We start from the raw sequence: 60948 nt of genomic DNA on the forward strand, positions 1-60948 counted from the left end.
TGCTTGAAGAGTCAATTTAATAAAATAAAAAATGCAAGCCCCCTGTTTGCGAGTAACCTAATAGACAGCACTAGAAAGGTTTGGTATGTAGCCCAATTCCTTTTCTAAATGTAGTGTCTTCATATTTATTGACTAATAAATCTGCCGTATCAGTTTGAATTCACATACCCTAATGCCTCATCGTTCACTTTTGCAGAGGATTTCTGATGCCTAGATCATTGCTTGATCCATAGTCCTACGATTTGCAATTCAGCACTACAAACTTTGAGACCAGCTAGCTAGATAATGTAGTTGTATATTAGGAAACATCAATTTAGTAAATCTAGTAGAAACAAACCAAAAAGAGTCACTGTGTTATCAACCATCATTGTAGAAAGTCCATGTCCATACTTTGAATCCATGTTGATAGATGTCATGTAACAATCATTGACACAGTAATGTTATACATTTTTTATTTCACCTTTATTTAACCAGGTAGGCAAGTTGAGAACAAGTTCTCATTTACACCTGCGACCTGGCCAAGATAAAGCAAAGCAGTTCGACACATAGAGCAACACAGAGTTACACATGGAGTAAAACAAACATACAGTTAATAATACAGTAGAAAAATAAGTCTATATACAATGTGAGCAAATGAGGTGAGATAAGGGAGGTGAAGGCAAAAAAAAAGGCCATGGTGGCAAAGTAAATACAATATAGCAAGTAAAACACTGGAATGGTAGATTTGCAGTGGAAGAATGTGCAAAGTAGAGATAGAAATAATGGGGTGCAAAGGAGCAAAATAAATAAATACAGTAGGGAAAGAGGTAGTTGTTTGGGCTAAATTATAGATGGGCTATGTACAGGTGCAGTAATCTGTGAGCTGCTCTGACAGCTGGTGCTTAAAGCTAGTGAGGGAGATAAGTGTTTCCAGTTTCAGAGATTTTTGTAGTTCGTTCCAGTCATTGGCAGCAGAGAACTGGAAGGAGAGGCGGCCAAAGGAAGAATTGGTTTTGGGTGTGACCAGAGAGATATACCTGCTGGAGCGCGTGCTACAGGTGGGTGCTGCTATGGTCACCAGCGAGCTGAGATAAGGGGGGACTTTACCTAGCAGGGTCTTGTAGATGACCTGGAGCCAGTGGGTTTGGCGACGAGTATGAAGCGAGGGCTAGCCAACGAGAGCGTATAGGTCGCAGTGGTGGGTAGTATATGGGGCTTTGGTGACAAAACGGATGGCACTGTGATAGACTGCATCCAATTTATTGAGTAGGGTATTGGAGGCTATTTTGTAAATGACATCACCGAAGTCGAGGATTGGTAGGATGGTCAGTTTTACAAGGGTATGTTTGGCAGCATGAGTGAAGGATGCTTGTTGCGGAATAGGAAGCCAATTCTGGATTTAACTTTGGATTGGAGATGTTTGATGTGAGTCTGGAAGGAGAGTTTACAGTCTAACCAGACACCTAGGTATTTGTAGTTGTCCACATATTCTAAGTCAGAGCCGTCCAGAGTAGTGATGTTGGACAGGCGGGCAGGTGCAGGCAGCGATCGGTTGAAGAGCATGCATTTAGTTTTACTTGTATTTAAGAGCAATTGGAGGCCACGGAAGGAGAGTTGTATGGCATTGAAGCTCGCCTGGAAGGTTGTTAACACAGTGTCCAAAGAAGGGCCAGAAGTATACAGAATGGTGTCGTCTGCGTAGAGGTGGATCAGAGACTCACCAGCAGCAAGAACGACAATAATGCGCTGGTGAGGTCATAGTCTCTCTGCCCCCACAGAAATGGGCACGGCACTGGGGTGTGGTCTTACCAAAGTCCTGCTGTTGTGAGAGGCCACTGAGTGACTGGCATGCCATGTCTGATGGTCCTTTCCCTGTCTCCTTTCCAACTGTATGACCACTAATAGGTGAATATGGTGGCTTATTTCAACCATAAAACTCAAGGAGAACATGGATTATATTGAGTTGACATGAAAGAAAGGATACGAGGGACGGAAACTAATTTAGGCAACTTGGACACCTATGAAAAGAGGAGGTAGTATTAAGGGCCTGGGGACTTTTGGCACGTACCACCATGCAGGCTTGATTGAGTCTGCACTCCATCACCAGAACCTCCTACAAACTCTTGGCGCTTCCCTCCTGAAGCTGCTTGAAGGTTATCTTCAGCGATGTGGGAGACATCTTGGCTAGGGTCTGTGAAATTTACAAACACAAAAAACCTGGTTAGCTGTAGCCTAGTTTGTTATGACCATAAAGTATTGATCATTAACTTTATGGTCAATACACTGGAAATGATTTCATGTGATAGTGTGAATAGCCTATATCATTATAGTCACCCACAATTACTAGCTTTGCATTGATATGTGCAAATCACATTTTATTTGTTACATGCTTCGTAAACAACAGGTGTAGACTAACAGTGAAACCTTTACATACGGGCCCTTCCCAACAATGCAGAGAGAAAGAAAATACACACACCATATATATATATATATATATATATATATATATATATATATATATATATATATATATACATATATATACATATACATATACATATATATACATATATATACATATATATACACATATATATACATATATATACACATATATATACATATACATATATACATATACATATATATACATATATATATACATATATATATACATATATACATATATATATATATATATATACATATATATATATACATATATACATATATATATACATATACACATATATATATATACATATGTATATATACATACATACACACACACACACACACACACACACACACACACACACACACACACACACACACACACACACACACACACACACACACACACACACACACACACACACACACACACACAACTTGGAGTTGTGAGGGGCTGCACATTCACAGCCCTAACCCTCTATCTATAACTTCCCTTTCCCTAATTTCCCACACACCAAAATCTGAACTCATCACTTAGTGTATGTCGGCAACTGAATGTGTTACTCTCACATCATTTTATTATGTGAAAAATTATTATTATTATTTTTGTATTTTACCCCATTTTTCTCCCCAATTTCGTGATATCCAATTGCAATCTAATTACGATCTTGTCTTATCGCTGCATCTCCCCAACAGGCTCGGGAGAGGTGAAGGTCGAGTCATGCGTCCTCTGAAACATGACCCGCCAAACCACGCTTCTTAACACCCGCCCACTTAACCCAGAAGCCAGCCGCACCGATGTGTCGGAGGAAACACAGTTCAACTGACGACCAAGGTCAGCCTGCAGGCGCCCGGCCCGCCACAAGGAGTCACTAGAGCGTGATGAGCCAAGTAAAGCCCTCCCCCTGGCCAAACCCTCCCCTAACCCGGACGACGCTTTGCCAATTGTGCACCGCCCTATGGGACTCCCGGTCACAGCCGGTTGTGACACATCCTGGGATCAAACCAGGGTCTGTAGTGTTGCCTCAAGCACTGCGATGTTTCATTTAACATATACATTCTTGGCACGGGACCAATGTTATAATCCCCAGTGTGCAGGTGGGATTTCCATCCACTAAGAATATGTGTGTTAGTGAAACAACCAAGGACAAGTGTAAAAAATAGCCCACATTACACAACAGCTTTTCATAAAAAAACACATACGGTAGACAGGTCCATGTGTACTCGATGATAAGAGTGTATATAAATAGCGACTAGCGGTGATCTCTCTCTCTGCTCAAAAGTACCTTGTGCTGCAGGCCCTGACTATTAGCAGTGCACCAATGCTAAATATAACAGAACACTTGGTAGTGCAGTGTGCTTCAATGCTGGTTCTGGAAACACACATGGTGTGCTGGCTTTCGTTCCAGCCCAGTACTAAAACATCTGACAACTGTAATCATCAAGCCCTTGATTAGTTGAATCAGGTGTGATATTATTTAGAGCTGGGCTGGAACAACAGCCTGCACACCCTGTGGATACCTAGACTACTGCCTTCAGGCTACCAAGAGGCAACTAACAGAGAGAATCTAATAACAGTTGACCTACTATGACTCAGGCTTGTTTACTGCTTCAAGGACTGTGGTAACGCCACGGTTCAATGCCTTCTAGGCCAGAGAGGCTGCGACTCTGTCACGCATGGACACATATTATTGTAGTCACAGAGGAAAGTCATCAGTGCTGGAGAAATGTACTGTAACTGGTTGTATGGGAGGGAAGGAACTCAACTTGCCCTGCCAGTGTGTTATTACAGTAAATATGGCTATGCTCTCTAAGAGCCAGGGTTCAATTGGTGTGTGTGTATGCAAACACAAACAAGCGTGCAGGTGCATAAGCCAGCATTGAAACAAGTGTTGGCAGGAATCAATCAGTTTGGGTGTGCAAGAGACACCACACTGGTTTTTAACAGTCATGAAAAGTCAAAATCATGTTTTTCATGATGTATTAACCAAAGTATTTAAAATGACTGTTGCTTCTACATTGAAACAGTTTGATCATAAAGTTGTCAAACACCTGGATTCAGGAGGTTGGATTATTAAGGGGATAGAGTGACATCACCCTAACTCATTTTAATACACCAATGGTAACATGATATTATATTACCTAATTTAAATAAGTACTGCCTTGTAAACCAACATCGGAGAAAGCGTGTTTGCGGAGGGGCGTGGTTTATATATCTAGATACCTACTCCACAGGTGCCAAAATTATAATTAAAAGTGTACACTATTCATCTATGGCAAAGATACTTACACTACATGACCAAAAGTATGTGGGACACCTGCTCGTCGAAGATCTCATTCCAAAATCATGGGCATTAAATGGAGTTGGTCCCCCTTTGCTGCCACAACTGCCTCAACTCTTCTGGGAAGGCTTTCCACTAAATGTTGGAACATTGCTGCGGGGACTTGCTTCCATTCAGCCACAAGAACATTATTGAGGTCAGGCACTGATGTTGGGCGATTAGGCCTGGCTCACAGTCGGCGTTCCAATTCATCCCAAAGGTGTTTGATGGGGTTGAGGTCAGGGCTCTCTGCAAGCCAGTCAAATTCATGACAAACCATTTCTGTATGGACTTCGCTTTGTGCACGGGGGCATTGTCATGCTGAAACAGGAAAGGGCCTTCCCCAAACTGTTGCCACAAAGTTGGAAGCACAGAATCGTCTAGAATGTCATTGTATGCTGTAGCATTAAGATTTCCCTTCACTGGAACTAATGGGCCCGAACCATGAAAAACAGCCCCAGACCATTATTCCTCCTCCACCAAAGTTTACAGTTCGCACTACGCAGGTTGCGTTCTCCTGGCATCCGCCAAACCCAGATTCATCCGTCGGACTGCCAGATGGTGAAGCGTGATTCATCACTCCAGAGAATGCGTTTCCACAGCTCCAGAGTTCAATGGTGGCGAGCTTTACACCACTCCAGCCGACACTTGGCATTGCTCATGGTGATCTTAGGCTTGTGTGCAGCTGCTTGGCCATGGAAACCCATTTCATGAAGCTCCCGACAAACAGTTCTTGTGCTGACGTTGCTTCGAGAGGCAGTTTGGAATTTAGTAGTGAGCGTTGCAACCGAGGACAAATTATTTTAACATGCTATACACTTCAGCACTCAGCGGTCTCGTTCTGTGAGCTTGTGTGGCCTACCACGTCGTGGTGGAGCAATTGTTGCTCCTAGACGTTTCCACTTCACAATAACAGCACTTACAGTTGACTGGGGCAGCTCTAGAAGGGCAGAAATTTGACAAACTAACTTGTTGGAAAGGTGGCATCCTATGACGTGCCACGTTGAAAGTCACTGAGCTCTTCAGTGAGGCCATTCTACTGCCAATGTTTGTCTATGGAGATTGCATGGCTGTGTGCTTGATTTTATATACCCGTCAGCAATGGGTGTGGCTGAAATAGTCGAATCCACAAATTTGAAGGGGTGTCCACATACTTTTGTATATATCTGTGTCTGGTGTTAGCTAGTTACTGGCTAGCTAGGTCTTCTGCCAGCATGGAACAAAAGGGGGTGAAGGGTTGTTCAGAACTGACACAGTAGTCATGTCAACACATCTGTCAGTACTGCTGTGAACCACATGACAAGAGACATGCCAAACATGTTTGAGTTTCATTGTGTATCACCAAATTTGTTAGAGATGATTTTACTGCAACACTGCATCTAAGTTTCTTGACATAGGCATTTCGAAGAGCTGCCAGTCAAGGCTAGCTCATGATTATAAGCTCCCCGCCCACTCAGCCAGTCTTTTCAAACTTCCTGGTAGTTAGCCATGAGAGAAAAAATACTTTCAAAATGTTTTTGTATGTCTATCCCCAAAACATATTATGGGTGATACTTTAGTCAATCAAAAGGGACCTTTAATACTATCTGTTCCTGGAGTCTGCTCACAACGGTTTACAAAGGGACTGTGGTCTCCAATATATTATAGATAATAGCAGGGGGGGAAAAAGAAAACAAGCTCAAAATGCCTTTATGCTTTCCTAGCTGTATACACTTCTCTGACGCTCCCCCAACTAGTTTATAAATACATTCTGAACCAAACCTCCCTAACAGTGCCTAACACTATTGTGTGGCCTAAACCACCTGGGAAGAAAAGAACGGAGGCCGGGAGAGAATGGTATTCAGAGAGCATCCCTATCAATCACGTCTATGTGCTGCTCAAGGACAAACGGCTCCTCTGCATCCAGACTGGGAATCCACGGATACTAATTAAACACACATGCACACACACTTTTATTGTTTCCATGTTCTTCCTCTTGGGAGTGTATTACAATTAGTGCTGTCATGATACCAGCATTTTGACTTGGATACCGATACCAGGTTTAGTATCACGATTCTCAATACCAAAACGATACCATGACAAAAAAAAGAATGCATATTAACCAAAGTCACAGAATAGCACTTGATCCAGACAAATAAACTCTGCTACTGCTCTGTTCAATCGTTGGGTATCTTTTGAGTTCGATATCATTATAGACATCATCATTAGACAGCCATGTATGCGTTAATAAATCCATTATACAATACATTTCACTTAGTTTTTACCAATCTAACTACATAACATAATAGTAATAATTTAGTTGAATGGTAAATCTCTATTGATAAACTGTCACCTTAACTGTATTCATTCACTTAATCAGTCTTTCTCACATTTCTCCCAAAACTTGATTTACCCAATCAGTTTTGAAATCAGCATCTTCTGCATTATGGATTGCATATTACCACAAATAAAGTACTATGGTAGTGAATTTATGTTTGCTTCAGCTATACGCTCGCAAGAAAGGTTAGCCTACAAAGCTAGAAGCTACAGGTATCTTCTTCCATTTTAAAGTTTTCGAGCCTGTATGGACATTGTTTTGCGAACAGTAATTAACAGTTTAAACATGCCATGCTGCATTATTCAAGTGTGTTAACCTCTGTGAAGCATGAGTGGGGAGTTAACATGATGGAGCCCAGACTCCAAGCACAGGCTAAGTGGAGCAGGCACAGTGCTTTTGTGCTATAAGGGGGACATTGGCTGCGCTAAAACAGACCTGACCTGGGGAAACATTTGACAGAAGTACCGAAAGTAACAATAATTCTAGTACAGGACCGTTTCTCATGATCTACACTGAACAAAAATATAAATGCAACATGCAACTATTTCAACGATTTTACTGAATTACAGTTCATATAAGGAAATCAGTCAATTGAAATGAATTCATTAGGCCCTAATCTATGGATTTCAGATGACTGGGCAGGGGTGCAGTCATGGGTGGGCCAGGGAGGGCATAGGCCCAAACACTTTGGAGCCAGGCCCTCCCACTGTGGGCTTTGTTACAGACAGAAATAGTCTTCAACAATCAACAATCCAGCAGATGAAGAAGCCGGGTGTTGAGGTCCTGAGCTTGCATGGTTACACGTGGTCTGCGGTTGTGAGGCCTGTTGGACGTACTGCCAAATTCTCTAAAACAAAACTGGAGGTGGCTTATGGTAGAGAAATGAACATAAAATAATCTGGTAACAGCTCTGGTGGACATTCCTGCAGTCAGCATGCCAATTGCACGCTCCCTCAAAACTTGAGACATCTGTGGCTTTGTCTTGTGAGACTAAACTGCACATTTTAGATTGCCCTTTTATTGTCCACAGCACAAGGTGCACCTGTGTAATGATCATGCGGTTTAATCAGCTTTTTGATATGCCACACCTGTCAGGTGGATGGATTATCTTGGCAAAGGATAAATGCTCACCAACAGGGATGTAAACAAATTTGTGCACAAAATTTGAGAGAAATAAGCTTTTTGTGCGTATGGAACATTTCTGGGATCTTTACATGTTGCGTTTATATTTTTGTTCAGTATGGTATCTAAAAAGTACAGAAGTTTCGGTATACTGTGCAACACTAATTACAATGTTTAGGACTGGCAATGCAGACAGTGTTGGCACTTCCAATTATTTCCATTTCCACTATGGAAAATCTCAGGCCGATTGACATAATATTATGCACCATATTGTTGTGTTCACCTCCATCTCTACTGGTTTACTGTAGGTCCCAAAGTCATTTATATTTTATATTACCCCTGTATAAACCCACATACTGTAGGAGGCTATAAAAAGCCTATCCCTGAACACACCAACCCAAGGCACAAGATTTCTGGACAGCTGTTTGATGAAAGGCCTGTTTGAGTCTCTTGGGTTGCGTCCCAAATGGGCTGCGGCCCTATGGTCCCTGGTCAAAAGAAATGCACTATAAAGGGTTTAGGATGCCATTTGGGATGCAGCCTTGGTCATCTTCATTTGAGGCCCCTACAGTCAACTTTATAGAGGGGCCATAAATCCGCTAGGAGAAATGATCTGACGCACCAATGCTCAATAAAACAAGGCGGAGTAGGGTACTTCCAGCCTTGGGTCAAGCAGACGTTACTGATGAGGAACCACACACGGACATCCAATCACACAGTACATCATACAGTACCAGTCCAAAGTTTGGACACACCTACTCACTCCAGTTTTTATTTTTATTTTTACATTGTCCAATAATAGTGAAGACGTCAAAACTATGAAATAACACATGGAATCATGTAGTAAACAAAAAAAAGTGTTAAACAAATCAAAATATATTTTCAATTCTTCAAAATAGCCACCTTTTGCCTTGATCAAATCAAATCAAATGTATTTATATAGCCCTTCTTACATCAGCTGATATCTCAAAGTGCTGTACAGAAACCCAGCCTAAAACCCCAAACAGCAAGCAATGCAGGTGTAGAAGCACGGTGGCTAGGAAAAACTCCCTAGAAAGGCAAAAACCTAGGAAGAAACCTAGAGAGGAACCAGGCTATGAGAGGTGGCCAGTCCTCTTCTGGCTGTGCTGGGTGGAGATTATAAGAGAACATGGCCGAGATGTTCAAATGTTCATAAATGACCAGCATGGTCAAATAATAATAATCACAGTAGTTGTCGAGGGTGCAACAAGTCAGCACCTCAGGAGTAAATGTCAGTTGGCTTTTCATAGCCGATCATTAAGAGTATCTCTATCGCTCCTGCTGTGTCTAGAGAGTTGAAAACAGCAGGTCTGGGACAGGTAGCACGTCCGGTGAACAGGTCAGGGTTCCATAGCCGCAGGCAGAACAGTTGATGACAGCTTTGCACACTCTTGGCATTATCTCAACCAGCTTCACCTGGAATGCTTTTCCAATAGTCTTGAAGGAGTTCCCACATATGCTGAGCACTTTTTGGCTGCTTTTCCTTCACTCTGCGGTCCAACTCATCCCAAACCATCCCGATTGGGTTGAGGTCGGGTGATTGTGGAGGCCAGGTCATCTGATGCAGCACTCCATCACTCTCCTTCTTGGTCAAATAGCCCTTACACTGCAGATCCAGCCCTCAGAAGCCCCGCCTTCCTGGCTATTATATCAGGTCTCGCATCCATTTTATAAATTCTTCGCTCTTCAGCTCGCCTGAAGGAAGAACATGTCAGGCTATGAGATTCAGCTCTGACTTCGTTGTCTGTTAGTGGGGAGAGAGTACTCGTCCCACTAGATGTTGCGAGTTTTGGGTCTTGGTACTGTTTTTTGTGTTTGCTTGGGTAGGAGTTGTGTTGGCTAAAAACCCACTACTTTTTGCTCTGCTTGTGTAGCTAGTGCTTCCTTGCTTGAGTAAGATGGGCAGTGGTAAGAGTAAGTTCAAAAAGGCTAACCAGTTTGAACCTCTGATCATGCCCTACGGGCATGTGGTTTCACAATGAAAATTAGAGATACTCACGAGTGCTGTCCTGTTGTCTCCCGGTCGGTTCAACTTCTATTGAGAGTCTGGCTGACTTTGTGAGGAATATTGGTGGTCGGAGTTGAATGAGCCAAATGAGGCTCATTCCATTTTCTCTGGCAGTGTTCAGAGTCCGGATTCCGCGGGATGATATACACTCCCTGATTAGCTCTGGATGATTTTCAGAGTGTGAATCGGATGACATCAGTCCGGGCAAGCCTGAATTCCTGGTTTTGGATTCGGCGTGGGGGAGAACCATTGGGGGTGAATGCGCCTTTGATGGTGTTTTCTCCTCCGCAGCGAAGTTCCTCCAGGTTTGGGGGAAGGTATTTACCTCCTGTCCCTGCAACGGTGATGCGTTGCTTTCTCCCCGTTGAAAGATTTATACTGAGGCTAACAAGGTGGCTAATCCTAGCACAAATAAACAGCGCCGGTTCTCTGGATTCCTGAGGGGGACAGTCGGATGTATTTGGATGAGACCGTTTGGCTCGGGGCCCTCCTCCCCAACTATTACTGTGGCAATAGTGCTCTCAAGTGGCTCGGTGAATGGTGGGCAAGGTAATGGTTGCCGAGGTCCCCGACCCCGTTGTTGGCCGGGTATCAGAATGCACAGTCTTCCACGTTCAGACACACGGTTGTCAAGAGTGGTGGATATGAAAACAAGCATGACAAAAACATTTATTATCCCAGTCCTCAGGGTGGTGCTCTGCCCCTTCAGGAGATAATGTATGGGAGACTGGCAGCGCCGTTCAGTGGCGGTCATGCGCAGTTTCACGATGGGTGATGAGGACGGTGACGAGGAGTTACAGTCTGTAGTTCGCTGTGGGTCCTCCACCTTTTCGTGGTGTCATTATGTCTGAGTTCTTGGGAGAGGACATTTCCTCTCTCCTTCAAAAGCAGGCTGTTCAGGTGGTCCCCGTGTCAGAAGTATAGAGCGGTTGTTCCAGCTGCTACTTATTAGCTCCCAAGAGTGATGGAATGTTGCATCCCAACCTGGACTCAAGGTTGCAAGTTTAAAATGCTCACACTTGGAGTCACGTGGGACCACCGAAAAAGATATCAGCACTTTAGAGAGCTCCTAATAACCGCATGTAAATCCTGAAATTCAACGGCATACACTTACATTTTTTGTCTTAATATATTTCCTTGAAGTACAGTTTAATATAAAGATCATTTACATTTTGAAACATCTCGCTAAAGTGGCATTATTGGAATGTCGACACAAGCTAAAAACGCCGTGTTCACAGAAGGCCACTTCGACTAGCAAACAAACAGTCTTCCAGAATCCCCCATCAAAACATGGATAAACACGTAAGCCCGGAGAAATCGGTAAATCTGAAGGATCTATTTGAGCAAATGGGAAATATGAATCCGACTTTGTTGGATGTTGCATCCAATGTCTCCACGATAAAAACAACAACTACTGAGCTAAAGGAAAAAGCTGATGCGATACAAGAGAGGATGGATGGGGAAGAGGGATGGATTTCGACAGTGGAGGATGCCATCTGCCGTCTGGAGAAGGCTAATGAGAATCATGAGACAAAACTGCACATATTGTGGAATTGTGTCGAAGAACTTGAGAACAGAAGTAGGAGAAATACGGTGAGAATGGTTCATCTGAAAGAGGGGAGTGAAACTGGCAGTGGACTGATCTTGTGTGTGCAGAAAATTATCTCAGAAGGATTTGGATTTGACAACAGGCAAGAATTCTAAATTGAACGAATCCATCTCAGCGTAACCATTCCTGACGAAAATGTGCCCCCGAGAACGGTTCTCTTCTGAGAGATTCTTGCTAGAGCAAGGTGTTAAGCCTAGATAAAGAAGACAAGACAAGGTAAAATACAGGTTGAATTGTATGCCGTTTATAATACAAATGAAGGTAGCCTATGTGCTTGTGGGAGTCTAGGGAGTGTTGCCAATTTAGCCTTTCAAGTGCCTCACGGAACATAAGGAATTTTGAGTTGAGACTGCAGCGTCGAAGACAGTTCTGTGATGATTGACTCATCGTGAAGCAAAGTTACGTTCCTAGTTGCTTTGTTTTATTTTGAGATTGGTTTTATACATTTATTTACACTGTTTTATTGTACAAGAGGAGCATACAGTTGAAGTCGGAAGTTTACATACACTTAGGTTGGAGTCATTAAAACTAGTTTTTTAACCACTCCCCAAATTTCTTGTTAACAAACTATAGTGTTGGCAAGTTGGCTAGGACATCTAATTTGTGCATGACACAAGTCATTTTTCCAACAATTGTTTACAGACAGATTATTTCACTTATAGATCACTGTCACAATTCCAGTGGGTCAGAAGTTTACATACACTAAGTTGACTGCCTTTAAACAGCTTGGAAAATTCCAGAAAATGATGTCATGGCTTTAGAAGCTTCTGATAGGCGAATTAACATAATTTGAGTCAATTGGAGGTTTACCTGTGGATGTATTTCAAGGCCTACCTTCAAACTCAGTGCCTATTTACTTGACACGATGGGAAAATCAAAAGAAATCAGCCAAGACATCAGAAAAAATTGTGGACCTCCACAAGTCTGGTTTATCCTTGGGAGCAATTTCCAAATGCCTGACGGTACCACGTTCATCTGTACAAACAATAGTACGCAAGTAAAAACACCATGGGACCACGCAGCCGTTATACTGCTCAGGAAGGAGACGCGTTCTGTCTCCTTGAGATTAATGTACTTTGGTGTGAAAAGTGCAAATCAATCCCAGAACAACAGCAAAGGACCTTGTGAAGATGCTGGAGGAAACAAAAGTATCTATATCCACAGTAAAACGAGTCCTATATCGACATAACCTGAAAGGCCACTCAGCAAGGAAGAAGCCACTGCTCCAAAACTGCTATAAAAAAGCCAGACTACGGTTTGCAACTGCACATGGGGACAAAGATCGTACTTTTTGGACAAATGTCCTCTGATGAAACAAAAATAGAACTGTTTGGCCATAATGACCATCGGTATGTTTGGAGGAAAAAGGGGGAGGCTTGCAAGCCGAAGAACACCATCCCAATCGTGAAGTACGGGGGTGGCAGCATCATGTTGTGGGGGTGCTTTGCTGCAGGAGGGACTGGTGCACTTCACAAAATAGATGGCATCATGAGGCAGGAAAATTATGTGGATATATTGAAGCAACATCTCAAGACATCAGTCAGGAAGTTAAAGCTTGGTCGCAAATGGGTCTTCCAAATGGACATTGACCCCAAGCATACTTCCAAAGTTGTGGCAAAATGGCTTAAGGACACCAAAGTCAAGGTATTGGAGTGGCCATCACAAAGCCCTGACCTCAATCCTGTAGAACATTTGTGGGCAGAACAGAAAAAGCGTGTGCGAGCAAGGAGGCCTACAAACCTGACTCAGTTACACACGCTCTACCAGGAGGAATGGGCCAGAATTCCCCCAACTTGTTGTGGGAAGCTTGTGGAAGGCAACCCGAAACATTTAACCCCAAATTAAACTATTTAAAGGCAATGCTACCAAATACTAATTGAGTGTATGTAAACTTCTGACCCACTGGGAATGTGATGAAAGAAATAAAAGCTGAAATAAATCATTCTCTCTACTATTATTCTGACATTTCACATTCTTAAAATAAAGTGGTGATCCTAACTGACTTAAAACAGGGAATTCTTACTAGAATTAAATGTCAGGAATTGTGCATTTTAAATGTATTTGGCTAAGGTGTATGTAAACTTCCAACTTCAACTGTATATTGTGACATTTTATATAATGTTCAGTAGAGTTGTCACATGTTAAATGGGACACTTCACGCTCACAGGCTATAACTACTCGGAGTAAATATGGCTAATGGTTATGTATGGTTGTCAAATGACATCAAATGTTATACACATATTTAGGAGATATTATTGCGGGTGTGGTGAAATGCTTGTGTTCCTAGTAGTACTTCACTTGTGGTAATCCTAGGTTTTACTTTACATATATTTAAAATCAAAACTGGCAGATATTGTGTTCATACAGGAATCACATTTAACAGATACAGAGGCACTGAAATGTAGAGGAGGCTTGGTTGCAGAAGTTTATCATAGCTAATTTAATTCCAAACAAAATGGGGTGTTATCCTGATAAGCAAAATACTTCATTTTGTCATGTTGAAGCATTGCATTGAGGCTCTTAGAAACGGTATTAAGGTAGTGTTATGCAACATACAGTGCATTCGGAAAGTATTCAAACCCCTTGACTTTTTCCTCATTTTGTTACGTTACAGCCTTATTCAAAAATGGCTTAAAAATGTTTTCTTCCCCCCTCATCAATCTACACACATTAACCCATAATGATGAAGAAAAAAAAGGTTTTTGCAAATGTATTAAAAATAAAACCCGGAAATAACACATTTACATAAGTATTAAAACCCTTTACTTAGCACTTAGTACTCTGCAGATCCTCTCAAGCTCTGTCAGGTTGGATGGGGAGCATTGCTGCACAGCTATTTTCAGGTCTCTCCAGAGATGTTCGATCGGGTTCAAGTCCGGGCTCTGGCTGGGCCACTCAAGGACATTCAGAGACTTGTCCCGAAGCCACTCCTGAGTTGTCTTTGCTGTGTGCTTAGGGTCATTGTCCTGTTGGAAGGGGAACATTCGCCCCAGTCTGAAGTCCTGAGTGCTCAGGAGCAGGTTTTCATCAAGGATCTCTCTGTACTTTGCTCCGTTCATCTTTCCCTTGATCCTGACTAGTCTCCCAGTCCCTGCCGCTGATAAACATGATGCTTGATATTACAATTTTTTTTGCGTGATATCCAATTGGTAGTTACAGTCTTGTCCCATTGCTGCAACTCCCCTATGGACTCGGGAGAGGCGAAGGTCGAGAGCCATGCATCCTCCAAAACACGACCCTGCCAGGCCGCACTGCTTCTTGACACACTGCTCGCTTAACCCGGAAGTCAGCCTCATCAATGTGTCGGAGGAAACACCGTCCAGCTGGCGATCGAAGTCAGCTTGCAGGCGCCTGGCCTGTTTTAAAATTTTTATGACAATTTACATACTATTTTTACATCCTGTTCAGCGAGCCCCATAGATATGGATACTTTTTTGTCTGGTATAGAATTACCTAGATTATCAGATAATCAGGGGACCTGGACTGTACTATATCATAAGAAGAGGTTTGAGCCGCCATTTTATCTATGAAAGCAGTCACCTGGTCTGGATGGCCTTCCTGTAGAATATTATTTAAAAAAGTATATCGACTTTCTTGTACCTGTATTGACAGTGGTTTTCCAGGAGGCATTTAAAAATGTCTCCCTTTCGGACACCTTTAATAAGGCTTTGATATCGTTGATCACTAAAAAGGATAGATACTACAGAGCTATTAGCATCAATGTAGATTGTAAGATTTGTACTAAGACTCTTGCGATACACTTAGAGAAGGCACTACCTAATATCATACACTGTGACCAAGTAGGATTTATTAAGAACAGGACCTCAACTGATAATATGAGGAGGCTCTTACATCTCATGTGGTTAAACCGCTCAAATATAGTTCCTACCGCTGCTGTCTCCTTAGATGCCGAGAAGGCATTTGATAGGGTATAGTGGGCTTTTCTCTTAAGAACCCTAGGAAAATTTGGTTTTTGACCAGACTTTTGTAAATGAATAGGTGTCCTTTAGTCCAATCCTAAAGCAACCATACTTACGAATGGAATTATGCTTCCTTTTTTTGTCTTTCTAGAGGCAAAAGGCAGGGTTGCTCACTCTCCCCTCTCCTGTTTTAGAGTCTCTTGCGACAATGATAAGAACAGATCCAGAAATTATAGGTGTCCATGGAGGAGGAAAAGAACGCAAGCTGCTTATGTATGCAGGCAATATTCTACTGCTGGTCTCTGATCCTCTTCAGTCTGTACCACGATTACTTACTTGTATTGAATCATATTCTAGTTGTCAGGCTACAAAATGTATTGGAATAAGTCGGAAACAATGCCAATTAATGCCCAATGTTACTCTGGAACCGTTACCCCATTTAATTTAAAATGGGTTCCTACTGGGATGAAATATTTGGGTATCAAATTGAGTTCAAATTTGGAGGAAGTGATAGGTAAACAAATTGATCCACTACTTATCAAGATTAAGACCAATTTAGAAAAATGGGAAAAGATACAACTTTCTTTATGTGGAAAGATCAACGGGATTAAAATGGTTGTGGTCCCAAAATTTAATTGTATCTCTACAATGTTACCTATGACTATTCCAGACCGGTATTTTAAACAATATGACAAAATAACTAAACACTTTTGGCGATATAGGAAAAAACACAGGATTAATATGAAGAAGATGTGCTCACCAAGGAGTGTAGGAGGCGTGGCTTTACCAGATGTAAAATTGTACAATTTATTATTTGAAATGGCTAAATTGGCGATGCATTGGGGTAAGGGAATGCTGGCATGGATTAGATAATAATAGAACGGGAACAAAGTTATCCTTTCCCCCCTGTTGATATTCTATCACATAGTCTTATAGGGGAGAGGTCTGTTGCAACTCCCAACCCAATTTTGTTAAAAAAGGTGTGGAGAACAGTACACAAGATATGTGGAATTTTACATCTTAAACAAGAATACTCATCATTGTGGCACAATCCTAGGCTACGGATAGGAAAGAAGTCTGTGTGTGGCTAATGAAAGAAATTCATATTATTAGGTGAAGATGTTTTGTCATACTCAGACAAAAATATGATGTGGGAGACAAACGACATTTCTAGAAATATTTACAATTGAGGGAATGTTTGTTAAAACCGGCTATCAACAAAATCCAGGAAAGAATCCAATAGCAGAGTATTTGGAATTACCCCAACATAAAGCAGCCAATTTTTACTCAATATTTAGTCACCTGTAGAGTAAAAACTTTACAAACCTCAGAACAATATGGCAAATTTCCCTTGAGTGTGAAATTGAGGAGGATACCTGGTTGAAGATCTTGTCCAGCTTAGGGAGGAACCTAAGGGAAGCCAGGGGGAAACTTACTCAATAGAAGATACTACATAGGTTTTATTGGACCCCAACAAAGCTTCATCAGATGGGGCTGACCAACAATTCTCTGTTTTGGAAATGCCAACATTAGTGTACATTAGTGCTACCTTTCTGGAAGGATGTGTTGAAATATCTGGAGGAGTGGTTGGGGTTAACAATTCCAGTTTCACAGAGAATATGTCTCTTGGGTGATAAAACAGAGTTACCTAATGTAACAAATGAGGAATTTGCACTGATCACTGTTGGTATCGTTACAGCAGCTAGAGTAATCCTTTGAATTTGGAAGGGCCATGCCACTCCTACTCTGAAACAGTGGATAGAATCAATGTTGGAGGTAGCATCTTATGAACAAATGCTTGCTAAGATCACTGGTAGAAAAGACAATTCTAGAAGCTGGACGTGTTTTATTTGTCATGTTGTTTCTAAGACTGAGAGGTGATGACTTATGTTTGTGTCCCCATTGAGTTCTGTATTCTAGCTTGTGAGATACTATTTAACTGTTTATGTGTGCTATGTTGGAGGCTATGTCTGAATGTCATGTTCATTGTTTTCATGTACAATTTTTGGTTTATTTGTTCGTTTTTTGAAAAAATGAAAAAAGAAATACATATTTAATAACAAAAAAAACCACTTGTAGTCGGTGCGTCCCAGAGATAGGTTCGCGTCCATAGATCTGAAGGATGCATATTTTCATGTGTTATACAGCCTCCCCATCTCCCGCATCTTTTCTGTGGTGGTGGAGTCGGCTTTGTTGATGGAACAGGTGGCACGATGGTTTCCCATATTCAGTCTCTGGGGTTTATAGTGATTCACAAGAAAAGTTGATTGACTCCGGCTTCTGGACTCGGTTCTGAATCGTGCGTTTTTTGTCCCAACAGAGGAGGGTCGCATTCCGGCTCTGTCTGGCATGGTTTCAGCTGGGACAAACGGTGCCTTTTCGCTTGTGCCTGCGGTTATTTTGTCTGATGGCCTCTATGATAGCTGTGGTGCCTCTGGAACTTCTGTTGATACGTCTGTTTCAGCGCTGGGTGATTGCCGACAACAGGACGGTGGTGGCGTACATCAACAGGCAGGGAGGGACACGGTCTCGCTTTCTCCTAAACCTGGCCAGTTATCATCTCGTATGGAGCAGTGTGCATTTCCTGTCGCTCAGGGCGACGTATCTTCCCAGATCTCTCAACATGGGTGCAGATCTACTTTCCAGGGGGGGTCCCATCTCTACGGAGTGAAGACTGCACCCCTCTGTAGTGGCCCAGATAGGGGACCGGTTAGGCAGGGCCGACGTAGATCTTATGCATAGCGAGAAAACGGGCATTGTTGTCTGTTCTTCTCAATAAGGAATCTGGGCACTCCGTTGGGAACGGATTCTTTGGCGTATCAGTGGCCTAAGACCCTGCTTTATGTGTTCCTCCGGTGGACCTGATTCAGGCCACCGTGGATAGGGTCTGTTGATTTGGTAGGGCCCCGGTGGCCCAGACAACACTGATTGCCGGAGATCATCCGCCTGCTAGGCGGGGATCCGTGCGGGGTTCCGTGTAGTCGGGATCTATTGTCCCAGGCGCATGGGAGAATTTGGCATCCACGATCGCAGATATGGGATCTGTGGGTTTGGCCCCTGAAAGGTTGAACCCTCGAATGTGATTACGACTGTCCAGTCAGCGCATGTGCTTTCTACAAGACGGCTGTATACATATACAGTGCATTCAGAAAGTATTCAGACCCCTTCGCTTTTTCCACATTGTTTCGTTACAGCCTTATTCTAAAATGTATTAAATACATTTTTTTACTCATCAATCGACACACAATACCCCATAATGACAATGGGAAAACAGTTTATACATTTAAAAAAAAATGTATTACAAATAAAAAACTGGAACTTATTATAAAAAAAAAGAAACTTTTTACCACCTTTTCTCCCCAATTGGTAGTTACAGTCTTGTCCCATTGCTGAAACTCCCGTACGGACCCCGCCAAGCTGCACTGGTTCTTGACACACTGCTCGCTTAACCCGGAAGCCAGCTGCACCAATGTGTCGGGGGAAACACCGACCAGCTGGCGACCAAAGTCAGCGTGCATGCGCCCGGCCGCCACAAGGAGTCGCTAGAGCGTGATAGGACAAGGACATCCCAGCCGGCCAAACCCTCCCCTAACCCAGACGACACTGGCCCAATTGTGCGCCACCTCATGGGTCTCCCGGACGCAGCCCGGAATCGAACCCGATGCAGTGCCTTAGAGCGCTGTGCCACTCGAGGCCTGAATACTTTACATAAAAAGGCACATGACAGCCTGCTTGGAGTTTGCCAAAAGGAACCTAAAGGACTCTCAGACCATGAGAAACACGTTTCTCTGGTCTGATGAAACCAAGATTGAACTCTTTGGCCTGAATGCCAAGTGTCACGTCTGAGAGGAAACCAGGCACCGCTCATCACCTGGCCAATACCATCCCTACGGTGAAGCATGGTGGTGGCATTATCATGCTGTGGGAATGTTTTTCAGGGGCAGGGACTGGGAGACTAGTCAGGATCAAAGGAAAGATGAACGGAGTAAAGTACAGAGAGATCCTTGATGAAAACCTACTCCAGAGCGCTCAGGACCTCAGACTGAGGCGAAGGTTCACCTTCCAACAGGACAACAACCCTAAGCACACAGCCAGGAGTGGCTTCGGGACAAGTCTCTGACTGTCCTTGAGTGGCCCAGCCAGAGCCCGGACTTGAACCTGATCGAAGATCTCTGGAGAAACCTAAAAATTGTTGTGCAGCGACGCTCCCCATCCAACCTGACAGAGCTTGAGAGGATCTGCAGAAAGAATGGGAGAAACTCCCCAAATACAGGTGTGCCAAGCTTATAGTGTCATACCCAAGAAGACTTGAGACTGTAATCACTGCCAAAGGAAATTCAACAAAGTACTGAATAAAGGGTCTGAATTGCTTATGTAATTGTGATATTTCTGTTTTTATTTTTAATACATTTGCAAAACAAATTGCTTTGTCATTATGGGGTATTGTATGTACATTGATTTAATTTTGTGTATGGTGTGTACAACAATTTAATCAATTTTAGCATAAAGCTGTAATGTAACAAAACGTGGAAAAAGTGAAGGGGTCTGAATACTTTCCGAATGCACTGTAAGTGGCGCGAGTTTGAGGGTTGGTGTCAGGTTAAAGGTGTTTCTCCTTCATCAGAGAGCTTTGGTGGACATTTTCATATTCTTGCATGAGGATTTTGAGCAGGGCCTTTCTTTTTCCACATTGAAGGTTTATATGGCAGCCATCTCGGCTTGTCATGTAGGGATTGACGGCTCTACCCCGGGGTCTCATCTTCTGGTTGTGCAGTTCCTGAAATACGTGTGTCAGCTCAGACCAGTGTCTAAGCCTACATCACCGATCTGGGACCTGCCTTTGGTCCTGGACACTGTGTGAGCCTCTGTTTGAACCATTGGAACCTGTGGACCTAAAAGTCCTTTCCTACAAGACTGCCCTGCTCATGGCCTTGGCCAAGGGCGTTGGGGATCTCCACGCACTATCAATCTGGAAAATTTCAAGAGCTTTCGAAGTTTCTTCAAGTGCAGTCTCAAAAACCATCAAACGCTATGATGAAACTGGCTCTCATGAGGACTGCCTGTAACGATCTTCATTGGGAGAAAGAGAGGAGGACCAAAGCGCAGCGTGGTAAGTGTTCATGATGAATCTTTAATAGAACAAACTGAACACTGAGATACAAAACAATAAAGTGAACTACTGAAAACCGAAACAGTTCCGTGTGGAACACACAGACACGGAAGACAACCACCCACGAAACCCAGGTGAAAAAAGGCTACCTAAGTATGATTCTCAATCAGAGACAACTAACGACACCTGCCTCTGATTGAGAATCATACCAGGCCAAACGAAAAAACCAACATAGAAACACAAACATAGATAACCCAACCAACTCACGCCCTGACCATACTAAAACAAAGAAATAACAAAAGAACTAAGGTCAGAACGTGACACCGCCACAGGAAAGGAAGACCCAGAGTTACTTCTGCTGCAGAGGATAAGTTCATTAGAGTTACCAGCCTCAGAAATTACAGCCCAAATAAATGCTTCACAGAGTTCAAGTAACAGACACATCTCAACAGCATCTGTTCATACAAAAATCCCTGTTCAGATCACTGTCAAAATCTGTATCTAATTATGCAATGCGTCAATCCCATTGGACAAAGGAGCAGCTATAAAGGTTCCAATAGTTTTGTCCATGGTATGACAACGATAGTGGAACATAGAAAGAGAGAGAGAGTAGGCTCAGGGATTAGAATCTCTGACCTGATTCTGGGCTGAACATGTAATATCATAAATGCCAGATTATGAGTCCTGTTGGAGCCTGAGGCAGGGAGGGTTAAAGATGAACACAATCTCTTAATCCTATGATAAAGGGGGTTAAGGGACTGGGGCTGAACGATGGGGGAGGGCAATCCAAATGAAATCCCAGATGGAGAGTACATACAGTGTGCAGAGAGCACCGTTCGACTGGGCGTGTTTCAAAACCATGTGCCAGTGTGTTTTTCTGATCAACATGCAGAAAGACTGTTCGTCATCTTTCTCAGAGGTTGAAGCAAAACCACTGATTCATTTGCGCGTCTCTTCATTTCCGGTCAACGTACAGAAAGGCTGGTGGGATTTCACTTGCTCTTACACCCACTGAACATGAAGCGTTCAGAGAAGCATGATTGGACATTGGATCTGAACTTTTTCATAGAACGTCTAGGACTGCGGAAGAAATTAAGGACAAAATGCTTCACGATCCGAATATATCAACTTGCAAGACCATTTGTCATTATGTGAAGTCCAGACCACAGTAAAACCATGATTAAGAGGAAGACTTTGTGTGGGTGCAAACGTTTGTGTGAGGAGATGGTGGGTGTCTGAGACAAACCGTTTGTCTTTCCTTGTGTCACAGTTTTTGGGGTAATTGGAGAAGAGATTACAAAGACACCAGCCAAGTGGACTGCAGTGATGGGATAAAGGCCAGAGGGTGGTGGGGAGAAAAAGGGATATACTACTAGGCCAATCGTCTCATCTGAGTCATTGATGGCCGGGGACAATTCCTAAATGCTCCTTCACCATGACCTCAAAAAGCCTTTCAAGAGGATGGAAGCAGTGTTGGCGTACACCTGGCGTTAGCATTCAAATGCAAGAGAAAGTGTAACAACTGAATTGAGATCTGAGAATTGAAGCCTGAGCTGTAGCTTTGAGCTTTGGCCTGTCCATTGTAGGGTCAGAGAGGCAGAAGGGAAGAGAAGTGTACTGCAACTTGTGGCTCTAGGCACTTTGAGAAGTGTGGCCAAGCAGCAGGGTAGAAAAGCCAGCCAGCGCCAAATAGGATTAGTCCCTCAGCACTAGCTGAAGTTTCAGTCTAACGCCACCCAAGACGATCTCTGCTAATAAGATTACTAGAGCCCGAACAATAAATCGGTTGACCGATATTATTGACCGATATTATCATTTCACAGAAATATTTGTATCGGTCTTTATTCCACAGATAAAGCGCCAATATTATATACATAGAATAAACAAATACGTCTGCTCATTTGCGGTAATTTTTCTTTTCTTTTTAATGGTTGCCTGAAGAGGGTGCTCTCTACGAGCTGCTCATTGAACATCACTCAGCCCAAGGTCACAACGTGAGAGATAGTAGGCATGGTGGTTTGACACTGAGTAGCTTGCCACAGCCTGCATATTTGAATAAGTAAATAATCAAAAGTACACTTCACCAAGCAAGCGGCCCTGTCCTCATCACATTCTCACCTAGTTAACGTTAACTGGCTAGCTAGCCAGCAAGGTAGTTAGCTTAGCTACCTAGCCAACAAGGTAGTTAGCTTAGCTAGCTAGCAATCTATGCTAATTATGTGCCAATACTGAACTGGTGCCAAAGTGAACACTCGTCCTTGAGACAAAAAGAACACGTTACTGTATGGGCCTATTATGTTAGCTAGTCATTCAAAAATCATGTTAAACACTATTATTTCACACAGTGAGTCCATGCAACTTATTATGCAACTTTTACTCCTGAAATTATTTAGGCTTGCCATAAGAAAGGGGTTGGAAACTTATTGACTCAAGACATTTCAGCTTTTCTTTTTTTATTAATTTGTACAAATTTCTAAAACATAATTCCACTTTGACATTATCTGGTATCGTGTAGGCCAGTTACACAAAATATAAATTTAATACATTTTTAAATTTAGGCTGTAACACAACAAAATGTGGAAAAAGTTAAAGGGTGTGACTACTTTCTGAAGTTAATCAGTGGACTTTTTGCCTCCATAAAATTGGTAACAGACTCAAAAATCCCATTACGGTCGGGCTCTAAACATTTCTGCATGCTGCCCTGCCAGCTACCCTGGCCTGTACTGGCTAGCTACGTACGCACACACAGAGATTTACACTCTGAAACAGATGGGTCTCGGTTTGTGCAATTGAATGATTATCCTGATTATGTTCTTTTTCCTCTGCTGCCTTGCCAGTCCAGGGGCACATGCTCTGTGTTCAAAAACGACAAACTGTTGTTGTTTTTTTCTCTATGAAAAACTTCAGGCAAACAATGAGACCCTTGGAAACATTACATTATTTCTTATCCCGAATCATAACTGACAATGACAGCTCCATCTCTAAGAAAAATATAGATGAACTGACCTTGACAGTTGGCTGCATGCACCCACAGACAGACACAATCACAGATCAGAAGAACTTCCCGACAGTCACGTCTCAGTGGGAGACAGCATCTGCAGCTCAGGTGGAGCACAGTCAGGAATGTAATTATTTAGACACAGCACACGGAAGTCTCATTTTGTGTGTGTGTGTGTGTGTGTGTGTGTGTGTGTATGTGTGAGAGAGACTTAACTTAGTGTGCGTGTGAGAAACAGGGAGAGAGGAAGAAAGAGAGAGGCTGTGTGTGCCTGAGGATGTGTATTTGTATGCAAGTGTCAATGAAAAAGTGTGTGTGTGTGCGCGCGTGTGCATCCGGATTGATAGACTTAGAACACAGCGTCTATCAGAAGAATTATTGACATTGTACAAACAAACTTTCACAGTCCAAGATAAAGATATTTCAATCTGATTTTGGAACATATGCTTCTAGAATAAATGTCGCTTTAAAGGGCTCAATGGCTCGCTTCAAATGACTCTAACAGGCCGTGAGGGTTCCTGAAACAATAAATCATTCTAACTTCAATATTCATACATATACTGAGTGCACCAGACATTAGGAGCACCTTCCTAACATAGAGTTGCAGCCTCCCTTTTGCCCTCAGAACAGCCTCAATTCATCGAGGCATGGACTCTACAAGGCATCGAAAGGGTTCCACAGGGATGCTGGCCCATGTTGACTCCAATGCTTCCCACAGTTGTGTCAAGTTGGCTGGATGTCCTTTGGATGTTGGACACTTCTTGATACACACGGGAAACTGTTGAGTGTGAAATACCCAGCAGCGTTACAGTTCTTGACACAAACTGGTGCGCCTGGCACCTACAACCATACCCCGTTCAAAGGCACCCACATTTTTTGTCTTGACAACTTCACCCTCCGAATGGCACACATACACAATCCATGTCTCAATTGTCTCACGGCTTAAAAATCCTTCATTAACCTGTCTCCTCTCAGTCATCTACACTGATTGAAGTGGATTTAACAAGTGACATCAATAAGGGATCATAGCTATCACCTGGATTCACCTGGTCAGTCTATTTCATGGAAAGAGCAGGTGTTCTTAATGTTTTGATATACTGTACGTACACAAGCCGGGCTACATAAAAGGATGTTTAACATACATACATACGTTCTCACCCAGATGGAGGGTTTCCCACCGCATTTGATAGTTTTGGTGGGCCATCAAGGCAAAAAGACTGTAAATCAGCTCCCTCTTGCTTGCCAGGACAACCACCGGTACTAACTTCATCGCTGTGAGAAACCCTGAGGTGAAATGATCAAACGTATGAGGAGGGGAGCCTCATCTATAATATTAGAAGCGACCATGATAGACCCCATTACGTATCTTTATGGTAGGGCTGGGTGATATCTCTCATTAATTAGAGGAATTCAAATGTATGTTTTCGCGCGATATTACAAATATATATATTTTACATTTTTTAAGCGTTTATGTCTGCTTGTTCTCATGTTGTCTTTCTGGTCTCGTTTCCTTCGCTCCTTCTGTGTTGTGTGCACCTTCCCATTTGCGCGCGCGCACACACACACACACACACACACACACACACACACACACACACACACACACACACACACACACACACACACACACACACACACACACACACACACACATAGGGTTGCCAGGGGCCCAATGACTACTCAAAACCCACCCACAAAGCCTGAAAACTAGCCCACATTATTTTTCCTGCAGCAAGAGAGGAGTTGCCACATTTAGCCAATAAACCCATTTTCCACAGTGGTGTAAAGTACTTAAGTAAAAATACTTGAAAGTACTACTTAAGTCATTTTTGGGGGTATCTGTACTTTACTATACTATTTATATTTTTGACAACTTTTACTTCACTACATTCCTAAAGAAAATGATGTACTTTTTACTCCATAGATTTTCCCTGACACCCAAAAGAACTTGTTACGTTTTGAATGCTTAGCAGGACAGGAAATGCGCCTAATTCACACACTTATCAAGAGAACATCCCTGGTCATCACTACTGTCTCTGATCTAGCGGACTCACTAAACCCATGCTTTGTTTGTAAATGATGTCTGAGTGTTGGAGCATGTCCCTTGCTATCCGTAAATTAAAAAATAAAATAAAAATGGTGCCGTCTGGTTTGCTTAATATAAGGAATTTCCGTCAAAATAATAATTATTGCAAGCTAACGTGACTAATGAAGGAATTTGATTATGTTGCAAGAGAAAAGATCATTCGCCCTCATTAAACTAGCCAGATCATTTTCCATCAATGAATGTCGATTTAACTTGTTTGACTGCTAGGATTGTGAATAATCCCTTATGCGCATAACTGTAGATAAATCCAACAGGAGAGTTTGAGGGATGAAAGTTGGACAGAGGATCTCAAAATCACTGTGCAAGAAACACTTGAACAAACTTCAAAAGAATGTTTGGCTATTTTCTGGCAATTATGCCTTTATTATGTGCCAGATGTTAAGACTACAAACCATTATAAAATGGCCTATTTGCGAGATTGACTTGTCATTTCAATAGGCATAGGCTTACTAAAATCATGGTTTGGTTAGCTAGATGCAAGTAGCCCATAGTTACTGATAGCCTACAGTAGCCTAGGCAAGATGTAAGATGAACATGAATAGCGAGGCGATTTTGCGGTAAGAAGTGCTTCTGTTGCCAAACAGCTTGCTGGAATAGGCTACTGAGGATGGTGTTATAATTTCAATCACTGAATAATATATTAATAATATGGATATGAACTGAATAGGCCTATACTTGTCAACAACAGCCAGTGTTTTTTTCTTCATTTTTTTTAACCTTATTTCTTTTTATCTGATTGACTGTTATCTTTAATCTAATGCATTCTAACAACAGCTGATCAGCAATTTTGATAGAATTGACCATGATCACAATTGATAACTTTGGATTTCATTACCTAAACATGGCCATTAATAATTGCATAATAACACAAGGCTACAACAACAATAAACTGAAGTAATAGACTATTTATTAAATCCGTTTTCCAGCTTCAGGTAGGCTACACAAGTAACACAAAATGATTTGCAATGACTCCATTGATAACATAATTTCAACATATTTATTGTATCAAATGGTAGGCTACAATAGCCTACATAGGCATATACATAAATAGGCTACTTAATGGCCAACAGATTGTGATGGAAAATGTTATGTGATGGAACATTTTATGTTTGTGCTTTTCTAGAAACCAATTTCTATGTTCTATGTTTGTGCTTTTCTAATAACCAATTTCTGTGTTCATGCAAGTGACTAGTTAAACGAATCCTCACTATCAGTTTCTGCAATTTGGCCGTACATCCAGATCCTTGTTTTGAGAACAAAAGATATCTCTGTTTCAAGGTCTCAGCTTAGAGAGAAGAAGCCTCGTGAGGTATTGGTCTGTCACATGCATGAAGCAAATGTTAATGATACATTAATTATGAATGATGAATAAGCTAAATCATGCAAATATAACTTGTCTGCAATATATAAGAGAACTAACGGGACTGCTCCGGTAGAGCTCCTGATTGACATGTGTACTTGGTGCATTGAGTTGGTTGGAACCTCTCCAGCATGCTGATAATAAAGAATGATTCATTTAAGATTGACTTTGAATGTCCCTGTGTAGAATTTCCAAGATAAAATGTATCACTGTCCACATTCAATTTCAGTTTCATTGTGGACTTTTCCCCATCTCAGAAGCAAGTGAGGGAGATCCATAACTTCCATTTGAAATTTCCACTCGCGCAGCACTCGAGACCCAAGAACTGAGCATGCGTAAGACCTTTCATTTTACATGGTTTTCCATAAGCAAAGTTGACATTAGAATGCAGTTTAAACCACCTTAATAATTTATCTAATGCGCTCTAGAGCGCCTTAAGTCGTTTTCATGTGCATTGTCATCTTAGAACTGATGGTGTGCATCAGTTCTAGCGCTTTAATATTTTTTGAGGAAAGAAGGTTGGAAATGGGTGTCTCTATAATGACAATCTAAATAGTCTACCTACAACTGGTCAAAAGTTGTCATGATGTGCACATTTGCTGCTCTGTATCCTCTCACTCATGTGACCCAGCTGCCTGCTGCAGGGCTCAGCCTCAATGGACACCCCTCCGACCCTCCCCACCACTCACGTGTTCACTCACTCAGCAACAGCCTTCTCACTGCCTGATAGTCAGCAGCAGCAGGTCACAGTAATATATATATATATGTAATAAAAATGCCATGGCAGCCGTGCTATTTAGAAATAGCCCAAAACCCCGCAACCAATATATTTTCACCCAAGACCTCATTTTCAAAAGCACGGACATGGCAACCCTGCCCACCAAGCCCCCCCCCCCCCCCCCGAAACGCATTGAGACATTATTTTATTGCATTGTGGTATCACGTACCGTTAGCAGCATTTTAGCCAAAGACTGTTACAAGCAGTTGGAGACTGTTTGAACAGAAGGGTGTGTTCATAACAATGTAACTGTTCTACCTTGTTAGCTAGCAAATAGATCCAAGTTGGCTAAACCTGAAATATAAAGATTAGCTGGCTACTCACTAGCACGTGGGCTTGTGCTTGATAGATTGTTTATGAGACCTGTGTTAAATTTCTATAATGCCTGCTTCAAGTTAGTCATTATTAGTGAATGTGCATTTTGCATGGTTCTGGTTACATTTGTAACAAAAAGTGCATTTTCATAGACAGATTTCAAAGCCATCTCAGTGATTATTGCAAAAAAGCAGGTTAAAATATTTTGATTATTAGTGAGTCGTATGGTTGTGAAAGGCTTATATTTAACCTAGGTATAATTTCAGAATCCCTGAATTCATTAGATATTGCTGAATGTCTGAAATGCAATGTAGTTGATATTTAATTGTACAACAAAGCTTATTTAGATATATTTTAATTTTTTATTAAATTGCCTTCATAAAGTATTCAGACCCCTTGACATTTTCCAAATTTTTTTAATGTTACAGCCTTATTCTAAAATGGATGAAATAAAATAAAAATCCTCAGCAATCTACACACAATACCCCATAATGATAAAGCAAACAGGTTTTCAACTAAAAAATATTATTAAAAAAACAGAAATACCTTATTTACATAAATACTCAGACAGGATTGTGTCGAGGCACAGAGAGATCCTTGATGAAAACCTGCTCCAGACCTCAGACTGGGGCGAATGTTCACCTTCCAACAGGACAAGGACCCTAAGCACAGCCAAGACAACACAGACTCTGAATGTCCTTTAGTGGCCCAGCCAGAACCCGGACTTGAACCCGATCGAACATCTCTGAAGAGACCTGAAAATAGCTGTGCAGCAACGCCCCCATCCAACCTGACAGAGCTCGAGAGGATCTGCAGGAAAGAATGGGAGAAACTCCCCAAATACAGGTGTGCCAAGCTTGTAGCGTCATACCGAAGAAGAATCGAGGCTGTAATCGCTCCCAGAGGTGCTTCAACAAAGTACTGAGTAACGGGTCTGAATCCGTATGTAAATGTAATATTTCCATTTCTCATTTTTAATACATTAGCATAAATGGCTAAAAACCTGTTTTTGCTTTGTCATTATGGGGTATTGTGTTGATTAGGGGGAAAAAGCTATTTAATACATTTTAGAATAAGCCTGAAACTTAACAAAATGTGGAAAAAGTCAAGGGGTCTGAATACTTTCCGAAGGCACTTTATATCATGAATCGCCCATAAGTTTGAAAAAAATCGAGATATGACTTCTACGCCATAATCACCCAGCCCTACGTTATGGCCAATTACTACTGGGTCGATATACAAGACCTTGCAAACCACACATAATTACAGGTTGGTCTAAAACCTGCCAAAAACACAGAAGGTTCTGGATCGATTCAGAGGCAGCTCCTCCCCCTTGATGACTGTGCTGTTCATCTTTGTACAGTACAAGAGGGGAGTCACTACAGCAGCAGCCAGTAAGATGCGATCAGTAAAGTCAATCACAACATAACAGAGAAGCAAAGAAACTCCCAAAATGATCTGGGACACATTACAGCATCATGCGGTGCCATGAAAGCTTTCCATTGTTCATTACAATCGATCGTCTCAGGAAAAGTGGCCCATCTTCAATAGACGAGACGAGTAAGGTGTTCATCATGCCCAGTGGAACATGATGTTGGCAAACCCCACACCTGGCAACTTGGTAAAAAGTGCACATGGGAATGAGTGACGGTCCGAGACCAAGGATTGACACTTTGAGACTCTGCGTGAGACCGGCCTCAAGCATTTTAACGACTGTTTGATTTGCAGTCGGCCGCGTGGCGAGCATTCCTTCCTTCCATAGCGGGTAGTGCCCACCAGGTGATCATCTGCATACCTTCTGTTCACGCAGCATAACTGGTTGTCAGTTTCCATATAAAACTGTATTTTCCCATGGTTCCCATGGTCCCCATAACAGTCAACAATCAAAGTAATATGAATAACATATAGCCAAATAAATTTGTGCACCTAGGTTCATATTCTCATTTTAAATACCCATACTTACTGTAGTTTGAACAAATCAGACATATATTGACCTAAACCGGTAACAGGCTATTGCGTAATTAGCTAGGTGTTCAGATTTTTAAAAACAAATGACTCTGTCCCCTGAAAGAAGTGTGACCATCTGTTCAGGCTAGGCGGTCGGCAAATTATTTTTTAAATGTTTACATAAAACATTTAAGGTTTAATTGTCACATCATGCCACGTGAAGCCTTTGTAAAACATTAGGCAACCGCAGAGAAACAGCCACAGAAACAGCTGTGTGTGTTTCTGTGTATGTGTGTAACCCTGCTCGGCCTGTTCATATCCGGCTGAGGAGGATGCTCTTCTTGCGTCGCTATGTCTGCATGGCCCATTTATTATTAATGCACTGGAGTGACTGTGCCAAGCAAGGTGAAAATACACACAATCACAATAACATGAGCCAAACATGGACCTCAGGGGAGGGCAGGGGTCGATGCCGGCACAGTGTCTTACCGATTGCCGTCTCCGGCATGGCGAACAGTCTTCTCAGTGGCCCACATCCTGAGAAGGAGAGAGGGAAAGAAAAGGTTAGTGTGAGAAAGATAGGGGAAGATAATGAGGGGGAAATTATTAATGAGGGAATTGGGACAGAGAGAGATGGGCAAGAGAGAGAGAGAGAGAAAAGATGAGATAGAAAGAAGATGAGAAAGACACTAGAGCAAGAGAAAGAAAGGTAAAGAGAGGGGCATGCAAAGATCCATCGCTAGATATGAGTGATGTGATTGACGGAAAGGTATGTAACAGATTGTAAATGCGGACTGAGGCAGAGGCCATGTTAAGCCCTTTGTGTGTGTGTGTGTGTTTATGTGTGTGTGTGTGTTTCTGTGTGTGTTTCTGTGTGTGTGTGTGTGTGTGTGTGTGTGTGTGTGTGTTTAACGAGCCACACAGGGTATTAGGAAGAAGGGTGAAGGTTAACAAGGAGGAAAGGCTGAGCATCCCTTCGCTGCCATAGCAGCACACCAAACGGTGTGTCCAGGACAAGGCAAGGACTGCATCGTTACCATGGAAACAGCCTCTGCCTCTCCCTCTCTCACACACACACAGTGCGAAAAATATTAAAACTCAAGTACACCCAAAGTCAAGCACCAATGGCAGGGCGGCATAGTACAGTGGAGAATCTGATATGATCAGACTAGACATTGTAGACAAGGCGTTCCACACACTAACATTATCACACCCTGTCCTGATCTGCAGCGGCCATGTCCCTTCAAGGAGCCCTGTGGCACAGGGGAAGCAGAATATTAGCGTCTGACTGCTGAAAAAAAACACTAGGCCTGATATATCAAAAAGCTCTGTAGACTTATCAAGCAAACTGCTTTGACTTACATAGAAGTAAACCCGTCTGATTGAAAATGGTTGCAAAGGGCCTTTTCCATATGGTAAGACACTGCCGTCAACACAAGCTCATTTTATAGAAGTTTCCCCTCGATAAGAGATCAGTGTAAAAGAGCAGCACTTTGTTTTCATACAGTGCCTTCGGAAAGTATTCAGACCCCTTGACTTTTTTTTTTTTTTTTACGTTACAGCCTTATTCTAAAATGGAGTAAATAAAAAAAATCCTCAGTAGTCTACACACAATACCCTATAATGACAAAGCGAAAACAGGTTTTTAGAAATGTTTGCAAATGTATAAAAAAAAAAGAAAAAGGAAAATACTTATTTACATAAGTATTCAGACCCTTTGCTATGAGACTCGAACTTTAGCTCAGGTACATCCTGTTTCCATTGATCATCCTTGAGATGTTTCTACAACTTGATTGGAGTCCCCCCGTGGTAAATTCAATTGATTGGACATGATTTGGAAAGGTGCACACCTGTCTATATAAGGTCCCACAGTTGACCGTGCATGTCAGAGCAAAAACCAAGCCATGAGGTCGAAGGAATTGTCCAAGCAATTGTCCAAGACAGGATTGTGTCGAGGCACAGATCTGGGGAAGGGTACCAAAAAATGTCTGCAGTATTGAAGGTCCCCAAGAACACATTGGCCTCAATCATTCTTAACTAGAAGAAGTTTGGAACCACCAAGACTCTTCCTAGAGTCTTCCTAGAGTCTCTTCCTCTTCCTCTTCCTAAAATAGGCAAATTGGGGGAGAAGGGCCTTGGTCAGGGAGGTGACCAAGAACCCGATGGTCCCTCTGACAGAGCTCTAGAGTTCATCTGTGGTGATGGTAGAACCTTCCAGAAGGACAACCATCTCTGCGGCATTCCACCAATCTGGTCTTCATGGTAGAGTGCCAGACGGAAGCCAATCCTTAGTAAAAAGGCACATGCCACCTGCTTGGAGTTTGCCAAAAAGGCACCTAAAGACTCTCAGACCATGAGAAACAAGATTCTCTGGTCTGATGAAACCAAGATTGAATTCTTTGGCATGAATGCCAAGCATCACGTCTGAAGGAAACCTGTGGGGATGTTTTTCAGCGGGAGGGACTGGGAGACTAGTCAGGATCGAGGTAAAGTTGAACGGAGCAAATTACAGATACAGTTGATACATCCAAATACATTTAAACTCAGTTTTTCACAATTCCTGACATTAAATCCTAGTAAAAATTCCCTGTCTTAGGTCAGTTAGGATCACCACTTTATTTTAAGAATGTGAAATGTCAGAATAATAGTAGAGAGAATAATTTATTTCAGCTTTTATTTCTTTCATCACATTCCCAGTGGGTCAGAAGTTTACATACACTCAATTAGTATTTGGTAGCATTGCCTTTAAATTGTTTAATTTGGGTCAGACGTTTCGGGTTGCCTTCCACAAGCTTCCCATAATAAGTTGGGTGAATTTTGGCCCAGTCCTCCTGACAGAGCTGGTGTAACTGAGTCAGGTTTGTAGACCTCCTTGCTCGCACACACTTTTTCAGTTCTGCCCACACATTTTCTATAGGACTGAGGTCAGGGCTTTGTGATGGCCACACCAATACCTTGACTTTGCTGTCCTTAAGCCATTTTGCCACAATTTTGGAAGTATGCTTGGGGTCATTGTCCATTTGGAAGACACATTTGTGACCAAGCTTTAACTTTCTGACTGATATATTGAGATGTTGCTTCAATATATCCAAAATATATCTATTTTGTGAAGTGCACCAGTCCCTCCTGCAGCAAAGCACCCCCACAACATGATGCTGCCACCCCCGTACTTCAGTTGGGTTGGTGTTCTTCGGCTTGCAAGCCTATCCGTTTTTCCTCCAAACATAACAATGGTCATTATGGCCAAACAGTTCTACTTTTGTTTCATCAGACCAGAGGACAATTCTCCAAAAAGTACAATCTTTGTCCCCATGTGCAGTTGCAAACGGTAGTCTGGCAGTTGCAAACGGTAGTGGCTTCTTCCTTGCTGAGCTGCCTTTCAGGTTATGTTGATATAGGACTTGTTTTACTGTGGATATAGATACTTTTATACCTGTTTCCTCCAGCATATTCACAAGGTCCTTTGCTGTTGTGAACATGGTACCTTCAGGCATTTGGAAATTGCTCCCAAGGATGAACCAGACTTGTGGAGGTCCACCATTTTTTTTCTGATGTCTTGGCTGATTTCTTTTGATTTTCCCATGATCTCAAGCAAAGATGTACCGAGTCTGAAGGTAGGCCTTGAAATACATCCACAAGTACACCTCCAATTGACTCAAATTATGTTAATTAGCCTATCATATCCTTCTAAAGCCATGACATCATTTTCTGGAATTTTCCAAACTGTTTAAAGGCACAGTCAACTTAGTGTATGTAAACTTCTGACCCACTGGAATTGTGACAGTGAATTATAAGTGAAATAATCTGTCTGTAAACAATTGTTGGAAAAATTACTTGTATCACGCACAAAGTAGATGTCCTAACCGACTTGCCAAAAAAATAGTTTGTTAACAAGAAATATTGGAGTGGTTGAAAAACTAGTTGTAATGACTCCAACCTAAGTGTATGTAAACTTCCGACTTCAACTGTAGACAGTTGATGAAAACCTGCTCCAGAGCGCTCAGGACCTTAGACTGGGGTGAAGGTTCACCTTCCAACAGGACAACGACCCTAAGCACACAGCCAAGATAATGCAGGAGTGGCTTCGGGACAAGTCTCTGAATGTCCTTCAGTGCCCCAGCCATAGCCCAGACTTGAACCCAATCAAACATCTCTGGAGAGACCTGAAAATAGCTGTGCAGCAACGCTCCCCATCCAACCTGACAGAGCTTGAGAGGATCTGCAGAAAGAATGGGAGAAACTCCCCAAATACAGGTGTGCCAAGCTTATTTCGTCATACCCAAGAAGACTTGAGGCTGTAATCGCTGTCAAAGGCGCTTCAATAAAGTACTGAGTAAAGGGTCTGAATACTTATGTAAATGTAATATTTCCGTTTTTTATTTTAAATAAATTAGTAACATTTTCTTAAAACCAGTTTTTGTTTGTCATTATGGGGAATTGTGTGTAGATTGATGAGTGAAAAAAATGATTTAATCAATTTTATAATAAGGCTGTAATGTAACAAAATGTGGAAAAGGTTACATAATGTGGATAGCCTTATCAAATTATTAGTTGTGCTCTTTGGCGAGAAAGGTGATTTATACGTCTGTGGATGTGCACACAGCACAGCAGCACCTGCTCTGCGTTGATGTCTGTGAAGGAGAGTCTGGTCTGCAGTACCTCCGTGACTACAGACAGACAGGCAGCTGGCAGTAACAACAATAAACATGAAGCCAAAACAAACCAAAGACGACCCCAACCACCCGGGGTTCAACTGGGGGTTGTGTGACAAACAGCCATGCAGACTAAACATCAACGGAATGAACAGACGTCTCTGCAGTGTTAACTGGAAGTTATGTAGCACTGATGTGACTTAGTGAGAGCCCCTCATTGACACGCATTGGCTGCAACAGACAACTACCCCAGAGCTTAGGCGCGGGGTGTGAAAGGTCACATCGGGGACAAGTACAAGGAGGGCGGTTGCCCATTAATTTTTTAAATTAAATTAGGACATGCTGTTCTCTGACCTTTCTAGAGAAATAAAGGAATAGAATAACAATGTTTTTGAGGAAATAAAGAGAGGGGTGAGGGACCTTGGTAAGGAAAACAGAGCTATAACTAGTTGATTAAACTGCCCTGGACAGGTCACCTCAGATAAGGGTCATTGGTGCCCGGCAGATGGAAATGGTGACTGTGTCCTTTGCCGTAGGTGTGTAGGGCTGTCAGCGGTGATGAGTGTCATGGTTGTGTCAATACCTTCACTCCTCCCAATACATTCCAATTTGCATCCTTGCAGCAAGTCAAATCAATCACATTCTGCTCAAGGTCTGAGCCGTCGAGTGATTCCTGTCGAACTGAAGGTTGATTTATATAGAAAAATGTGCTTTTGGTTAGGGACTTCAACATATTTGACTAACTTGCATGAAACTGAATGAATCAATATTTCATGAAGTTCTGATTACATTTTGATTGAATCTGAAGGGTAAGACTTTGTGAAGTGTTCTGTGTGTAAATGGCCGTCAAAGGACATTCTGTTCATGTTCGGTTCTGTGAGACATTCCTATCAGATCAGGGCACCAGAGATATAGAGAAGCCATTAAACATCTCAAATGGATGGAATATGAGTTGTCTATCTAGCTGGCACTAAGCAGCCTTTTCTCCAAAGTGGAAAATACCACCCATTGACATGGCTGTGCAGGCTCTGGAGACTGGAGTGGAAAAGCAGATTCCCCGCACATAGGTTTTCAGAGAATTATTCTCAGGATGGAATCTGAGGCTGTATATCTCTCACCTTTTTATAGCGATGGGAGCTGCTGGTCGGAATGAAGGAGCATGAAAGGGGAGCACTTAATTTAGCATTTCATAAGATGAAATCATACCCATAAAAGTAAAGGAACAATATGATCTACGGGTACCACCGACCACATAAGTACACGTTCAGGGTATCTGGATTCCCGGAACATAGGACTTGTCAAACAACTAGTCAAATATACAGTATTGCCCAGGCATAGCACATTTCATACTTAACATTTTACAGCTTCATCAGGGGTCTCTGGGTTATTCTCAATTATATCACTGGAGGCTCCTCAGAACAGGAAGGGGAGAACCATCCTCAGTGAATTTCATAATAAAAAAATGTGGGGAACATTTAAAAAGTTATCCTTTTTAGATAAAACTATACTAAATATATTCATGTCACCAAACAATTGATTAAAAACACACTTTTTCAATTAAGGTCTACAGTAGCCTCAACAGCACTCTGTAGGGGAACACCATGTTGTAGCCAGAGGACAGCTAGTTTCCGTCCTCCTCTGGGTACATTGGCATCAATACAAAACCTAAGAGGCTCACGGTTCTCACCCTTTTCCATAGACTTACACAGTAATTATGACAACTTCCGGAGGACGTCCTCAAACCTATCAGAGCTCTTTCAGCATGAACTGACATGTCCACCCAATCAAAGGATCAGAGAATGAATCAGGTACTGAAAGCATAAGCTATAGCTGGCTTGCACTGCAGTTGATAAATGTGTTTGACTCAAATAGAAAGACAATAGTTGAACAAATTAATTTCCTTAAAAATGAATGAGAAGCAAGAGAGAGAGAGCCAGCTATATTTCGTTGTATTTTTTCACTTTCACTGAGCTAGCGAATGCAGTTTAGCCTACACAAACAACAGGCTCAAACAGAGAAGGACACTATGTTAGGTAGCTGGCTGGTTATGGCTATCCAACACTGGAACTCTTCCAAGGTAAGCTTTTGGTTTTATTAATTTATTGCCACCGGGGCCCGCCGGTGTAACTGCTAAACTGCTTGCTGACTGTACACTGTACTGCATGATTGTAGCGGGTTTACTAGCGTGTTAGCTCTAGTAGCTATGTTGACTATGACATTACCTAATAGGGTGACAACAATGTAGGCTGTATGTAGCGGTTAGCGGTTATGATATTTTGAGGTAGTGCGCACACGCGGATATTCTGTGTTGAGCAGTTAACAAAGAAATAGGTACACCTATATGCTTCATTTAGAGTTATTAATGTAACTTTAGTTGTTCTACAAACGTTGGGCTATATGTTTCGATTTTTAATATATTGTAAGGCTGCATGGTGCAACTCTAATGATGATTTGGGAAAAAGGCATGAACTCTGCTTTGTTTTTTGCGCAGGCTTTACACACTTCATCAGTCTCTCATTCACAATTTAACAAGCACTTGATAATGCCTCAAATTTCCCAGCGGCATCCCCTTTGTGTGGACGTAATGCCCCCTAAAAAAATTCTGGCCTTTTGCGGCCAATGGCAATTGTGCCCTTGGATTAAATATAGTAATGATAATTCCCTTCTCCCTGAGTGCTGCTTGCTCCGAAGCACCTCTCACCTCACATGGATCTCCATCACATATTATCAGGTATGAAGGTAAGACCCAGAAGCAAACAATGTCGAATTAACAATGGTTTAATAATCCAACAGGGGCAGGCAATAGACAGGTCAAGGCAGGCAGGGGTCAGTAAACCAGAGATGGGGCAATGGTACCGGACGGCAGGCAGGCTCAGGGTAGGCAGAGGTCAACAATCCAGAGGTGGGGCAAAGGTACAGGTTGGCAGAAAGGCTCAGGGTCAGGGGCAGGCAGAGTGGTCAGGCAGGCGGGCTCAGAGTCAGGACAGGCAAGGGTCAAAACCAGGATGGCGAGAAAAAGAGAGACTGTGAAAAGCAGGAGCTGAGACAAAAACGCTGGATGACTTGAACAAACAAGACGAACTGGCAACAGACAAACGGAGAACACAGGTATAAATACCCAGGGGATAATGAGGAAGGTGGGCGACACCTGGAGGGGGGTGGAGACAATCACAAGACAGGTGAAACAGATCAGGATGTGACACGGATAGCCTATAGAAATGTTGCGCAACATGAGCTCACATGAAGTGTTTGATTCGATTTTCAATTACATTTGCATTGATGTCAGAGTGATTAGAGGGACAATAGAGTGCTGACTACCAGGCAGTTAGCAAGTTTTTTTTTTTAATTGAATATCCGAAACATACAATATACTTGCAGTGAAGTTGCTCAACAACTACACCACACCAGTCATCCAACAGACTATCATTCAGAGCGACACACAGAAGCATCCAGGGTCAATGCCCTGCTCAAGGGCAATGTTGACAGATCTCCCACCAGGCCAAAAAACGTGAACCCGAACCCTCCAAGATCCCCCCACAGTTCCCCAATAGCTGTCCCTCAACCATTCGAGACCACTCCCACAGTCCCCCCCCCCCCAAGAAGAAAAAATAAATAAAAAATACAATTAATTTCATCCCCACCCCCAAGAACCCCAAAAACCAACAACCAAGAAAATGAACTAAAGAGAAAAAAGAACAAGACAGAAGAAAACAGCAAACAACAATGCAAAAAAACAAACAAAAGGACATCAAGGACAACTAAAATCATAACAGCAATGCCAACTGTATATGTTTGTGTGCATGTCTGGCACTATTACATGTATGTGTGTGTTCCTGTATGTATTTATTTGAATGAGAGTGTGTGTATATGCATGTGTACAAACACCTGCACAGTATCAGCCTCAGGCAAACCGGCATTAGCTGTAAAAACAAAGTGTCATTCAAACTTACTTTTTATTATGTTTTATTTTGACTTTATTTTGTACTTTTATCTTTGACCATCATTCTATCTCCCGCACAGCAACTCCACTCCCACTTGTCTCCAATTCCACACCCCAACCCTCAGCTTCTCTCAGCCCATCCCACCTATCTCTGCTGGCCACCCTCTTCGGATTTCTACGCAACACATATCTTTCAACTATGCTGTGATGATTAACGTACAATTTCAATCTATCTAATCGAATAGAATAAACAGATTGCGAGTTGAAGATAAATACTTTTACTAAGAGTATTAGTATATTAGTAATTGACTGACCCGCTCTCTCCAGATCTCCTAACAATACTATTTCTAGGGTGAACCTAACAGTACTGTTTCCAGGGTCAATTTTCGATCAATGCTATGCATTTTCAGCCATTCCTGAACCTGAGACCAGAAACAGGATACCTGAGGGCAATACCAAAATAAATGGTCTATTGATCTGTATGACACAGTTGTCAACATCCTGGTCCTCAAATGAAACTGGTATACTTTCCTATTTATGGTATTTTTATTCCTCATCTAGTTTTGATCCTTTATATTGGGCAGACAGACCAGTTCCCTACCCCCTCCCGCTGCCACCTGGGGTGGAACAAAATACCCTTTTCAAACATCTTTCCCATAAATACAGGTATTTTATCAACCAGCGCATTTGAGTTCAGCCATAATATTTGTTCTATCTTTTCAGGGGGATGAAATTGAAATTGTACCCAGCTCTGCAATGCTTGTTTGAAAAGAGTGATACTTTGATTAATTTTTCAATGAATCAAAAATGAAACATGGCAATCTGCACAAAGGCAAAAAGGCCATTTTCAAACAATGGATGAGCTTTTCTTAGTAATCTACTTGAGAACCATTTAGGGTTCAAGTACAACTTTTGAATGAGTGAAGCTTTTAGAGAGAGGTTTAGTGCTTTTATATTTAATCATCTCAACCCACCCAATTCATATTCATTATTTAGATAGGCGTGCTTTATTTTGTCTGGTTTAGCGTCTCAGATAAAGCAAAATATTTTTTGCTCATATGATTTGAAAAACGAATCATCAGGAGTAGGCAGCGCCATAAGTAAGTGAATAAAATGAGATATGACTAAGGTGTTAATCAGGGCAATTTTACCATAAATAGACAGGTATTTAGCTATCAATGGTTGCAGGATCTTGTCTATTTTTACAAGTTTTCTATTGAAATTCATTGTGGAAAGATTATTTATATATTTTGTGATATGAATACCAAGTAGGTCTATTTCACCATCAGACCATTTTATAGGTAAACCTCAGGGTAATGTAAAAGTTGTATTGTACACTTCTCATAATTAGGTTTTAGTCCAGAGAGTACAGAAAAGTCAGAAAAATCTTCATTGAGACATTGCAGGAATCTAGCTTGCAGACTTAATATAAAACTTGAGTCATCAACATACATGGACACCTTTGTTTTTTAGCCTTGGATTTCTAATCCTCTAATGTTATTGAATCTGATTTTAATAGCTAGCATTTCAATGGCCATAACGAATAGATATGGTGACGGCGGACACCCTTGTTTAACTCCAACAATTCAAAACTCTCTGAGAAGTAGCCGTTATTTACTATTTTACACCTGGGGTTGCTATACATTATTTTTACCCATTTTATAAGAGAATCACCTAAATTGAAAAAATACAGGCATTTAAAAATAAAGTACAGTCTTACTTTATTAAATGCCTTTTCAAAATCTGCTATAAATACCAAGCCTGGTTTCTTAGATGTTTCATGATGTACTATTATTTCTAGTAGTTGTCGTATATTATCTCCAATGTATTGTCCATGTAAAAAACCTGTCTGATCAGGATGAACAAAACCTTGTAGTGCTATGCATTTCGGTAGAATTTTTGCATCACAACATTGAAGTGTAAGGGGCCTCCAGTTTTTTTTAGATAGACTGGATCTTTATATTTGCAACCTGGGTCTTGTTTTAATAATAGAGAAATCAGACCTTCCTGCTGAGTACCTGACAGACTACCATTTCTATAGGAGTAGTTAAAACAATCTAGCAATGGAGCTTTATGTATATCAAAAAAGGCTTGATATACCTCTACCGGTATGCCATCAAGCCCTGGGGTTTTTCCAGACTGAAAGGATTTAATAGCCTCAAAATATTCTTCCTCTAATTTGGCCTTCGAACTGATCTTTCTGTACATTTGTTAATTTTCCATTTTCTATATAATATGGAAAGAATTCCTTACCGTAATCTTCCCTCAGTGGGAGAGGATGAGACGGAAAAGAGAACATCTGCCTAAAATATTCAGCTTCCTTTTTAAAAATATAATTTGGAGAATCATAGATGTCTTCAGTAATGAGTTTCTGCTAGTTATTTTTGTTAGCCTTCCTGTATTGGAGATTCAGGAAGAATTTTGTGAATTTTTCTCCATATTCCATCCAGTTTGCTTTATTTTTGTAATAGATTACATTAGATCGTTCTTGAATAAGTTCCTCAAGTTCTTTTTGTTTCTCCTCTAACTTATTTTGTATCTCTGTAGTAACGTTTTTATTGCCATCTACCTGTACTATTAGTTCATGGATTTCCCTTGTTTGTCTGGTCTCTTTAGCCAGAAACTGCTTTTCTATTATTGATGAATATTGAATTGAATGACCTCTGGAGGTACATTTAAAGGTATCCCAAACAATAAGGGGATTTTCTGAACCTATATTACACTGGAAAAATTCAGTTAGTTAAAAATAAGACAAAATCATTTCTAAGTTGTCCTCCAGTAAACTTTGATAAAATGTCCAATATCCCTGTCCAAGTGGAAATTCTATAAGAGTTATGTGAAGGCCAATTAGATGATAATCCGATCGCATTCTGTCTCCTATTAAAACTTTTTTAACCTTTGATGCAAGAGAGAAAGAGACAAGAAAGTAGTCAAGATGACTAGCTTGATTAAGTCTCCTCCCTGTATATCTCACTAAGTTGGATTTTTTAGTTTTCAAATATCCACTATTTCTAATGTGTCCATAATATTTGTGATTTCCTTAAGGGCACGGTGATGATAGTTTGTAGAGTGATTACCTTTACAGTCCATTGAGGTACTTAACACCGTGTTATAGTCTCCTACCATAATGATTTGATCATTTGTTGCCTGTAAGTTTAATAAATTGGTATAAATATTTTCGAAGAAGTATGGATCATCCTGATTTGGACCAAATCGATTAATGAGCCAAATACATTTTTTGTCCATTTTCATATTCAAAAGGATCCACCTTCCTTGTGAATCATTCCTGACTTTTTGCATATTCAGATACATTTTTTAAAATTGTATTTTGTATTTTTTTATTGAATATTCAAAACATACAATATACTTGCAGTGAAGCCGCTCAACAACTACATCATACCAGTCATCCAACAGATTCCCATTCAGAGCGACACACAGAAGCATCCACACATCCCAGCATTTCCATAGCAACTGACGTTTCACATGATTATGAAAGAGGCCTTGCATTACCCTAGAGTTAGCAAGTTTGGTAAGCTACTAATGGCCATCAGCAGCATCAGAGCTTGGAGAAGACTAATTACTGTGACTAAACGGTCACGTGGAATTTGACTGCCTTCATGACTTGTGACTGCCAGTGTGGAAATAATACAGTCACTGTAACAGCCCTAGTCATAGACACCTCATGTGTTGTGCACTGAAGTCCACAAGCTAAGGGAAAGATGAGAGAAGGAGAGCGCAAAGAGGCAAATTGTACAAAGCACAAGATGATCATGCTGTTTGTATGTGGCTGCTATGAAAGTGAACTGTATTTGCTTATGATCAGGGGTGTATTCATTCCGCGGATTCTGTTGAAAAACATTTCTTAAAACGGAAGCAAACAGAACGGGGATAAACATACCTGAATTTGTCCAATATAAACTTGTTTGCAACTGTTGGACTAATGATTACATTATCAAATATATTAACACATGAAACAATTTCAAAGATATTTCTGAGTTACAATTCATATAAAGAAATCAGTCAATAGAAATAAATTCATTAGGCCCTAATATATAGATTTCACATGACTGGGAATACAGATATGCATCTGTCGGTCACAGATACCTTTAAAAAAAAGTAGGGGCGTGGATCAGAAAACCAGTTGTTGTGACCACCCTTTGCCTCATGCAGCCCAACATCTCCTCCGCATAGAGTTGATCAGGCTGTTGCTTGTGGCCTGTAGAATGTTGTCCCACTCCTCTTCAATGGCTGTGTGAAGTTGCTGTATATTGAGGGGGGGGGGGGGGGGACTGGAACACTCTGTCGTACAAGTCGATCCAGAGCATCCCAAACATGCTCAATGGGTGACATGTCTGGTAAGTATGCAGGCCATGGAAGAACTGGGACATTTTCAACTTCCAGGAATTGTGTGCAGATCCTTGCGACATGGGGCTGTGCAGTATTATGCTGAAACATGAGGTGATGGCGGCGGATGAATGGCACGACAATGGGCCTTATACTGTGACGAGATCCTCTCTGTGCATTCAAATTGCCATCGACAAAATGCAATTGTGTTAATTGTCCGTAGCTTATGCCTGCCCATACAATAACCCCACCGCCACCATGGGACACTCTTTTCACAACGTTGACATCAGCGAACCACTTGCCCACACAACGCCATCCTACCGGTACAGTTGAAACAGGGATTCATCCTTGAAGAGCACAATTCTTCAGCTTGCCAGTGGCCATCAAAGGTGAGCATTTGCCCACTGAAGTCGGTTACAACGCCGGACTGCAGTAAGGTCAAGACCCTGGAGAGGACGACGAGCATGCAGATGCTTCCCCAAGACGGTTTCGGACAGTTTGTGCAGAAAATATTCAGTTGAGCAAACCCACAGTTTCATCAGCTGTCCAGGTGGCTGGTCTCACACGATCCTGCAGGTGAAGAAGCCAGATGCGGAGGTACTGGACTGGTATGGTTACACGTGGTCTGCGGTTGTGAGGCCGGTTGGACGTACTGCCAAATAAACTAAAACAACGTTGGAGGCGGCTTATGGTAGAGGAATTAACATTACATTCTCTGGCAAAAGCTCTGGTGGACATTCCTGCAGTCAGCATGCCAATTGCACGCTCCCTCAAAACTTGAGACGTAAATATATTATTTTAAATGTATAGTTTTTTAAATGTATTTTCCTTCTTTATTATTTTCCCCTAACCCTACTACCCCTCCCCTAATTGGAGTAAACTAATGGACAACAATACTTAGGCTTCCACTTCCAGCTAATACAGTGCATTCGGAAAGTATTTAGACCCCTTGACTTTTTCCACATTTTGTTACGTTACAGCCTCATTCTAAAATGGATGAAATAATCCCCCCCCCCTCCATATACACACACAATACTCCATAATCACAAAGCGAAAGCAGGTTAAGATTTTCTTTTGCAAATGTATAAAAAATGTAAAACAGAAATATCTTATTTACATAAGTATTGATAGCCTTTGCTATGAGACTCGAAATTGAGCTCCAGTGCATCCTGTTTCCATTGATCATCCTTGAGATGTTTCTACAACTTGATTGGAGTCCACCTGTGGTGAATTCAATTGATTGGACATGATTTGGAAAGGCACACACCTGTCTATATAAGATCCCACAGTTGCCAGTGCATGTCAGAAAAAAACCAAGCCATGGAGGTCAAAGGAATTGTGCGTAGAGCTCCGAGACAGGATTGTGTCGAGGCACAGATCTGGGGAAGGGTACCAAAAAATGTCTGCAGCATTGAAGGTCCCCAAGAACACAGTGGCCTCCATCATTCTTAAATGGAAGAAGATTGGAACCACCAAGACTCTACCTAGAGCTGGTCGCCTGGCAAAACTGAGCAATCGGGGAGAAGGGTCTTGGTCAGGGAGGTGACCAAGAACCCAATGGTCACTCTGACAGAGCTACAGAGTTCCTCTGTGGACATGGGAGAACCTTCCAGGAGGACAAACATCTCTGCAGCAATCCACCAATCAGGCCTTTATGGTAGAGTGCCAGACGGAAGCCACTCCTTAGTAAAAGGCACATGACACCTGCTTGTAGTTTGCCAAAAGGCACCTAAAGACTCTTAGACCATGAGAAACAAGATTCTCTGGTCTGATGAAACCAAGATTGAATTCTTTGGCCTGAATGCCAAGACTCACGCATGGAGGAAACCTGGCACAATCCCTACGGTGAAGCATGGTGGTGGCAGCATTATGTTGTGGGGATGTTTTTCAGCAGGAGGTACAGGGAAAGATGAATGGAGCAAAGTACAGAGAGATCTTTGATGAAAACCTGCTCCTGAGCACTCAGGACTTCAGACTGGGGCAAAGGTTCACCTTGCAACAGGACAACGACCCTAAGCACACAGCCAAGACAACGCAGGAGTGTCTTCGGAAACAAGTCTCTGAATGTCCTTGAGTGGCCCAACCAGAGCCCGGACTTGAACCTGATTGAACATCTCTGGGGAGACCTGAAAATAGCTGTGCAGCAATGCTCCCCATCCAACCTGACAGAGCTTGAGAGGATCTGCGGAGAAGAATGGGAGAAACTCTCCAAATACAGATGTGCCAAGCTTGTAGCGTCACACCCAAGAAGACTCAAGGCTGTAATCGCTGCCAAAGGTGCTTCAACAAAGTACTGAGTAAAGGGTCTTATGTAAATCTGATATTTCAGATTTGTATAAATTTGCCAAATTATTTAAAAAACCCTGCTATGTCATTCTGGGGTATTGTGTGTAGATTGATGAATTAAATAGTTTTTTCCCCTAATTTTAGAATAACGCTGTAATGTAACAAAATGTGGAAAAAGTGAAGGGGTCTGAATACTTTCCTAATGCACTGTAAGTATTGGCTAATACGCATATTCAGCTGTCGTTGACTTACTCCACATTTTGTTGTGTTACAGCCTTCAGAAAATTCCCAGAATATACACTGAGTGAACAAAACATTAGGAACACCTTCGTAATATTGATTTGCACACACTTTTGCCCTCAGAACAGCCTCAATTCGTCGGAGCATGGACTCTACAAGGTGTCGAAAGCGTTCCACAGGGATGCTGGCCCATGTTGACTCCAATGCTTCCCACAGTTGTGTAAAGTTGGCTGAACGAAAGTAACCCGGACGACGCTAGGCCAATTCTGCGTCGCCCCATGGACCTCCTGGTCGCGGCCGGCTGCGACAGAGCCTGGGCTCGAACCCAGAGTCTCTGCGATGCACTGCTATGCAATGCCTTAGACCACTGCGCCACCCAGGAGGCCCAGCTTTTCCAGTTTGACAACAGATGCAGCTACGGCGGGAGAAGTCAATATGCGAATATCACAGCCAATCACAACACAGTAAGTAATACTGTGAAACACTATTATTCCACTATTGGCGGCAGAAATATTATGGACATTTTCTGAAATTACAAAGCAAAAATTCTCACCCATCTACACAAAATACCTCATAATGACAAAGTAAAAACATAAATAAATAAATAAAGGGGGATACCTAGTACAACCTGTACAACTGAAGGCATTCAACTGAAATGTGGCTTCCGCATTTAACCCAACCCCTCTGAATCAGAGAGGAGCGGGAGGCTGCCATAATTGACATCCATGTTAAGACATTTATGCACATTTAAAAAAAAAAAAATTAAATACAGACATATCTAATTGACATAAATATTCACACCCCTGACTCAATACTTTGCAGAAGTACCTTTGGGTAAGTCTCTAAGAGCTTTCCACACCTGGATTGTGCAACATTTGCCCATTATTCTTTAAGCTCTGTCAAATTCGTCATTGATCATTGCTAGCCAACCATTTTCAGGTCTTGTCATATATTTTCAATAAATATAACTGTTTTAAAGACCATAGGCCTCTTGGTGAAATCCCTGAGTGGTTTCCTTCCTCTCTGCAACTGAGTTAGGAAGGAAGTCTGGATCTTTGTAGAGACTGGGTGTACTGATACACCATCCTAACTTTACCATGCTCAAAGGGATATTCAATGTCTACTTTTTTCATTTTTACGCACCTACCAATCGGTGCCCTTCTTTGCGATGCATGTGGTCGAATCTGTATTTGAAATTGAATGCTCGACTGAGAGCCATGCAGATAATTGCATGTGTGGGGTGCAGAGATGAGGTAGTCATTGAAAAATCATGTTAACCACTATTATTGCACACACGGGGAGTCCATACAACTTGTTAATCAAATTGTTACTCCTGAACATATTTAGGCATGCGATAATAAAGTGGTTAAATACTTAGTGACTCAACACATATCAGCTTTTCATTTTTAATTTGTAAAAATGTCTAAAAGCATAATTCCACTTTGACATTATGGGGTATTGTGTGTAGGCCAGTGAGGAAAAAAATCTCAATTTAATCTACTATAAATTCAGACTGTAACACAACAAAATGTCAAAAAAGTCCAGGGGTGTAAATACTTTCTGTAGGCACTGTACAGTATGTAAGCCCTTCTACGACACATGCTACTGTGCTAACGCTGATAGAAAGGTCCTGATAAAGGACTGTCTCAGGTAGCAGCTGTTTGCACGGGACTTTATTTGGTCTCACTGGAAGGGTGCAGGTGAAATCCTCATTCTGAAACCTCACCATCATCAGACAGACATATAAAGTGGGTTGCTTTCATGAGAAACGTTAATTTTCATTTTTCGCTGGAAAACCATTTTCCGTTGTGTGCCCTAATGTACATGACCCAGAAGTGGGAACTGTTTTTGATCTCACTAATGGATTAATTGAACATCCAGATGCGAGCCGTCCCAGAGTGTCTGGTCGTCTTGAAAGAACGGCATCTATGGTGGCTAATTTGATAGACTACAATGTCTGGCAGCCACCAGTAGCCCATACACATCCTAATTAAAATGTAAATGAACAAATGTCCAGAGAACTGTTGAAAACCTTTCAGATGTACTGAAAACATTCAAGGCCAGAAATACTATGCTTCTTCTATCCAAAATCAAGTATAAATTCAGATCAACTCTAAAATGCTGTAGCGCATCAACCTAAGACGCCGTTGGTGTATCATCATCATCATCAACAGGAGACCACACAAGTTGCTGCTCAATTTCATTTACATTTTTAGCTTCCTCTATCCTCTGACTCTTTAATGCTAGATTATGAAATGCCATATGACTAATGTAGACATAATTTGAGTGACAGTTGTTGGAATGCGGATATTACTGGCAATTGAGGGTGATCATTGCAGACAAGTCCATGATTAAAACTGGGTCTCTTTTTTGGTTTCTTGAGTAAGGCAACTCCAAAATGCAGGTGTTTCAGCCTAGCTTACTGCTTTCTGTGGTGGTGGGGCAGCCAGTGGAAAATACGGAGCGTAGGGGTTGGTAATGTTCTCTAGTTCCGCCGTGATTGGCTCAGTGTTCTGTCACTCATGGGGACACTACGTCACTGCCCAATCTAAGGGTAGAGCTAGAAAATTCAGGCCCCTTGGGTGCTGCCATAGAGTTACATTAGACGTGCCCAACCAAGAAGGCTAAAGGTCAATGGCCACAGATAAAATGATGTCAAATCACGTTATATCTACAGTAGCTTTGATTGGACTGATCATGTCAACCTCATCCTTTCAAAATCTTAGCTAGCAAGCTAGCAGTCATCATCATGGATCAAGTCGACAATCTACTGGCAAATTATTTTTAATCCTTGTCATATGAAGACAAATAATAAATAGAAATTATAGATAAAACGTATCGGTGCTCATCGGACATTGGACAAACATTACGCAACAAGTTGGAAATATCAAATTCAACAATGAGTGGTTTGGAAGGAATCAGTGGCTAACTGCAAGCATTGCAAAGCAATCACTAGCCTGCTATTCAGTGGAGTGGGTGTGTGGTCCCAAGTCTGGGTTTAAGTGTCTCTTTTCCAAGCTTAAAAGGACAAACATTAAACATTGGCCATGCTGTCAATCCAGCAGGGCTTCTGCTGCGCTCAAAACAACTTGAAACTCGTAACTGGGAAATCTGTGAGTACAAGACAACTGGGAACTCAGGAAAAAAACGAGCTCCGACTGGGAAAATACTTTTGAACAGTCATCCAACTCAGAATTGTAAGTCAGGAACTCGGGCCTCATTCTAGAGCTCAGACCTGAAGATCACTGACGTCATCATGATTGGACCTTGTTTTTTTTTTTTTTCCAGAGTTCCCAGTTGTCTTGAATGTACCATAAATCCAGAGAATGCCAGACTTTGATGACAGGGATATATGTATACTGTAGCTAAGAAAGTAATACTAAGTGTATGTTGTGTAGTAGCCCAAGTGCCTCACCCTAATAATTTGGTCCCTTTTCCCCTCTTAATTTCACCTACTGTTCTCACTTGGTGGTTCACATGTAGCCTATAACTTGTTTTAGAGAAATGTCATCATTGAATATTTTAAGAGCTTTTACTGTCTTCTTATATGCCCCCTTTATTTATCCTACGGTTATGACTTGGTATTACAGGGAGAAAACTGTAAGAACGGCCAATGTTCTGAATTCTGTCGATGTACATTTCAAAAGTGCTGAACAAATAGTTATACTGACTACGTCCTAGTTCGCTCATTAATGTCTTAAATCAAAATTACGGATTGCCTCTTATCAGCTAATCGTCCCCTTATGCCATAGTTTGTAAATCTCAATTCTCAGTAGAAACCACATTTGTTTAAGCAAGTCAGCCATATCAGCTATGTTTTTAAAAAAGGCAGTAAATGAGGTTGAATGAACTATTTTTCTGCCAGACAAGGCTCCGCTGATAGCCAGGTGTAGCAGTGGTAAGGTGTTGGGACTGCTGGTGGGCACCATTTGTCACCATATAGTGCAATTAATGTATTCTTTAGTGCTCTGGCTTTGCTGGCATGCATATATTTTTTTAATTGTTTGCTGTAAATACTAAATCCTAATTCTCCATTAGCCAGTGTGCTTCAATAAGACACAGTGCTGTCACTACGAGTGTTGCACGGTATACCGAAACATCTGTACTTTTTCCTATACTAAAACATGAAAAACAGTCCGGTACTAGAATTGTTGTTACTTTCCGTACTTCTGTCAAATGTGCCTCATGGAAGTCTGTTTATCAGTGCAGCCGATGTCCCCTTACAGCGCGAGTGCACCATGCCTGCTCCACTTATCCTGCACCGGGAGTCTGGGCTGTATCACGTTAGCTCCCCACTCATGCCTCCCAGGAGTTAACACACTTGAATAATGCGACATGGCATGTAGAAATGTTGAAACTGTTATTTACTGTTCACAGAACAATGTCCATACAGGCAAGAACACTTTACAATGCAAGATGATACTGGTAGCTTCCAGCTTTGTAGGTACACTTTGATCAGTCCCAAATGGAAGGGAAACTGATTGTTTGTCATCTGCAGCCCCATGAAATCAACCAAAACAAGCTCAATAACACAATGCATGCATACACTCCTATTGAATATGCATTGACCAGTATATTGTGAACTGGCCTAGGCTACATCTTGATTTACCCAGTTTATCAAGAGATTTACCATTCAAATAAATGACTACTATCAGGAATCAAGGTAAGACCCAGATGCAGTCTCATCGAATTGACAATGGTTTAATATTCCAACAGGGGCAGGCAATAGACAGGTCAAGGCAGAGGTGGGGCAACGGTACCGGAAAGCAGGCATGCTCAGGGTCAGGGTAGGCAGAGGAGACAAAGGGCTGTGAGACATAGGTTTGACTCTGGACACATGAAAGGTGGTATATGAAGGGTACGGGGCAACAGAAGACGAACAGCAGAGGGGCTAATAATCTTGGAGATGGGAAATGGGCCGATAAACCGGAGGGGAGAGTTTGCGGGATTCCACCCGGAGTGGCAGATCCCAGATGGATAGCCATACCTTCTGCCCGAATCGATGCCGGGGTCCGATGGCGATCCGCTTGTCGTCGATACCTGGAGGTGGTCTTGAGGAGGGCCGACAGGGCTCCCCTGCAGGTACAACGACAGTGGCGGACAAACATCTGGGCAGAAGGTATGCCGACCTCTTCCTCCTGCTCGGGGAAGAGCAGGGGCTGATACCCCAGGGAACACTCAAACAGAGTGCAGGGAAGGGTGTTGCGGGCGTACTCGACCCACACCAGCTGCTGGCTCCAGGAAGTGGGGTTGGCGGAGACCAGGCAGCGCAGAGTAGTCTCAAGATTCTGGTTGGCTCGCTCCAACTGGCCATTGGACTGGGGGTGGAACCCAGAGATTAGGCTGGCCGACGACCCAATGAGGGCGCAGAATGCCTTTCAGAACCGAGACCTGCGCTCCCCGATTGGAGATCATGTCCACGGGCAGTCCATGGAACCAGAAGACGTGCTGCACCATGAGCTGGGCCATCTCCTTGGCCGAGGGTAGTTTGGGTAGAGGAATGAAGTGAGCGGCCTTGGAAAACCGGTCGAGTACAGTCAGGATGGCAGTGTTGCCTTCAGACGGGGGGAGATCCGTAATGGAATTCAGGCGGAGACAAATGTGGTGACATCCGGAACCATCGTAGACCACCAAAAGCGTTGTCGCACGAAGGCCAAGGGTCCGATGGGAGCCCAGGTGGCAGGAAAGCCTGGAGGAATGGGCCCACTCCAGGACTGCAGAGCAGACAACATCAGTCAGGACAGGCAAGGGTCAAAACCAGGAGGGCGAGAAAGAGAGAGACTGGGAATAGCAGGAGCTGATAACAAAAACGCTGGTTGACTTGACAAACAATACGAACTGGCAACGGACAAACAGAGAACACAGGTATAAATACACAGGTGATAATGGGGAAGATGGGCGACACCTAGAGGGGGGTGGAGACAATCACAAAGACAGGTGAAACAGATCAGGATGTGACAGACTGCCATTATGTTATGCAGTTAGATTGTTTTTTCCAAAGTCAAACTGATTGTATGATTGATTCACTAATGCATACATGTCTCTGAAAATTTTTCCAGTAGAAAAAGTCTAATGTAATGATATTGAACTCAAAAGATGCCCAACGATTGAACAGAGCAGTAGCTGAATTTGGGTCTGGATCAGTGCCATTCTGTGACTTGGACTAATATGTCTTCTTGTCAAATACTGTATAGAAAAGGATATTTACCATCTACTATTCTTTCTAACCAGGACTAAAGAAATAAAAAATTAAATTAAATTGTTTTGAAAAGTGAATCTTGTATTTCTTGCAATTGGATTAAATGGTAGTTAAAATTACTAAATGGTGAGCCTATCATCTGATGTAAGATAGGGGGCATTACAAGTTATCAGTTTAGAGTTTTGAACTTAAGAGTAAAAAAAATATACAACTTACATCTGAAAAATGTGGCAGGGTGATTGAAAAAACACATTTAGAAATTGTGTCAATATAGCCCATTGGCTCTGTCGTGTTTGATCAGGCCAACAGGTAGGCTCGTCATTGTTTTCAGTGTTAGACCGGGATGTGGGCACACCATAAAAAAACGGACAGGCCAATAAATCAAGCCCTCACTCAGGGGAGATAGTTGTGATTGGACCGGGGCAAAATGCTTCCATAACACTTGCTTTCACCATCCAACCACTGAATTTATGATTTTTCCCAGTTGTCTATCGCTAAGACATCCACACTTTCCCCCCATGGAAATATGCAGAGAACAAACTTGAAGCCCAAATGTATAAACAATAGTGATAAAGATGTTTGGTGTAAAACATACTTTAGAGGACTCCTGAGATTCTCAGGAGGCCCCCAGGTAGTAGACTATATTACCCCTTACTGGTGAGTAATTAAGGTAAGTCAAATCAAACTTTATTTGTCACATGCGCCGAATACAAGTGTAGTGTAGACCATAGTGTGAAATGCTTACTTACAAGCCCTTAACCAACAGTGCAGTTCAAGAAGAGTTAAGAAAATAATTACCAAATAAACTAAAGTAAAAGCTGTTAAGGAGCATTTTGGTCCTAGACTTGGCACTCCGGTACCACTTGCCGTGCGGTAGCAGAGAAGACAGTCTATGACTTGGGTGACTGGAGTCTGACAATTTTATGGGCTTTCCTCTGACACTGCCTATTATATAGGTCCTGGATGGCAGGAAGCTTGGCCCCAGTGATGTACTGGGCTGTACGCCTGTAGCGCCTTACGGTCAGATGCCGGGCAGTTCCCATACCAGGCGGTGATGCAACCAGTCAGGATGCTCTCGATGGTGCAGCTGTAAAACCTTTTGAGGATCTGGGGATCTTTTCCTGTAGTCCACAATCAGCTCCTTTGTCTTGCTCACATTGAGGGAGAGGTTGTTGTCTTGGCACCACACTGCCAGTTCTCTGACCTCCCTATAGGCTGTCTTATCGTTGTCTGTGATCTGGCCTACCACTGTTGTGTCGTCAGCAAACTTAATGATGGAGTTAGAGTCGTGTTTGGCCACGCAGTCGTAGGTGAACAGGGAGTACAGGAGGGGACTAAGTACACACCCCTGAGGGGCCCCAGTGTTGAGGATCAGCGTGACAGACGTGTTGTTGCCTACCCTTCCCACACAGCGTTCTCACATAGGTGTTCCTTTTGTACAGGTGGGAAAGGGCAGTGTGGAGTGCGATTCAGATTGCGTCATATGTGGATCTGTTGGGGCAGTATGCAAATTGGAGTGGGTCTAGGGTTTTCGGGAGGATGCTGTTGATGTGAGCCATGACCAGCCTTTCAAAGCACTTCATGGCTACCAACATGAGTGCTACGGGGCGGTAATCATTTAGGCAGGTTACCTTCGCTTCCTTGGGCACAGGGACTATGGTGGTCTGCCTGAAACATGTAGGTATTACAGACTCGGTCAGGGAGAGGTTGAAAATGTCAGTGAAGACACTTGCCAGTTGGTCCGTGCATGCTTTGAGTACACATCCTGGTAATCTGTCTGGCCCTGCAGCTTTGTGAATGTTGACCTGTTTAAAGGTCTTGCTCACATCAGCTACCGAGAGCATTACCACACAGTCATCCAGAACAGCTCTCCGTGACCCTATTTTTTTTATTTAACTAGGCAAGTCAGTTAAGAACAAATTCTTATTTACAATGACGGCCTAGGAACAGGGGCAGAACAACAGATTTTTACCTTGTCAGCTCGGGGATTCGGTGTAGCAACCTTTCAGTTACTGGCCCAACGCTCTAACCACTAGGCTACCTGCCACCCCATACAAGAAGATTTCTCTGAATGTAGCCTGCCTGAGTCAAACCCTTTCATATGCCATAGAGAAATTGACATATCTTTGTGTGCTGTGTGTGCACTCGATCTAAATCACTCACACCTCTCCGTGACTCCACCCTGCCAGGGGGATACCGACAAAAGCACACAAACACATTGAACCTGATGGACACACACGCAGCTCGTCTGTGCTCAGTGACCTTGGTGGGCGCCCGGAAGAGGAAGGGAGGGGACACACAGCTGACAGACTGACAGCTGGGTGAAACTATTGCCACAGTGTCTCATCCAGCATACACATGTCACATACTACTTCTCATTACGGCCTGGGCAGAATAATACATCGCTAACATAGAATGACTGCATAAGGAGTGAGTGGATCGAAATGTGTACGTATAAGTGAGATATTCTATAACCCTTTATTCCAAAACAATCTAGGCTACTCATATTAAAACATGTCAGACATACCACTTCCACACATTCCTATCACAATGTATGATGGTGCGCTCTCCATGGTTCTATTGACTGTCTTCGGCAGCAGCTCTCGATATGTCTACTGTCTGAGTAACTGTAGCTCGTGTCTCTCCACTTCTAACCATCTGCAGGACAACAAGGTATCAATTCACATACTGGGCAAGTCTGACAGGAGGATGGGAAAAAACAGTGGCAGCAACATGCTCTGGTCTATGTCGCTTCTCATCGCGACCAATGAGAGCACACCTAGGTATCAATTCAAAATAAAAGGGAGCTGGTCGGGACTACAGGATGTTAAGCACATGGCTGCCACCTGCAGGAAGGTCTGTAAATTATACGGCGAACTGACACATTTTATTGTCAGTTATAAAAGGGTGTCATCATAGGACGTGAACAGTGTGTGAACTCATAGGGGCAAATGATACTCTAGATAGAGAGGCCTTTGTGTAAATGAGTTGTGTACAGTTTAACTATGATCAAAACCTTCAGAGTAAATTCTGTTTGAAGTGAATGAAATACACAAATACTTCCTTGAGAGTGAATGAGGGGCGATACATCAAAACAACAAAAGTCCATCAGTATTTCCTCCATATCAGACCCATAACTTTGCAAATGAAAGCATTTTCATACTGCTGTGGACGGTAGTCTAATGCACGTAGTACAATGTTAGTACAAATGTTTTCCACCAAAGGCAAAATCAGTCCTTGTTTTTGGAACATTAGTCATTTCAAAGAACCTGAAATTGGGACACTGGTGATGACTCAAAGGCTAAACATTCCAAATGTAGTATTTCTGCACACGAAAAGGGACATGATATTCACAAAATGACCAACATATTCAAATACCCATTCTAGTTTGTGACCCAACTGGCTACCTACAGTGGTGTGTATTTATAGTGGCCAAGGGTGATGGAGTGATGTCAAATCCTTGTATTCAAAGTATACAAAATTAGCCAATCAGCATTGAGCTAAACTGAGCGAGGTCAACTGAGAATGGTCCTGGCGCACAAAAAAATAAAGTGTCAAGGGAAGCTAGCTTGGATTTGGCATCACTCCTTTCAAATCCCATAGAGATCATACATAATTGACAGAAAAACTTGAATTGTTACATCTCGTTGTCCTCTGGTGGATAGTTACCCAGCTAGCAAAAATTGTCCCTTTCCTAAATTAGCCATGGATGGAGAGGTATTACTTAATTCTACATACTGGCCAATGATTATCATGGTGATTCTGATCTAACCATTAATGCATACATTGTTGTGCCCCTGGCTTGAGAGGATGGAAGTTCAATATGTAGCCAGATGTAGAAGGATAATGTTAACTAAATAATGTAGCCCATGAATGGAAATTAGGCTAGCGAGCAAGCATTTTAGCCAGGTATTCTAGGACAACAAAAAATACAAGCATGTACTGTATGACAGAGTGATTGTTTCGTCAACATGAAAGAGAGGAGGATGGCATTGGTGTAGGGTGAGTCAACATGTTTTTGTACTTGCACGAACGCGCGCACACACACATACACACAGAAATCAGAACCATTGACAGCCACATCATATTTAGTTTACGTTGATTAGACTAAATTGTTTTTGGTATCTTTTAGTTGTCACTGTATTAGACTAAGCAGAGGTGATTTGATGATGTTGAAATGGTGCTGGAATAGTGGAGGCAGCTCCTGTTTCCTTTTCGACTTGTGGTAACTCTCTGTGGTTCTAAATCAATAGTAGTTTAGTGGTCCGAAAATGTCGGAAACATTAACTTGCTTGACCATGCTGTAGGTCATGTAAAAGAAAGGCGTGGTTGAATGTATTCTGCCACTGTCTTCTTATTGTCTCAGCCTTTATGCCTATATATCACGGTTGCAAGGCATATGATCTAACAGGTTATAGAGCAAACAATGCAATTATCACAACACATAGGTTGTAATATGGCTTTTGGTGTGTGTGGGGGGGGGGCTTCCCCAGTGATTTTACCCACGCACCGCTACTGGCTACTTATCTGCCATCTTGTTGGGTTTTGGCAAACCATGTTTGTGTTTAGAGGCCCTTCCCTCCTACCTGTTTTTATTTCCCTCTAACCTTTTTTCCTTCAAGGGAGATTACTGAGACAAGCTACAGTGACAGGATGACCGCCAGGACCACAATCCATCTCTGCTCCTCTGATCCAAGGAAATCATGCTAATCATGCCCTCTCATGTCGCCATCTGGTGGTCAAAACATGCACCGCAGCAATAACTTGCAAAGTCATCTATCTGTATGCTCGGAGGTCTGGGCAAAAAAATATATTTTTATACTCACCCCTCCCATTGTTATCCCATCAATAAGGGCCACATATGGTTTCTGATATGTTCCTTAAAATATGAAATCAAATGTAAGTCAAAGCAAGTGTGGTAGAAAAAGTCACTGATAGCCAAAGGAGGGAAACAGGTGCTCCTAAGATACAAAAAATAACTGGTCTCATCAGAGAAAATGGATGTACAGTACGGTCTGTCCTTGTAGGTTCATAATGAAAACCAAACATTATGTAATACACAGGCATACTTTTGTTGTAAAACTCTCCCCTCTCTTACATAATCATGGATGAAGAGTAATTGGGACACGTACCAATAGTATTGTTCAGGATGTATTCTTCAGAAGTCTCCTACCTTCCCCGCTTCAGTCACAGCTAGGAGGAAATGACATCACAAAATGCGCTCAGTAAAGCACAGAGATGATAAGATGCCCGTTTGAAAATGTAGATGCAAACATTCAGTACAAATCAAGATCCTGTGTGTGTGTTCGTGGATCTCAACAGTCTGTTGTTTACCTCTGATGTCTCCACCAGCACAGAAGGCTTTCCCACCGGCTCCTTTGATAATCACAATATCAGTCTCCTTGTCCGTCTCCCATTTCTACGATGAAACATGCAATAGATTCAAAACAGTTTAGTACATTATGTGGATCAGTGTAAGTCAATGCTGACTGCCATCTTAGGTTTACAGATAATACACGACAAGCTACTACATTTGCCCATTGGAATGCCAATGTAAAATGCCAATGTACCTCTCATTGCATTCAAGCTATAGAATAGTTGTTGCATATTGCACAATATATTTGTGTTTAAACAAGTACTTCCACGTTCTATGGCCATTAAAACAAGTTTTTCAACATTTAAGATTTTGAATGAAACCTTAACTCGCCCAATTCCCTACTGTGAATAGAGGCCTTAACAGTAAGCGGTTTAGCTAAAATGTTGCCACATTTAATTAACTACTCCTACAGTTCGCTGCTGTTGTTTGCAGTAGGGGAACTGATATGGTTTCCTGTCCTTGACCCATGGCCCTAGTGACAGGTGGCCTAGATAGTGAGAGAGTCGGATCAAGTTCAGGGCTTTGGATCGATTCAAGGTGATCACCCGAGCATTCCCCACTTTCTCCACCAGCACCTCGGCCTGACTTGACATCTTCCCCCAAACACACACAGAGGCAATGTAAACACAAGCTGAAACATTTTAGGTACAGCAATGCAGGTGTTAAGTAGTAGTAGCAGAACGAGCTTCATTGGTTTCATTTGTTAGCTCCTAAACCCAAGGATGAGGATTTCTATCACTCTCCTACACCACATTTCTACGATGTGGTGCTGTTAATGTAGCTAATGCTTTTAACGTGCATGTCTGCCTCTCCCCCCCTTAATTTCTGTGGAGGGAGTATTACAACATGTGAGCCTGCATACTGTAGCTAGCTAACTGTCTCAAAGCTCAATTGATCACAGATCAATCAATTGCAAGTGCTTACCACTTGTCCTTAGACCTTAAAGAGAACACAAGACAGATGTACATTTATTTACAGAGATTAAATGTGGCAATGAACTGTGGACAGTGTAAACTTGGACATATTGACCTATTTTACATTGGCTCACAAATGTAAGAGGTGAGGTAGATAAGGCTTGACTAACTAAAAATGCTGTTTAATTCTGCCTTGCATTGCAGTATGGAAAAGAAAGTCCACAAATTATCGTTCATTGGCTAGGTTATTGTTAGTCACTTTGGAGAAACATATCATTTGCAGTTGGAAGACTAAGTGGCTTGACTAATGCAATGTCAAGATATCGGGCGTGTTTGAAGGGTAAGGCAAAAGCGACTGACTGTAAACGAAAGTCGAAGAGTGAAGTCGGGGGACGTGCATCTGTGACAGCCGAAAGTCAGACACTAATGTAGTTTTCCAACAGCAAGGATCAGATCAACATAGCAGCGTTGCCATTGTTAATATAAGGTTTTCTTTATAATGTCGAAAAAACTTCTCCAACAGCAATATCACACACACATTCACGAACCAAAATCATGGGCGTTAATCAATATGCTTACTACCGTGCTTCAAGTGCATTCCCCCGAGGACGTTCTCTTGAGTATGTTCTTGTGAGGACGAGTGTGGAGAAGGCATGAAATATTACATTTGAGAAGCACTTGCACTCCCCCTACTGTCCACGATGCATATGCCCATTCAACGAACCTTCTTCCAGCCAGGACAATGGCAACAATAATGACGAAACAAGATCAACACAAAGCAAACATTTTACTTCATAATAATCAGCTAGATATACAGCTCTGGAAAAAATGAAGAGACCACTGCAAAATTATCAGTTTCTCTGGTTTTACTATTTATAGGTATGTGTTTGGGTAAAATTAACATTTTGGTTTTATTCTATAAACTACTGACAACATTTCTCCCAAATAAAAATATTGTCATTTTGAGCAGTTATTTGCAGAAAATGACAACTGGTCAAATAACAAAAAAGATGCAGTGTTGTCAGACCTCGAATATTGCAAAGAAAATAAGTTCATATTCATTTTTAAACAACACAATACTAATGTTTTAACTTAGGAAGAGTTCAGAAATCAATATTTGGTGGAATAACCCTGATTTTCAATCACAGCTTTCATGAGTCTTGGCATGCTCTCCACCAGTCTTTCACATTGATGTTGGGTGACTTTATGCCACTCCTGGTGCAATTCAAGTAGTTCAGCTTTGTTTGATGGCTTGTGACCATCCATCTTCCTCTTGATCACATTCCAGAGGTTTTCAATGGGGTTCAGGTCTGGAGATTGGGCTGGCCATGATAGGGTCTTGATCTGGTGGACCTCCATCCACACCTTGATTGTCCTGCTGGAAAAAACAATCCTCAGAGTTGGGGAACATTTTCAGAGCAGAAGGAAGCAAGTTCTTCGAGGACAACCTCGTACGTGGCTTGATTTATGCGTACTTCACAAAGACAAATCTGCCCGATTCCAGACTTGCTGAAGCACCCCCAGATCATCACCGATCTTCCACCAAATTTCACAGTGGGTGCGAGACCTGGAGAGGCCTACAAAGCCAGTGTCTTGCACCCACTGTGAAATTTGGTGGAGGATCGGTGGTGATCGGTTCAGAAAATAATAATAATAAGTAAATACCTGGGGATTTACTGTTCATTAGATGTTTGATAGACCCGATAATCTCTTCAACTATGATGGGTTCATCACACTGTTTAAATTCTAGATCACTGATAGAGTGAACATTATTCAGTGAGTCAAAAAACATCTGTGGATTCCTGAGCGTTACGTAGAGCCAAACAATTTCCTGTAAAAATTGCTACAGTAGTTAGCGATACATTTTCGGTCATCTGTAATAACACCAACAATGTTTAAATTATTGATAGTGTTATTTGTAGAGTGACATTTCTCAAGTCTAAAGAAATAGGATGAATTCTGTTTTACCTACTCAAGCCATTTTTTCTAGATCTAAAAAAGGCTCCTTCTGCTTTTAATCTATATATTTTATCCAGTTTATTTTGTAACTCAATCAGTTCCATGTCCTCTTCCCCAGAGAGGCTGGCTGGCGAACTCCGAGTAAGGGAAGTTATCTTAATGATCACCTTTTCCTCCTCAGCTCTTCTGGTCTTAGCAAGATTACTACCATATTTTCTAAGGAATTTGGCCAATTCAAAGAGCTCCCAGTTCTTGCAATACAATTTTTCTTCACAAGCTCTTTCCCAAAAGTGTGAGAGCAGACCTTTAACCTCAAACTTAACTATATCATTATTTAATAAGGAGCTATTTCGCTTCCAGTAGGATGCTCTACCAAGGTTAGTATCAGGGGTAAAAATGTTGACATCAATGTAAATGTCCCTATGGTCTGTGAGGGGAGTAGTACAAATATTTGTATTAACACACTCACTATCAATACATTTCGATATAAGCCAAAAATCTATTCTGGACTGTTTGTATGTCACGACTTCTTCCGAAATCGGCCCCTCACCTTGTTCGGGCTGCGTTCAGTGATCGCCGTCACCGGCTTTCTAGCCATCGCCGCTCCATTTTTCATATATCCATTTGTCTTGTCTTGTTAGACCTACTATTTTAAGTGCATATGAAAAGTG

The 60948-nt window shown here is 42.0% G+C and overlaps 1 long non-coding RNA gene across 1 annotated transcript; it reads right to left on the reverse strand.

Moving 5' to 3' along the window:
- Positions 1 to 1620: 1620 nt before the first annotated feature.
- On the reverse strand, positions 1621 to 58979 carry LOC120063856. The gene is made up of 6 exons (XR_005478550.1): positions 58901 to 58979; positions 57362 to 57446; positions 57160 to 57220; positions 56854 to 56906; positions 30856 to 30903; positions 1621 to 2170 (listed from the first exon to the last, which is right to left on the reverse strand). It is a non-coding gene; the product is annotated as an uncharacterized LOC120063856 (long non-coding RNA).
- Positions 58980 to 60948: the final 1969 nt, after the last annotated feature.

This window comes from Salvelinus namaycush, chromosome 19 (genome assembly GCF_016432855.1).
Source record: "Salvelinus namaycush isolate Seneca chromosome 19, SaNama_1.0, whole genome shotgun sequence".
Taxonomy (NCBI): Eukaryota; Metazoa; Chordata; class Actinopteri; order Salmoniformes; family Salmonidae; genus Salvelinus; species Salvelinus namaycush.